The sequence below is a fragment of the Pinus tabuliformis genome, chromosome Q, assembly GCF_031772625.1.
Source record: "Pinus tabuliformis cultivar Carrire ecotype Pingquan chromosome Q, CPIR1, whole genome shotgun sequence".
NCBI lineage: Eukaryota > Viridiplantae > Streptophyta > Pinopsida > Pinales > Pinaceae > Pinus > Pinus tabuliformis.
In genome coordinates this window covers 1,131,062,444-1,131,134,532 of record NC_142296.1, presented here as the reverse complement: position 1 = coordinate 1,131,134,532, position 72,089 = coordinate 1,131,062,444, and the positions used below count along the sequence as shown (strand labels likewise).

At 38.7% G+C, this 72,089-nt stretch overlaps 1 protein-coding gene across 1 annotated transcript; it reads left to right on the top strand.

The window, feature by feature from the left end:
- Positions 1–15,801: 15,801 nt before the first annotated feature.
- Positions 15,802–47,004, top strand: HEB2 (condensin-2 complex subunit H2-like protein). Its single transcript, XM_089385850.1, has 11 exons — positions 15,802–16,393; positions 20,025–20,124; positions 27,372–27,472; positions 27,564–27,706; positions 27,847–28,351; positions 28,472–28,641; positions 28,750–28,929; positions 29,023–29,124; positions 45,697–45,798; positions 45,978–46,154; positions 46,337–47,004. Exons 1-11 carry the CDS (start codon positions 16,189–16,191, stop codon positions 46,808–46,810), a joined length of 2,259 nt encoding a protein of 752 aa, XP_089241976.1. The 5' UTR covers positions 15,802–16,188; the 3' UTR covers positions 46,811–47,004.
- The last annotated feature ends 25,085 nt before the right edge of the window (positions 47,005–72,089 follow it).

Sequence of the window (72,089 nt, the reverse complement as noted above, 5' to 3'; positions counted from 1 at the left end):
TCATTTTTTAATGAGCTTGACACAAGACAAGGAACTATGCTCTAAAATCCTTGATTCATTTTTTAATGAGCTTGACACAAGACAAGGAACTATGCTCATGACTACTCTCTACAATCTACCTACTTAACCTACCCTTGTTTCATTTTTGAACGAGCTTGACACAAGACAAGGAACTATGCTCACGACTCCTTGTTTCATTTTTTAATGAGCTTGACACAAGACAAAAAACTATGCTCCAAAAGTTCGCATGCCCCCAGTATAATGATGCAAAGTGAGGTACATGCCCCCCAGGCTTCATTGCATTCAACCAGATGGATGGAATGAAGGTTTACTTTCAATATTTAACTTGAAAAGGGAGTTGTTTCATTTTTAAGGAGGTTGACACAAGAAAATAACTATCCTCATACCTGATTCATTTTTTAACAAGGTTGACTCAGTAACAGGAACTATCCTCATGCTAGCCTGTTTCATTTTTTAACGAGGTTGATACGGGAAAAAACTATCCTTGTACACACTGATTCATTTTTTAACGAGGTTGACACAGTAAAAGGAACTTTCCTCGTGCAGCCTGTTTCATTTTTTAACGAGGTTGGTACAGGAAAAAACTATCCTCGTACACCTTGTTTCATTTTTTAACGAGGTTGACACAGGAACAAAACTATCCTCGCGCAGCCTGTTTCATTTTTTAACGAGGTTGGTACAGGAAAAAACTATCCTCGTACACCCTGTTTCATTTTTTAACGAGGTTGACACAGGAACAAAACTATCCTTGCAACATCCAGTTTCATTTTTTAACGAGGTTGAGACGGGAACAAACTATCCTCACACACTGATCATGGCTTCCAACTGGAAGAAAGACATGTCAATGGACACACCTTGATCATGGCTTCTAAGAGGTCTTCATCAGAAGGAAGAATAGTTCTCTGGAAGGAACACATGTTAGGGTCCCACCCTAACCCCCTTATTTATGTCATGGGATCACATCATAGTCAAGAGTCAATAAAGCCCATATTAATATTTGTAAGTGGTTAACCCGCAATTAATGACGGGACCACAGTTAGTTGCAAATGGGCGGTAGTATTAGATAGATGGTAAATGGGCGATAGTATTAGATAGATGGTATTAATAAAACCCACAGTATTGGCCCGTGGTATTGCATGTATGAGTCATATATAAAGGATAGAGACTCCCTGCGAGGGGTATCGTGTCTTGTTTTTGGTAATCGAGCTCTGCTCTATTGGAGGTTGCCCCCTCGAAGAGGCCTGTGAACATTTCTCTCTGAATAATAAAATCATTGCTATTCTGTGTTCTGGGTATCTTTTCTTCGCATATTCTGTGTTTGGGTATTACTTTGCAGGTTAAGAGCATAACAAGTGGTATCAGAGCACTTTCCAGGGCTCGGTGGGATCTCCAAATTTTAGCAAATTTTTTTTTGGCTAGAGACGTGTTCCGGCGTCTTTAAACCACGGGATCTGTCGTTAAGCGCATAAACCTGCGGATTTGGGGAGGCATGCACGCAGGAAATACAAGAGGTGGTCACGTCTGTTGGACTCCCTTGTAACCCCTGTGGGTACCCCTTCGAGTAGTAGCGCATTAGACAGAACCGCGCACGGACTGTCTTCCACGTACCCTCTGGGTATATAGGAAGCCCCCTAGCTCCCTTGAAACCTCGCCATAGATAAACCTTCAGTCGTCTTGTGGCTACAGTACACCGAGAACAACACTCGGAGAGATTACTCGCCCGTACGATAAGGTAGTCGGGTTGTACGGCTAAGGGTACGGTTGATCCTCCTTAGTTAGAGCCCTGAAACATTGGGCCGAGTACTACTGTCAGACCCTTATGTATATTGCGATCTGTAGCACCTGACACTCCTCAAGACCATAGTTCCCTTTCTATCGGGGGATCACACATCATCTATTCCAGATCAGCAAGTGCAGCAGCAGCAGACATCAGTCCCGCAGCTCCATCAGATCAGCAGCAGCAGTTGTTCCACCATTCAGATCTCTCAGATCCACCAGATCGGAGTAGTTGTGAAGGGTTCCTGTACCTGGATATAATTTTCGCAGGACTTTTGGCGGCATTGACATTTTGAGGATTTGGCGACTGCAGTATTGATCAAGGAGTAAAACTCCGTTAGGAGTTTTCCAAAAAAAAAAGAGTCTGAGATCTTCCGGGGCGCTTATTGGTGACCTAGCCCATCAGAATCAGGACGACGAGCTGAGCAAGGTGGTACCATTCAATTTCTCAGTAAAATTTTTTTGGCGGTCCCAATTTTTCATCAGGTTGGTGTATGGTAGAAACTCGCGCTCAAGCAATGGCCAATGAAAGGATGGACAAAATTGAAGACCAAGTGAGCTCCATCCAATTTTCGGTGAACGAAATACAACATGAGATTAAAGGAATAAGTATCCAGATACAGAACGCATTGAAGGGCAAGGAGCCAGCCCACGAGGAGGCGAATAATGGTCATGAATACCATGAGGGTGAGTCTAGCCACTCTCCCCACGTCTGGCACACCCACCCACCACCCAGTCAGCGACCTCCTAAGTTGGATATGCATAAATTTGACGGTTCTCACACGTCCGCATGGCTAGCACAAATGGAGCAGTATTTCCAATTGAATCATATCATAGATGAGGGGACTAAGCTTATGGTGGGCACCATGTACTTGGACAATGAACGATGGCAATGGAAGGAATGGCATCAGCGTTGCAATGGACATTTTCAGAATTGGGCCCAATTTGCCAAAGCTCTTCGAAATCGCTTTGAACAGGAAGACTCTTTTTTGGGGCGTCTCACTAAGCTCCGACAGACGGGTACAGTGGAGGAATATTATACTGCTTTTGAAGCCTTAGCCTTCCACACTAAGGGTCTCACAGATGAGTTCTACATGGAATGCTTTATTAGCGGTCTTAAAGAAGCCATCAAAGCTCAGGTTCTACTCCACCACCCTCCCACATGGACAGAGGCTTGCCAGGTAGCTCGTAAGGTGGAACGTGCATTAACAGCCCAATCCAGCCGCCCCAACTTCCCCGCTAAAGGTCGTCCCTCACAGGCTCCCAACACGACTCAGACACTTAAGATTCAAAAGGTGTCACCTGCGGAAATGGCCGAAAGAAGGAAGCAAGGACTATGTTACTACTGTGATGAAAAATATTCCCCGGGTCATAAATGCAAAGAGGCCAAGTTTTTTCAAATAGATGCCACTGACTACAGCTCCACCGAGGAAGATCCACCACTTGAGGAACCGGAGGCGATCGAAGAAGATAACCAAAAGGAGATTGTATCTGATGAACCAATTATTTCGCTAAATGCATTGGCAGGAATTTCTTCCCCTCAAACTCTCAAAATCAGGGGTTTTCTTAAACATCGCCCAGTAGTAGTCTTGATTGATAGTGGAAGTACCCATAATTTCATCCATCAAAAGATCGCTGAAGCAGCACATTGTTTTGTCCGGGCAGTTTCTAACTTCCAAGTCCAGATTGCAGATGGGGGCACAATGAAATGTGAAGGTCGCTGTGAAAATGTCAAACTTCAAATGGGGGATTATCAATTGAAAACCCACATGTTTGCAATACACATGGGGGGTTGCGACATTGTCCTAGGCGCGGAATGGCTCCGCACTCTTGGGCCAATCACAATGGATTTCCAGGAGTTATATATGAGTTTTAAGCAGAACAACTCCACACATACCCTCCGTGGACTACAGGCTGGAGCCCCCTCTATCATCAGCTCACATAGGATGGAAAAATTGTTAAAAAAGGGCCATCATGGAGTGGTAGCTCAATTTAATGCCATCCAGGTAGTCGACACCATGTCTCTGCCAATTCATCCTGAGATGCAACAGATTTTAAATAAACATCGGACGGTCTTTGACAAGCCTCATGAGCTTCCACCCTCGCGAGGGGAACATGATCATAGCATCACATTGGTTCCAGGGGCCCAACCCCCAAATGTGCGGCTATACAGATATCCGTTCACCCAAAAGAATGAAATAGAAAAAATCATCAAGGAATTGTTGGAAGCAGGTGTCATTCGTCCCAGCATTAGTCCTTATTCCTCCCCAGTGGTCATGGTCCTCAAGAAAGATGGGGAGTGGCGGATGTGTCCCGACTTCAGGGCCCTCAATAAGTTGACAATCAAAGATAAATTTCCCATCCCGGTGGTTGATGATTTGCTGGACGAACTCAATGGGGCTCAATTCTTCACTAAGTTGGATCTTCGCTCAGGCTACCACCAAATTCGCATGAAGGAAGTCGACATTCCCAAGACGAATTTCAGAACTCATGAAGGCCATTATGAGTTCCTGGTCATGCCATTTGGTCTCTGTAATGCCCCCTCTACTTTTCAGAGCCTTATGAATCACCTCCTCAAACCATATCTCAGAAAATTTGTCCTTGTCTTCTTCGATGACATCCTCATCTATAGTGGCACTTGGGCGGCACATCTTCAGCATGTAGATCTACTCTTGCAACTGCTCCGCACGCATAAATTATTTGTCAAGATGTCTAAGTGTTCATTTGGCATGGAAGAAGTTGAGTATTTGGGCCACATTGTGGGGCGTGAAGGTGTCAAGGTGGACCCCAAAAAGATCCAGGCAATGCAAGAATGGCCTCAACCTAAGACCTTGAAAAGCTTGAGAGGATTTTTGGGTCTCACAGGCTATTATCGTAAATTTGTCCGCAACTATGGCCGCATAGCGAAGCCCCTAACTCAACTCCTAAAGAAAAATTCCTTCTTCTGGAACGAGGAAGCACAACAGGCATGTACCGCTCTCAAAACCGCCATGTGTTCCACTCCCGTCTTAGCACTACCTGACTTCACCAAATCCTTTGTCATTGAATGTGATGCTTCGGGTACAGGTATTGGAACGGTCTTAATGCAGGAAGGGCGACCATTGGCCTTCACCAGCCAACAACTAAGTGGGAGGAATCTGGGCCAATCTACTTACGAGAAGGAAATGATGGCCATCTTACATGCAGTCGAGACCTGGCGACCTTACTTGTTGGGGCGACATTTCCAAATCCGCACAGATCATCATAGTCTTAAATATTTTTTGGAGCAACGCCTATCTTCCCCACAACAAAATAAATGGTTAGCCAAAATGCTGGGATATGATTATGAGATCATTTACAAGAAAGGGAAAGACAACAGTGTAGCAGATGCATTGTTGCGCCAATTTGAGGAGGAAAGTACTCTGCTCGCAATTTCCCTCCCCATTCCAGACTGGATTGAAGAGGCTCGCAGGGAATGGTTTTCACATCCCGGGCTCTCCCAACTCATTTCTCAATTGCAGGTAGATCCTAATTCCAGCAAGGGCTACTCGTGGCAGAATGATATTCTTCGCTACAAGGACAGAGTCGTAATATCACCAACATCCACCCTCAAAAGTCGCATTTTGGCAGAATTGCACTCATCTCCCATTGCAGGACATTCGGGCTTTCAGAAGACATATGCTCGCACCAGAAGATCATTTTTTTGGACCGGCATGAAACAGGACATCCTTACTTTCGTAGCAGAATGTGACGTCTGTCAACGGCACAAAGGGGAAACCGTCAACACACCAGGCACATTACAACCATTGCCCATTCCGGCGTCAATTTGGACGAAGGTCTCCATGGATTTCATTACAGGTCTTCCAAAGTCTGGGAACAAGTCAGTCATCATGGTGGTTGTGGACCGACTGTCGAAGTATGCTCATTTCTGCGCCCTACCCCAACCGTTTACACCAACTTTGGTTGCTCAAACTTTCATGGATCAGAGCTTCAAATTGCATGGCATGCCCACTTCTATTGTGTCCGGCCGCGACCCGATCTTCACCAGTAATTTTTGGCAGGAACTCTTCAGAATACAAGGCACTCAACTCAAACTCAGTACTTCATATCATCCGCAAACAGATGGCCAAACCGAAGCTGTAAACAAATGTCTAGAAACCTACCTTAGGTGTTTCACTTCAGAAAAGCAACACCTTTGGGTACAGTGGTTACCTCTGGCTGAATGGTGGTATAACACCAACTATCATGCCACCACCAAAATGACTCCCTATGAAGCAGTCTATGGTCAACTTCCGCCTTCCCCTACTTCTTATCTCACGGGGTGCTCCAAAGTACAAGCTGTGGATCAACTCTTACAACACCGCGCAACCATGCTCGCCCATCTGCGCGAGAATCTTCATCAAGCTCAGAACCGTATGAAGCAACAGGCCGACCAACATCACTCAGAGCGCCAATTTCAAGAAGGGGATCAGGTCTTTTTGAGGCTGCAACCATATAAGCAAACATCACTCAAAGACAAGGGTTGTCAAAAGCTCTCTCCAAAATTCTACGGACCATACCAAGTACTTCAGCGCATTGGAGAAGTGGCTTACAAGTTGGCTTTGCCACCTACAGCAAAAATCCACCCAGTTTTCCATGTATCGTGCCTCAAGAAAGTGATTGGGAACAATTGCCGAGTTCAAACCAGTCTACCTGAATTGGACGAAGAAGGGTCAATCTGGCTTCAACCTGAAAAGGTTCTAGACACACGAGACAAGCACCTGCACGGCCGCATGATTAAGGAGGTCCTCGTCAAATGGAAAGACACCTCTCCGGAAGATGCAACTTGGGAACCAGCCACTATTCTTCAGCAGTTTCCGCAGCTTCAGCCTTGAGGACAAGGCTAGTCTTAAGGGGGAGGGCATGTTAGGGTCCCACCCTAACCCCCTTATTTATGTCATGGGATCACGTCATAGTCAAGAGTCAATAAAGCCCATATTAATATTTGTAAGTGGTTAACTCGCAATTAATGACGGGACCACAGTTAGTTGCAAATGGGCGGTAGTATTAGATAGATGGTATTAATAAAACCCACGGTATTGGCCCGTGGTATTGCATGTATGAGTCATATATAAAGGATAGAGACTCCCTGCGAGGGGTATCGTGTCTTGTTTTGGTAATCGAGCTCTGCTCTATTGGAGGTTGCCCCCTCGAAGAGGCCTGTGAACATTTCTCTCTGAATAATAAAATCATTGCTATTCTGTGTTCTGGGTATCTTTTCTTCGCATATTCTGTGTTCTGGGTATCTTTTCTTCGCATATTCTGTGTTTGGGTATTACTTTGCAGGTTAAGATCATAATAACACATGTCAAGGGACTCAAAAGGGATAAGAACATCGTGTTCAAGTAAGCCCATAGAGTTTTCCATGTCAATTACCGGATCTAAATCAAAGGAAGATGAGCAAACAGTGAGAGGCTCACTTACATTGGTAACTGAAAACATGGGACCAGTTGCCACATAATTAACCCGTGATAGGGTAGATACCTCTTTAGAATCAGGAACATTTAGGGGTGTCCTATTATTGGTAGTTGAAACAAGACTAGGGAATGAAAGCTGATCTACAGTCACAATACTGCCATTGTGAGGGAAAGACATCACGCGAAAGAGCGTCGATACGACAGCTTTCATTGCATAAACATAGTCTCGCCCAAGGAGTAAATTGAAATCCAAGGGACCTCGAACTACCATAAGATCAATACAGACAGTTTTACCTTCCAAGGTAATAGAAAACTTAGGAAGGATCCCTAAAGGTTCACTAATGGTTCTGTTAAAAGCTTTCAGATTCTGCGTAACAGGCGCAAGCTGAGGGGAACCCAAAGCTTTCCAAACAGTTGAGGATAAAATACTAACAGAAGCACCTTCATCTACCTGAGTACGATGTATATCCCTACCACCAGCCTTGACAATGATTTGGAAAGGGATGGAGGAAGGAAGACGAGGTTCTGTAAGTCTATTCCAATCAAAGGAAAAGACCTCAGTGCTTGGAGGGGGTTCTGTAAAAACAGGTGAAATGCTCCCCGGCATAGAAGAATCTGATGTAACAAGAAGAACATCAGCGGTGTCTAAAGGGAAAGTGGGATCAACCGAATGTGAAACTGAATCGACCACTTGATCAACTAACGGCTCATCAACCTGAGTGACATGAGTTTCACTCTCCAATGGAAGAGTGTGATTGACTGTACTTGAAATTAGATCAATCACTCCGTCAGTTGACGGTATGTTGGGAGAAAGTTTACGGTAACCAGTTGGAAATTCTTGCTGTGGAACAGTAAGGTTTTCCAACAATTTTGAGGCTTCATCCATGTGAGGGAAAATGTGAGTTTGATGACTCCCTTTGCATAACTTACAAGGAAACCTAACTTTACCCTTTTTCCCAGGAACCTGACTATCACTGGTTGATGGATCAATAGAAAGTTGAAGAGATTTTTCTGACCAAACTTCCAAGACTTTTGGTATACCAGGACAATTGACAAGGAAGTGGTCACCCTTACAAAGCCTGCAAGGGTATTTGGGTTTATGATGCATGTCGGAGTTTTCCTCAACACAACTAACACTTACAGTCGTGGTTGGTTGGTTGACCTCTTTCTTATCTTGCTTCTTCTTCTTCTTCTTTTTCTTCTTCTTCCCTTTCTTCTTCTTCTTAGCCTCCTGGTTACTAGCATCAAGGCTTTTACCAGGCGAAGAGGAAGAAATGGAGGAAGAAAAATTAGGCGAAGAAGGTAAAGGGTCAACAGAAGGTTGGTGATGTTGAGATGGTGAACTCTGTTGAGGTGAAGCATCCGGTTGAGATGGAACAATTGGAGTATTTTGGGCCAACGAAGTTGAAAATAACCATATCGGTAAACCTATTGTAAATCCAGGTAATGACAAAGTAGCCATATAAGGAGGACCAACATTTCCAAAGTAAGGAAAAGTACTAGGATTCTCGTTAGGAGGGGTTCCTAGGTTGGTAAATTCCGGAACATTTGCCATTATATTCAACTTCAGTGAATTTTATTAACAATTTTTTAAAACTAAAATTAACAATTCACAATTCACACCTAACAATTAAAATTCACAATTCACACCTATGGTCTCTAAAAGTAAAAATAAACAAATTAACACACGCTATCAAATCTAGGAGTCAAACCACACACAAACAGTAGCCTTCCGGACTAAAAACACTAGTTGGTGATGAAATCCAACATCGCAGAATTCAGTATAGAAGTGGCGGGTGGAACAGTTACCCCGGCAACCTGCTTAATGAATAGACTGGACCAAGTTCCTCCACTTTAACCGTCTCAAGTGAAGTGAACCCCCCAGAAAATCAAAGTGAGTCTAGCCGACGTCTGTTCCAGGTACAGTGGGATCTTCCCTCCACCGTCACCTTGGGTAGAACCCTAAAGATAATGGTCACTAAGGTCACCAACAGCAACAAATATACCTGGGGGAACAGTCTATGATCTGATAGAACGCAAGGGCAGAGTAACAAGCTCAATCCCCTTGCCGGCTCCTTGACAATAATCCAAGGTTACCGACAAGTGACCCCAGGCTCCTCGACAATGGTCAATCCGAGGTTTACCGTTTATAGTACGTGCGTATCTGGCGTCGTTCCCAATGAAGGAGGATTGATCCCCTCACTGGTTCGGACACGATCTCGTGCTTCTCCTTTAAGAGGAGCTTTCCCAGAGCATAAATGTAACTATTGGATTTATCCTACCACAAGATGAGCTACTTGTTTGGTTTTGCTGTCTTGGAGAGTTAATTACTCTCCTACTCCAAGACACTAGCCTAAGCTATGTTGGTGTATCAGAGCCCTAGAAATGTAAAAATTACTAGATGAATTTTAATTAAGCGCTGTGTTATTAAGGCTGTTTTTACTCAAATGGGTAAATGGATACGAAACCAATGGTGTTATGACCCGATTCAACTGAATGCAATCGAATATGATAATGTAATCTTTTCAATTCGATGAATCCTATCTAAAGTAAGGAGAGAGTTTCCATTCACTTCCAATAATGCAAAAATTGATCACTAAGAGAAAATATAACAAATTCTCTAATGCACTAATTTTATCAAGAAAAACTAATGCAAATCAATTCCAAAATATTTTTTATTTTTATTTTTGTGTAAATTCAAATCAAAGAAAGCTGATCTAAATCTACGATTGATTTTTCAGAATGTAAACTATGCAATGGTAATCTAAGCACAATTCACTTGAAAAGTATGCAAATGTAATCTATGCACATTTTTCATTCATATTCTGAAAATGAGAATTCTAATTATGCAAATGTGATCTATGCAAGAGAATTCTCAAACACAAGACGATTCTAATGTAATCTAAGAATCAATCAAGTGCAAGTCGAGAAAATTGGGTGAGAGTTCCAAAGATCAAAAAATAAAAACACTCAAAGGCGATTAACACTCATACACAATTTAGCCCCCCCCCCCCGGCGAATGAGGGGGAAATTTTTTTGCAAAAACAAAAGCAAAAAGATGCAAAATTGTGAAAAGACTGAGACAAACCTCCAAGTAATGACCAAAGGAAATCAAATCAAGAATTTCTCAAAAAAGAGACTCAAAACACCCAATTGATGAAAGCTTAAAGTAGGAATGCCAATGAAATTAGCCAAGATGAAAGCTTCTGACAGGTGAACAGTGGATTTGGGCAGCAAAAACAAACTATAAACAAAATCTAATAGGAGAAAAAGGAAAAAATGGAAATTTTCTAAGCTTTTGACAGGGGTACGCAGGCAACCTGTTTGCACAGGTGCGTGTATGCTCTGTGCACAAAGCTGCAGTGCGTACAGGTACGCACTGTGCTTAACTCAGAGGGTGCGTACTTCTAGCAAAAACCAAGAAAAACTAAAATCTAATTTAACCCTAAGCTATCCCACCCAAATACACAGTCAAACAGCCAAAAACCAGAAAACAAACGACTTTTCTCAGATCAAAATTTCATACAAAGGAAAAAACATTCACATCAATGGATTCCCCAGTATGGTCGCCATTTTGTCATGCGGAAAGAGTCAATTTTGCGGACAAAACCGACCTCCCTAGAAGCAAAAGCTTTCTAGTGACAAACAAGACAAATAAACACTACCTTTCTCTAAACATGCATTTAGAATACAAGTAATCAGGTGATTTTAACATACCTTTAGTCCAACGCTTTGTAGTAGTCCAGCCTCGCCGATCCGGATGAGCTCCTCCTTCTCTTCGAAACCTGCATTCACTAACAAGCCAAAAGATTAAATAGCACCTGATAAACTCATAAAATAATACATATCCATCATACAGACCAAGGAGTATATGAAACAAATCATGAATAACAATCTGTTGAGAAAAATGAGTTCATTTGTATTAAGTGGAAACAAAAGAAACCATTACAACCTGAGCCTTGGTGTTGTGCAGGTCCCTCCTAGGGTCCAGCAAGAGTTTTCCTTTACTTTGATCAGCTCACCCACTCTCAAATAAGGCTAGGAAAGGATGGGAATCTCTCCTCTCAAGCTTTACAAGGGAGTCCTAATTCCAGCAGCATCTACCCTTAGGAATGTTCAGCGTTCAACCTCCCCTCCCTCTGGCCCAATGCCTGTATTTATAGTGCTTTTAGAGGAAGTTAATCAGGTCCACCATCAATGGGATAAGCCCCTCTTTGGATGGGATAGCTCCCCTCTTGATGGGATAAGTTCCTCTTTCATAGGGATACATGAACCATCTGGAGGCGCTCAATACACGTCAAACAAGCTTCTAGAATGCTCTAGAAATGACCACAAGTAACTTTTTTGGAGTGAAACTTGCGCCTTTTGACCTTTACAGGAGTACGCACCCAGCCCTTTACAGACAGAGCGTACAAGTATGCAGGTATTGTGAACTTGAGGTGCGTACACGCAGGTAAGGCTAAGAGAAACTGCATACCCAAAGATATATAGATTTTTAAAGACTTTCTCTCTTTCTTGGAGTTTGACATGAAGAGCAGAGGTATGAGACTTGCCAAGGAGGATAGTATGACAGTTGATAGAGCCATACTAACTGTAAATAGTCATGGTGACAAATTTTAGTGTAACAGGCTTATTAAGAGAAAGCATGTCACATGGAAACTTTGAACCTAGGTAGGGGATAAAAAAAAGTCTCTCTTAGGGACTTGAGCTACACCCAATTGACCTTTTTCCTTTTTCAAAATCCTCCAACAAAACCCTTTATTCATGGAAAAAAACTTCTCCCTGCTATTTCCACTCTTCTTAGATAGAGGCTCTAATTTTTCCAAAATATAAATTAGTTATCTACACTAAATCGTTAGCCACCCTTTCATATGAAACACTAAAGGATTGCAACCCTAATTTTTCATCTTAACATGATTAAAACACGATGCCCTTTTCCTCCCTTATTCCCCCAAATGAGTATCTATGAGGCTCATCCAACCTCCCTCTTCTCTAGCATATTATCCATTTGCCTTATCTTTGGCTAGAATAAAAACCATGCCATATAAACCTTTATCACTATTTTAAGGTTTTATTATTGACCACAACTTCATCAATTCTTGGTGGGACTCAAACACAAATGTGGGGCTAGGGGAATCATGGTTCCCATATTTCACTTCTTCAGAGTATTCATCCATGGGTTTAACATGTTTTGAGAAGTAAAGAATAAAATATGCAAGCTTGAAATGACCCTAAACTCACCATTATGGCCTTATACCATTGATAAACAATACCATTGAATTCAAGAGATGAGAAATTTTATTTTATTTATTTATTTATATTTATTTTTTAAAACAAAACATTTATAAGATTTAAAGTAAATCGACCCTCCACTAGTACCATGGGAGGCTAAATAATGATGGACATCGAATTTTTAGGATTTCTTGCTTCGATCTTTTATACTTTTGTCACTGAAGGAGAAAATAATTGATTCATTTTTAGAACGTTTGAATATGAAGGATAAGAAGATAAGAGATTGACCTTCTTCTCTTCTTTTGAGTTGGCCTCTTCTTCCTTCTTATTTGAAGGAGGGGTTTTATCAATATCCTTAGAAGTTGTCTCTTCCTCGAGTGAATTGGTGTTCTTTGAAGGCACTTAATATGGATATGGCTGATATTCTTCAACTTCTACCTTCGAGGACTTCAAAGCTTCATATCTATTACTAAAGGGAGGATGTTGATGAGATTGAGGCTTGCAGGAATGAGACTTCTTAGACAAATGATTTTTGTGCTTCCTTGATATTAGTTTGAAAGCTCCTTGCTTGTCATTACTTTTAGAAGGTGGCGAAGGGATAAGAGGAGACATAGATGATGGAATTTTTGGACAACTTTTGCAAAGTGCCTATACTCACGGAAAAAAAAATGCATTTAAAGGGAGCTTTCCCATAATATAGACCCTAAAGATGGGGCGTGCTTTTGCAAAATCTATTTTAGCACAAATTATGGCATAGGAGAAATGATCGTCCTTGTTCTCAGAATCAATAGTGTAGCAACACAGTCTGTTACCAATGGCTTTGAAAATACCATCGTCAAAGAAAAAAAGGGGAAGATACAACAATCTAATCCATATAGGCACAAAAGAAATTTTCATAGTAGGATTTAAATTCAAAGTCTCGTCGGTGAAAAACGTTCCCTTAGAGCCCATGAAACAGGGTTCAAATATGTAGATCAAATCCATGTCCTCTTTGCTTTCAAAAACAAAAGCAAAATAACCATTTCCACAATATAAGTATAAATGGGTTCATTATCTACCTAATTGTTCGAGATCCATTCAAGGATAAAGCTATATTTGGGGCAAAGTCCGATGAACTTACCAATCAACCCTCATTTCTTAAGGATATTAACATTTTTTTCATAGAGGCAACAAACCCCAAATTAAGAGAAGGAATTATATCCATCCTTTTTACAAATCTACCACATGGTAGAGAACCATGACCATCCATGTTAGGGTTGGAAAGACCACCCATTGTACAAGCAATGAAATCAACATAATTGACTAAGAGAATAGATCATCCAAGCCAATAACAAGCTGGGGTAGTAGAAAATAAAACCTCAAATCAACAACATAAACTCGTGATCTATCATGAAGATCTCTACACGCAATCACTACAAACCCAAATGTGCAGTCAGTCATTGTGTAGATATGCAACGGGTGGGAAGGAGTGACAATGGCTAGAAAACCCCAGTGACTCACACCCTTGATGAGTTCGACTTGTCCATACTCTACTTCTTCTAAAGAGATAAGATTTACATATGAAATTTAATTTTCATTTTTTCCAGTGAATTCATATATATATTTCAACCCTTATTATTGAAACATGAATGTGTTTATGCCTAGATATTTTTTTGTGCATCTTGTATACCCAATCGTTTAAGTATTGATATATTTACGTACGCGCACGCACACATATAATTTATTATAATTTTTTTATTTTAACCATCTCGATACTTCATCAATCTAAAATTAAGAAATATTTATAATAATATTCAACCAACTATATGTAAATTATAACAAAAATGTTTATTCACTGTGCATAATATCTATCTGACATTTTTAAAGTCACAAGTCTTCAATTTATAATTTTTGTAGGTCTAATGATTGAAAAAACATATGTTTTTTTTTTTTCTTTCTAAAACAATATTTTTAAAATAGTGGGAAAACCTTTCATAATTCTTTTATCAAATCACGAGTAGAGACAATCATCACTGGCTTGTTATTCACAAAAGTAGGTTGATTCATCACTGTTATTTAAGGAAAACCACCATTTGGAATTACCTAGTGGTGGTTCATAAATAATAAACTTTCACTTTTACAAAATCCCTTTACATCTTGGGTTGTTTACTACATCCTAAGAAAATGAACTCTTAACCAAACAAAAACAATTTTAACACATACTCCAAACCCACCCCCTAAAACAACATATTTTCAAATATAAATAATTTGATATGAAATGAAATGATATTTTAAGGTCCACGAGACTAAAAATAGTCTATGAGACCATTAGTTACTTCTTTTTCTCTTATTGCAATTCAATCCTTTTCCGATTCAAATTGACGATGAGTTGTCCCAACCTTCCAATAATCCCCTCGCTAAAAAACAATGCCAAGAAATTGATGCTAACATGTTCTCATAACTTTCTTTGATGTCTTTGAATGCATCACATTCCAAAATGAAATGTTTTTCCGATTCCACTGCCCCAGATGTGCAAAATGTATACACTCGTTCTTCCCAAGCTTCTTTAGGCCTTTTCCACCGTCCCATTTCACAATGAAGTTGATGTGAGTTGGTCTTTAATTGAGTAATAAGCACTGTTGCCCTCCACGAAATGCTAGCTCCAATGAACTCTTTTTGTTGTAGATCACAGGTAGGGTTGAATTCCTTAATATAGTACTTCTTCTTTCTACCCTACTCTTTTCCCCATACCTTTTTACGAAATTTCTCCATAACAAACTCCTTAAGCTCCTTGCTATTTGTGAGACATACATTGAGGTAGATATCCCATTTTTGCGTCCATGTGTACTTTTGTTTCATCCATATTTTTTTTTCTTTCACTCATACCTTCATTGAAGATAACATTAGGCTATCTACCCACTGTCATTTGCTCAATTCTTTTTAGATATCTTATTAGCCACACCATAGCAATTGCTTCCATAGAAGTTGCCCCTGTTTTTTTCAACATTATCTCATAAAGTTCGCAACATTATCTCATATCTCAAATTATTATTATTATAGAACCTAAATTTTGAAAGCATCACGGTTACACCTACCCTAGGTATCACGTGACGGTTGATTAGTGTGGACGGAGTCTCCTCGTGGAAGGTTAGGCTTTGGATATCTAGTCTCCGTTGTGGGTAAACGTTATATGCGAAGTCCCATAACGGTCACCCGTGGACATTAATATTTGAAATTCTCAACCGTGCGTGGCAAGAAACCAAAAGCACCCGTAAAATAAAATAATGAACACATTATCGATCCGTGACCAAAACCTTATCTACATTATCGAGGAGAATAAAAGAGATCAGCACACGCCACGCAGCACGCTCGCCATGTCATCAAGCCCCTCATGACATGGCGTGCCTGAATGGCATATACGGCGAGAGCGGGAAAAGGCCATCAAAATTTGAGCGCAGAGTTTCTCGGGTTTTCTTCCATTGTTCTTTTATTTTCTCCTTTGGGTTCTCGCTGGGGTTTTGCTGCCCGGACGATCTATCCTGACTGAAGCTCCACCCGCATTTACATATTATTTTTCTCTGGAGCCTCGGATGCTCCCACGCCAACGGCAGGTTTCGAAGTTTTCCTCTTCTCAAATTTGCAGACAGCGAAGGCCAACAGTTATTTTAAAACATTTTGAGGAAAAAAAAAGAGGAAAAATCCCAGAAAACACGGATGAGTGAGGATTAGCTATGGAAGGTTTAAGATGACAGGGAAGGGTAAAGATAGAGATCAAGACCAAGAGCGTCCTCCTTCTGAGTTGAGTTTTGCTCATCTCTTGCAGACGAACAACAGAGATTTGGCTGCAAACTGGGCCGTGGATGTAGGTCGAGAGCTCGACAACTACTTGGCCCAACTTTCAGTTGCTGCACTTTTCCAAGACGGGACCTCTTCTCTCAATTTTGCTCAAGGTATGCTCTATTTCTCTTTGGATTTTGCATTTTGCTCATCTGGAGACTGAGCTCGGGGTTGTCGTTACCCTTGTTTTAGATCCACACCTTTCTTCTGTCTGGAGAATAAGAACAGGATAAATTAGGTTTAAGTCAGATAAATACGAGTCTCAGCCCCGTTTTGTTGGGCTAACAACAGCAAATTCTTCGGAGGGCTACTTTGCATTTTCGTCGTTTGGAAAAAGCGAGTCTCCTTACGAACTTCTGACGCACGTTAGAAGACCGGGCGCCTTACTTTCCAAGATAAAAACCCCCTTTGCAGCTAGTTGTATTGCAAGTTTACCCATCAACCCATGAAACACAAGACTTCCAAATGAACACTTAGTTACGTTTAAAGCTTCCCCTTCTTTTGGAAGTGTGGCTTTGCCAGATCTCTTTGGAAGGGCAGCTCATCATATTGTCCTGTCCAGTTTTTCCGTCCTCATCTCTTGAGGGTAAATTGTTCTTGGAGACTCAGCTTTATGTGCAGAAATTTACCAGCCCTCCTGGTCCTATTATTGCTTCTGTCTCGGAGAAGCGATTTTATCCAACGACACCAGTCAAATTAAATCAGTTCGCTCCTTGCATAGATGATGTACTTTCTACGGACAAACCCCTGAGCAGCCACTTGTATTCTAAGCTCACTCACTAGCCTATGGAATACGGAACTTACGTATGAACACTTGCAATCTTCAAAACTTCTTTTCCACTGGTAGTGTGGCTTTGTCGGATCTATTTGGAAGGCCAGCTGATAACTCTGCTTTGTCTTTATTTTCTACTCTCTGCACGAGACTCTGGAGGGCTAGCCTTGGCTCTATGTGCAGAAAATTACCAGCCCCTTTGGTCGTGTTATTAATTCTGTCCTGGATCCGGCTCATTTATCCAACAACACCGATCAATTTAAATCAATATGCTCCTTTATTAGATGCAACAATGATTGTTTAACAACAAAACCCTTAGCAGCTACTTAAATTACAAACTAACTCATTAGCCTATGGAACACCGAACTTCCACATGAACTCTTGCTAACTTCAAAACTATCATATCTATTTAGAGTGTGGCTTTTTATCCAACCACACCAATGGAATGAAATCATAGTGACTCTTTCTTAGATGCAAATATAGTATTACGCCGCTTGCTCAGCAAACAGTTCAAGTCCTTAACCATTCCATTTTACCCAAACAGCTACTGATTTTTTCTTAGATGCAATATAGTATTACCTGGTTCACTAACTGAACAGTGAAAGTTCTTAACCACTACATTTATCATAACAAGCTACTTCCAAGAAGCTGCATACGTGCAGCGAGAAAAGAGTGCAAATAAATAATTTGAAAGGTTTGGTGTGCCGAAGAGGAAGCTTACTTATAAGACTTCCACATGAGCACACTTGCCACCTTCCAAACTTTTATATGAACATTTATCATAACAAGCTACTTCCAAGAAGCTGGATACTTGCAACGAGACAGGAAGGTTTGGTGAAACATGCCAAAGAGGAAGCTTACTTATAAGACTTCCATATGAACATACTTGCCACCTTCAAAACTTCTATATGAACACTTGCCACCTTCAAAACTTCCCTTTATTATGGCAGCGTCGCCTTCCCGGATATCTTTGGAAGGACAGCTCATTGCACTGCCGTGACTTGTCTTTGCATCCTCTGCGCTGGAGGGCAATCCTTCTTGTATACTTGGCTTCACGTGTAGAAATTTACCAGCACTGCTGGTTGTACTACTGATTCTGTCCTGGAGCTGGCATATTTATCCAACTACACCAATTAAATTAAATCATTTGTGATCCTTTCCTAGATGCGGCATAGTATTACCTGGTACACTTGTGACTTGGGGAACAGTGCAAGTCCTTAACTGAGACTTAACCATTCGAGTTATCATAAAAAGCTACTTATACAAATAAATAATTTTACAGCTTCTATATGAACACTTTCTACCTTCAAAACTTCCCTTGTAGTTTTTCTAGATCTTCTTGGAATGACAGGTCATCACACTCTTCTGCCTTGTTTTTCTGCTCTCTACACTTGGGCATGACCTTCTTGTACAGTCGGCTTTATGTGAAGAAATTTCCCAGCCCTTTTGGCTGTATCACTAAATCTGTCTGGGAGCAGTCTTTTTTATCCAGCTACACCAATTGAGTCAAAACATTGTGATCCTTTCTAGATGCAATATAATATTATGTGGTTTGCTCAGTGAATGGTGCAATTCTTTAATTGTTCCATTTATCATAAGAATGCACTTCCTAGTAGCTGGATATTTTCAACGAGATAAGAATACAAATAAATAATTTGAGAGTTTTGGTGAAAGATGCACAAGTGAAAGCTTACCCATTAACCCAAGCAACACAACTTTGGAAGACAAAACTTCCATTCGAACACTTGCTACTTTCAAAACTTCCTTTTCTGTTGGGATTGTGGCTTTGCCAGATCTCTTTGCAAGGATAGCTCATTACACTGCTATGTTTTGTTTTTGCACCCTCTGCACTGGAGCGTAATCCTTCTTTTAGAGTCAGCTTTATGTGTATGAATTTCCCAGCCCTTCTGGTCTTACTACTAATTCTGTCCTGGAGCAGGTTTTTTAATCCAGCTACAGAAATTGAATTAAATCAATGTGATCCTTTCTTAGATGCAATAAAGTATTACCTTGTTCACTCAGCAAATATGCAAATCGTTAACCACTTTATTTATTACAAAAAAAGTTGCTTCCAAGTTGTAGGATACTTTAAATCAGACAAGATTGCACCTAAATAATTTGACAGTTTGGTGAAACATGCAATAGATAAGATAAGTTTATTAATGTCTAATGAATGACTACAAAAGTAGGTCAATGGGACCGAAGAACACAACCAATATGAATACAATGTGGGAGTGCAAGCACAGCTCCTAGAGAATGCGGAAAATAACATAAAGAAAGAAATCTGTAGAAGTACAGCCTCAAGAGTCAAAACACATGTAGATAACTGTGACAAATCCATAGTGATACAAAATACTAATTGAGTCTTTCCAAGACAGTGGACAGACAATTCAAGAGCTTGTCCAGCGAGAGAGAGAGAGAGAGAGAGAGAGAGATCTGATGATGAAGCCAATGATGTCAAGGTCTCCTGGGTCTGATGGCTGAGGGTGAAAAACTTATTTTCATTTGCCAGACCCTTGTTGCTTTGACCTATGGAGTTCCTTGCCACATAAACCATTCTTTTGTCAAGGTGCCCATAGTCTTTGAATCTATAATTTCCATGAGATTGTCCTCAATCCACAACCCCTCAAAATGTTCATGTTGTGAGCACTCCACCTCGCCTCTTCCCTACTTTGTTTTCTTTTTTGACAAACTGTTTCTATGAGAAGTCATTTAACTATTATCCTTAGGATACTTGCAAACTGTGATGTTACCAACCCTCCACAGATCATAAAATGGTAAGATATAATGCAGAGATTCTTTGGCATGTGAGTTATTACTTTGTATCTACTCAAGGAAATTGCATCTACAGATTTCTAGCATTTCCAATGCCCTCATGGTTGGGTCGTTGTGGTTTTAGGATTTTTTTTTTCTTGTCTAACTTCCGTTGTTGTGAATTCTTTTTGTTCTTATCAAATGCTCATTTTGTACAGCTGCATTATTGATACAAGGATCAATACAGATATACAGCAGAAAGGTCGAATACCTGTATGCTCTTGTCCTACAGGCTTTGGAGTTCATAGCCCAAAAGAAGTGAGTGGTCCCTAAACTTTAAATTGTTACTTCTTATATGATGTGTAATGGTGATGCCCTGCAGGCTTGATATGCATGTCTTCATACCCCTAGAAATATTAAATGTTTTGTTTCTCCAAGCTACTGGTTAACGTAAAATGTATCTCAAGGAAAGGTTGCATACAAGGGTATATTTTGCAAGATCACATCCCAACTTATTAGCTTCTTGGTAATTTTGAGATGAAAGTTTATGGTTTTCAATGATACAGACAAAGTGATAAGTGAACAGTTCAATGCAAATACAAATATAATTTTTATATGAAATGCTATAGAATTGCTTAAAATATTGGACTTGGCTTTAAGAATAACACTCGAACAAGTTTTCTAGATCTGTGTGGAACAAAAAGAGTTGTGGAAAGGCTTTGTGAGTGCTTAAAAATGAACAATCACATGACAAATTATTTCTTTGATGAATAAATGGAGTCTAATTGAAGATTTTTTTGTTCAATTTGCTTCAAGAAACATGGGGGCTTCACTGCAAAGAATATACTTTGTCAACTTAAAAGGCCATGTTTCTATGGCATTTGTTCTGCCAAAGCAACCTGCGTGTTGCTCCTGGTTTCATCCCTTCTTGAACTTATCCCATTCAGGTGGGGCAAACACAGCACAAGTGAAACGTTGGTAGATGGCTTGCCATTCTGTCAACCTCACAAATGAAACCAACTCATCGTTGGCAATTCCAATCATTAAATTAAAAGCTAATGTATAACTCTTATGCAAGGTTTTGGTCGCCTATTGGTTATGAAGTGACCGGTAATTATGGGGTTGATTAACTTCGTTATGTTTATTAATAAACCAACCTCATTAAATTTATTAATAAACAACAGAAGTAGTATGTGTGAGGCATCCTTTGTGTTTGAGCATGATTAAATACACTTTTGAGTGTAGGTTTGGAAATAATAGGAAAGACAGAAGGTAGTTATTTGTAATGAGTTGTTAAAATAACAAAATGGTAATAATATAATTCTATGTGATCAAACCCTAATAATCTGTAGAATGATACAAATATTAAGTGATCACAATTAATTTGATATTTCTGTTACATATTATTTCTTGTCAAGATCAATGTACTCCTTGTTTTCTTGGGATCACGGAGTAGATGGGTAAATTTAGTGCACTTTCCCTTTCTCCCCCCTTCGTAGCAGCCACACCTTTCTGGTTTTCCTTCACTTTCTAGAGGTTACCTTCTTGCAATAACTTATTTGTATGCCTATGTTTATCTCATTTCATTCCGTACTGCTCATGTACTCATTTTTCATTTCATATTACTGAAGGGGTGTTTTTGCTTGTTTGCTGCGCCTCTCTTTTACTTTGCTCTTTATTGCTGGTAGTAATCACTAGTCGCCTTGATTTATTTTGGTCGTTAGTAGACATTAATACAAATTTCAATTTCATTCCATTTAATGTGTTTGAGTACATTTGTATTTGAAATATGTGAATGTAAGATTTTTACGGTAGGCTTCTTACTTCATCTGTTATTTTTTAGGAGCAATGATGTATGTTAAATGAATATTTATATAGAAATTACATTTGACTATAAACTAATACAGATTCTAGATGCAACATGTTTGTTATGTTTGCTTGTCTTCTTTAATATTTAAAAGTTACATTTTGTGGCTTTCTATTATCATTATTTTTTTGTTTGTTTGTTTGTTTTATATGTTATATTTACATATAACTAAATTGGTGCCTTATCTATACTTGTAGGAGGATTTCTCTATAAAATTTCAACAGTGCTTTCAAAACTTTGGCCATGTCTACAAAATTCCAGAGTCTCGAGTATATTCTTAGACAATATTTTTTTTTTTACATAACTGTCTTGGAAAAAAATGAAAGCATAATTGTTGCTTTTTGGTACAAGCAGATCTCAATTCCTAAAGAACTAACCAGGACTGTGCTTTTAGTGAGAGATTAGAAGTGAACCAATGTTGTCATCTTTGCCACTCTTCAGTTTCTTCTTTTCATTGTGGCTTTTCCAAAGTCTAATCTTGAACCACGGGCCTTCTTGATGTAGCCTTCTGGACTACCTTCCTATCCCTCTAGATACTTAAAGTGCACCTACACCCTGCCCCATTTTTTCAAGATAAGCTGTAGTGTCATTGAATGTGGCCTCGACACATGTTCAATTTAAGAGTTTTAATCTGTCTCTTCATGACTTGAGGCTATTGATTGAGAGCTCACAGCTTTAGTTCTTCAAATTTCTCATGACCTCGAAGCAATCCTCAGCAACAGAAAGTGAATCCATCTCTATGATGACAGGTTCTCAGATGACAGGCATATAACTGGAGTCAAATGAAGTAGAAGCAAGGATCAATTAAGGATCAAATTAAAAATTTCATTGTAGTGAAATTTGTATGGTTCAATGTAACTTTAGTTTACCAAAATCTAGTACAATTTACCGAAATCTAGTACAATTTACCAATATTTATCAACGGTTTGATGAAATGCCAATTCGCTGAAAATTAGGATAATCTCTGGAAATCTAGGCAGCAATGTTTAATGATTCAGTTTGCTGAAATTCAGGACAGTTATTTGAAATGCCACTTTGCTGAAATTTAGGACAATGTGCTGAAATTTCAGTACACTAAAATTGAGGACAGTTTGCTGAAATTTCAATAGCAAAGGCTTGTTTAGTTAAGTGATTAGGCAGTTTGGAATAAATTAAGGGTCATGATTTGTGGGCTATTAGTGCTCAGTCCAACTCAGTCCCCCAATGGCATAGGAAACATGTTCTTGATTCTTAATCTTTAGCCAGTTGGAAATTGTGTATCACTTCAATAATGATAAAATATAACCTGGAAGTGAGGAAAACACATGGTTTGATTGAGGTTTTCACTTATCAACAAAATATTGCTGCTATAAATTGTATGACAGGCATGTAAAACCCTTGGCAACACCTTGAAATCACTTTAGATCTGTTTACCTACACAACACAAGAGAGCCATACCTTCCTTGGGCCAAATGGATAAGCTTCTATCTAAAAGATAGATTTGAAATGTCCAGATCAGTACCCCAATGGCATAGGAAACATGTTCTTGATTCTTAATCTTTAGCCAGTTGGAAATTGTTTATCACTTCAATAATGACAAAATATAACCTGGAAGTGAGGAAAACACATGGTTTGATTGAGAGTTTCACTTACCACCAAAATATTGATGCTATAAATTGTATGACAGGTATGTAAAACCCTTGTCAACACCTTGAAATCACTTTAGATCTGTTTACCTACACAACACAAGAGAGCCATGCCTTCCTTTGAAGTGTGAGATAGCGAAATATTTTAAGTTTTTTGTTTTTTGTTTTTTGTTTTTGTTTTTGTTTTTTTTGTTTTTTGTTTTTTTTTTTTAATAAAACTAAAATGAAGAGGTTTCTGAATGAAGATTTGTGAGATTGGTTGTAATGGTGAGGCTTAGCTTGGCATTGCTTACCTTCCAAATGAAGGATTGTGATCACAACCCCCTCTAAGTCAGTGATGCACCTTGGACTAGAGAATAGGATTGGAGTCTAGCGACTATCACATCCAATTCTAGTCTAGGATAGTGTACTAGCTCCCTAATACTACTAGAAAGGTCATATCTTTCAACATATCTCTAATCACTGGGCCAATTGTGGCACCAAGCTACATCTTTGTCTTATTGAAGGGACCTTTGATAAGGGTTTGTCTAATACTTGGGTTTTGGTTAATTTTTGATGCCAACAAAGGGTGAGATGAGGTCTAACGCCCTGGTCTCCCCTTCCACATGATCACTGTACCTCAATGAGTCAACCCATTTACCTTGTGGTAATTTGGAGTACCTACATATATCCCATGAAGGACTATTGCAACATACAACTAAGAAGAGGAATAGAAAAATTGACCCACAAATTGTTTGCACTTGATAAATAATTTTATTGAATGGCATTTGATCTCATAGTTTAACAACAACAAATGGGAGGAGGATCTAGCCTTTTATAATTTTTCTTTAAGGGCTAGTTTCCTCCTTCCATGAATAATAAAACCTTCCATATGTTGGATACTAAGTAGATAATAGTTTTCTGCAATGAAAACTGTCCACTAGAGGGGGTTGAACTGCTTTCTTTGACAAATGATTTGCTGAGATCCCAAAGTTTGAATTTGAGTTGATCATAAATTTGTAGGTGATGATAAAAGTTAACTCGCAACATCCCTGTGAGTAGCTTTAGAGGACCCCACATGTGGTATGACTAGCCCAACAAGGTTACAATGGTGTTGCCAAAAAGAAAAAAGTGGCTATCGGTACCCTTGTTGAAATGAGATAACATGTGCTAACATGTGGCAAGGGTTTCAACTTTCAAGACTGCCAATACTTTTCAAAAGAATATTGTTAAACATAAACAATGCAATAGATAAATGACAATAGTAATAATCAACCATAAAAGCAAACAATAACTTATCCAAAATAAAGCTACCCTAAATGTACAAAGGGAATGGCTGTTAAAGTATCACAATTTTGGTCAGCATTTGTTTAAGGATGAGTGGAATATTTGGAGGATCTCTTAACTAGATGGGGATCATGACCAATATGGTTGTAGGTGAATTGGGATGCAAGTCGTTGATGGATGCCAACCAAGGTTAAAACCTGTGCAAGTGATCACAACTAACATTTTTTGGCCTTCTGGGGTTGCTTGGGAGTCTAGGAATCTTGTCTTCTAAGCAACTAAGAAGATGTGCACAAAGGTGTAGGTAATGTTTCCTACAGCAGGAAGTGCTGCATGAATATTGACTTATTAAAGTATGTTATCCTTACTCAGGCAAAGACTTCCATCCCACAACTTAAATGATTATCAAGATGCTTTTGCAAAACATTATAGAATTACAAGATTGCAGACCAGAATTCCCAAATGCCTATACATGACCAAATTGTGACTAAAGACTGCTTCCTCAGAAAATGTCAAGAGGGTCGCAGAATCAAATCAACCCAAGATCTGTATCCATTAGAAACCGCCCATAACTTGATGCCTTGTGTAGAAGTTCTGAACAAGTGGCAATTAATGCAAAGAGAAATTTCATGTCTAAACTAGAGGTTTCCAGGATAATTGATGCTATGTATTTTCAGCCTTAGGGCTGTTATGAAATATGAACAAAACAGCAGCAACAAATGGATAATATTTCAATACTTAACTACTCCAATCTACTAGGCAATTCAAAAGATAAGATACCAAAGTGTACCAATAAGTTTTAATCCTTCAGGGCAATCTTATCACGCATAAATGATATGACATATCTTCTAGGCCATTCTTATCATGCATATAACAGATCTGACAATCACTTGTGACATTGAAAACCCTAGCTTAACCAAGGAGATCCATCAAGGATGCATCACACAAGTATGTCTACCAAGCAATACACCTCTTCTTCTTCACCTCAACATGTACAACCTAGAGTTTCCTCTTAAATCCTAATCTTCAAGTCTCTAAGGGATGACACTAGTGTTGTTAGACTCATGAGTTTGGTAGAGTCTTATTGAGTTGGCACTAGGACGAGTGACTAGACAAGCTAATAACAGTCATGATTAAGCTCCCCACTTGCCAGACTTGACTAAGACTCACCAGACTTGGGAGTCTTGGTAGTCTAACCCATGTTTAGTTAACTTTGGTTCTATTTGCCAAGTTTGAAAAGAGTTGTCGAGTCTTCTTGACTTAAAGGCAAGTTAAGTCTTCAAAGACTTTGATTCTCACAACATTGGATGAAACCCTAACCCTAGTTTTCAAGAAGCTCCAAAATGCTCAAAGACCTGTATGACTCTAAAACAGAAATATCAAGTACAAAAGATCCAAGTGAGAGAGAAGTAGCACACTCCTCTTGATCACATCTCTACACAAGAATGAACTAGAATGAATGAGTGAGTAAAGGTCTTTGTGCTTCCTCTATAAATATTAAAGGTAAGGGGGGCCAACAATACATATATGGGTCTATGTCCTTACAAGCAACCTACATTAGCACATGTGGGCGCACACATGGAGCGCTACATTCCAAGGGTAGACATGTCAAGCTCCAAGGTGATGTTGTACATTATTGACCATACATGGGATGATCATATGTTGTGTACCACAACAATGAGCCAATGCCCAATTTGCTCCCCCTGTCCTCAGTCATCAAACTGATGAGACCTCGACATCATTCTCTTCATTGTTAGATCTCTCTCTCTCTCTCTCTCTTGACAGGTTCTTGAGTTGTTCACTTGTCCTGGACAAACGCACTCTGTATTTTGTATCACCATACCTTTGTCAGGGTAACATACATGTTTTGGGGTTGTAATACTGCATGTTTCTTTCTTTATGTTATTTTTGGCATTCTCTAAGATCTGAACTTGTACACCCATGTTGTATTCATACTGGCTGTATTCTTCAGTCCCATTGACTTACTTTTGCTGTCATTATTTGGACATTAATAAAATTATCTCATCTCCAACTAATATCATTCAAATGAATTTCTATTAGTATTAAATATCATATTGGTGTTGGTGATGCAATTTAAACATTAAGGGTTGGTTGTTTGAGCCCAGTAGAATGTAACCACATAGTTACTTATACTTAAAATAATGGTGTATGCATACCATTGTGTGCTTAAATCATTGTTTTAATTGCTAGCATATACATATGGTGGGATTTTATTCCCCTTTAAATCTTACTCTATTCTTACTCTCTTGCCATTTGTGAGTGCATCTTCTCATGAAATATAACAGTTTCTGACATGAAATGGTTATTACGTTCAGAACTAAGAAAACTTGTTAAAGCACTATAATAGGGACAGCATAAGTCATTTTATTATGTGAGAACTGGATTTGGTTGATTAAATGTTGTATTAGAAGCATATCTGAAAGTGTAGCTTTTTTCATGAGAAATTAAAATATTGTTATAAATTTGAATTTATTGCAACAAATTGAAAATATTGTGGTAAAATTGAATTTATTGCAACGAATTGAAAATATTGTGATAAATTTGAATTTATTGTGTTTATTTCTAAAATATTTCTGTTGTTGTCAAAGAAGCCTATAAAAGGCCAAAAAACGTTTTTTTGAGAAATATTTGAGAAATCCAGGCAGTGTATTGTGCATCTATGTGCAGCCTATAAATATTTGAGAAATCTGAGCAATTTTTGATGGTCTATTTTTTCTGAAGAATAGGTTTTGGGTGAATTGAGTTCTCTTGAATATATTATTAAAAGTTCATTATCTTGTTGTGGACAGACAAGCTCAGCAGGAGAAGAGCTCCATCCAAGCAGATGGAAAGGATGCTGATATTGTTGAAGAGGATGAAGAGGAATTCCTGAACTTGGACGATGTACAAGGTATGTGCTCACTTCTAAAGATGCAATGCTATTTTTTAATCTTTCAAATTTTAGTTTATTTTGATGGGTATGCTGTTCCATAAATTTGCAGAGGAAACAAATATTGATATTGATGATGAGGGACATGAAGCTAGTGCATTGACTCCTGCTGCCAAACCTCCTGCTAGTTTGCTTGTTTTAGAAGGAGAGGCTATAGACATTGGTGGAGATGGAGGAGAACTCGCTGCTTATCAGGTTGTATATCATTAGTGTAAATTGTCTTAATCAGCATTTCTGTTAGATACGGTTATCAACTACTTTGGCAAGACACTTCAGAAATAGCTGGTAAGACACTTAAGAAATATCTAATATGTGTCTTCCCTTCCCTGCTGCAGATTGCCACAAGCAGTCTTCACAGGGATTTCCTTCTATTGGATCCCTGTGATGCTGATGCTGTCGATAAATATCTCAATGTTAATAAGGGTGCCGATAATGGAACTCCAAATCACCTTTCCAGCTCAGCACACCGTAGGACTCCTAGGACACCGAAAAATGGACTTTCTACACCAGGCAAAAGAGCTGGGTCTGTACAGAAATCTGTGCTTTCGAAGGGGCCACAGAGTGCAATAAAGCATCCTGAGTTTAATGAGGTGGGCTGTAGTCAGGGTGCCAGTGACATCTGGGACAAGACTGCTGCCAGAGCATATGAAGCCCATTGTGGCCAGGATATGGGAAATGACAAGAACCATGACTTTTGTTCACCATACAAAGGCTTTGATGAAGATATTTTTCGAGGGCATGCTAGTATTGAAGATGATTTTGAGGACGATGAAGATGATCCTTGGCAGCCTTTGAATCCCCATGAACCTGGGGATTTGCCTGTGAAACCATATAGACGAGGTGAAGCTCCAGAGGTAGCATTGAGTTTGTTTAGAGAATTTTGTTAGTATTAAAATAGTAATACATGTTGCCATTCTATGCATTCTCCATTCATTCTGGGCAGCCATTTTCTATTTGTAGGGTTATTATCTAAGAAACAAAAGGTCCGAGATGCCGATCAGGTTGCCACTGTGCTTGAATTTCCTTTGGCAAAAAGGTTTAGCACAATTTGTCCAGAGTTTACAAAAGTGTCCGAGACTGGGGATTGCAATGGAAAGCAAACCTCGCACTCACCACCTATATATGAAAAGGTTTCTTACCATATGACCATAACATGATGATTTTAATTTGAGTTGTTTTTAACATGCTCCGTTGAATGTTAAAATTATGTAATTCTGGTTTCTGTTTATTGGATGCAGCTAAGGAGCTCTATGACTTTGAATCAAAGCAATTCTTTTGATGGTCCTGGGTCTCCTGATGATGATGATCCGGGTATTGAGGCTGAACATGATTTTGAGGATCTTGCCATATTTGATGACTATCTTGGGGAATCAAATAACAGCATTGCTGAAGCTGAAAATCCCATGCTGCCTCAGGAGGTGACCTTATATTGCGTTTACCAAGGAAGTTGTCAATATTTACTGAGTTTTTATATAGACTTATATTAACTCAATCTGTATATTTTGTAACAGCACTATGATGATGGCAATCTTAGTGGAAATGATGGTCTTTCCTTCCAAGAGAAAGATTTTGATACTGGGGCAAGCTTTGAAGATCTTTGTCGAGCACATCTGGTAACATTGAACACCCCTGTGTTGTGGTAATGGCATTTTCATGCTAGTAACAAAATACTATCGTTGAAAATCCTAGATATTAACTTCATAATTTGTTATATTGCTGATAGTGCCAGTTTGCTATGTCTTGTATAAATGGTCATTTTGTTTTATTGCTTCTGCCAGACAGACCTACCTTCTTCTCTTCTCTGTTCAGTCCTTTATCTATGGTACAACTCGAAGCATATGTAATGTGCACGTCTTGTGGTTCCCAGAACCTTCTTCTAAGCTACCCTTCGTCATGCTCATAGGCATCTTATATACTGTCCTTGTTCCATTGTTGCTGCTGCATACTAGGTCCTCTTCCACACAACTCTTCATGGTGCAAAAATACATCACATAGGCCCTTTGTTCACAATTCTTGCTGCACATTGGTCGCCCATTCACATTATTCCTGACTGTGCATACATGCACACCTCTTATAACCCTTGCTACATCTTCGCTACTAACTACTATAAATTTTTATATAATTTTATTTTGTTCTCTGCAGAAATAAATATAATTTCCATTCAGCAGAAATTTAAGTTGCACGATATGGGGAAACGGGTACGAGTTTTTGAAACGGGCACCGGTACGAAACGTGACACCACCAAATTTTGGAAACGGGGAAACACGATATATATATATATATATATATATATATATATAGGACATTTAAGAAATGTTATTTGCAATCATAAAGCATACATGATACATTATAATTTATTACATTTAAAGTTTAAACATTATGATTAAATTTACATCACATGAAAATAGCAATATTGGAATATCCAAAATCAACCTTTAGTATATATCCAAATCTCTAAATCAGCCTTTATTATATATATGAGGCTGCAAGTAGAATAAAGACTATGAGGCTGCAAGTAATATAAAGACAAAAGACTAATCCTCATAAAAAATAGAAGCAGAAGCACACTCAACAGTGGATGGTGGTGCTGAAGGAGATGATTGGCCAATTCCACTCTTAGGCTAGACCTCAATATTTAGGGCAACAAGAGAGAGCTTCAAATCAGGGCTTTCTGGATCCACATCCCATTTTTTAAAATGACCCTGCTATATTTTGGACCCCTACGAGATGCAAGACAAAGGTTGGAGTGCACATAAACAAGGTCCTCTGCCTTCTGCGAGCCCAACTTGTTGGGCTTCATAGAATGAATAAAACCATAGGTGCTCCAATTCCTTTTTGCTGATGAAGAGCTTGCCACTTGTGAAAGAACACGAATAGCAAGGTTTTGCAAATGTACACCATTTGCTCCATGACAAATCCACCACCTAATTGTATTCATGGTGTTTCTCTCCTCCAAAGCAGATATATCTGAATAATCATCTCATCCTACATCAAAACAGGCAAATTTTTCGCCCCCTTAGCCACCTCTCTATCCTTGTGGGGTGCCTTCCTCTTCCCATTGCTTTGAAAAATAAGATCCTCATCATAAAATTTGGGGTTCAAGGCATGTGCTAAAGTGTGCAATGGAGTGTTGAAATTGTTCCACCTATCAACAATGATTTTCTTGACTAAATCAACAAAATGATCATCAACAAACAAAAGCTGTGGATACTTTTGTGAAATGATTTCCATAGTTTTCTCAACCATGGAATCCATGCCATCATATACCTCTCGTAAGAAAAGTTGTTCATTGTCAACATTCCAAAGAAGCTCAAATGCAGGGGTTGTGAACTTTAGCAAGAAATCTATCTTGCTTCACCAGTCCTCATCAAGGCACAATCTATACACCATATATCCTTGCTTTGAATCTGCTTGTCTCCACTCAACCCAAAGTTGACTCACCTATAGAAAATAATGCTTGTTTAACCTCAACAAGGCAGTGTGACATTAGGAAGTTTAAGGCATATTTTGTCTCAACAACTTTTAACAACTCCAATTTGGAGTACTTTCGAAATATTGCTCGAGATTGGTGGTGGTTGGTGATGAATTTAACAATCTTCCTTGCTTCCCCTGTGATTTCCTTTATCCATGGAACTTTGTTGTTGATCTCCTCTAAGATCAGATTCAGATTATGGACAATGCAGGGTGTCCAAAAGATGTGGTCATACCTCCCCCCAATAATTAAGCCTACGACTTTTTAAACTGGTCTTTAATCTTGTGATAACTTGCACCACATTGTTAGTTCCTATTTGTTCAATAGATTTTATAATAACATCAACAATGAACTGTGCATCTTTTACCTCTTTTGAGCAGTCTTTCTGCCTTTAAAAACATTGCTCCTTTAGGGAAAGTGGCAATGGTATTTATCAATTGTTTGCACCTTGTATCTGTCCATCCATACGAGACTATGGTAAACCTAAAGCTACTCCAGCAAGAATGAATTGGTGATAAGATATCCTCCACAAGCTCCTTCTCATTTTTGAGAAGTTGAGTTTTGACTTTCTCATAGTTGTGCCCCTTGTACCCTCGAGGAGCTTTGTTAATTGCCCTTATCAAATCTTGCCAGTAAGGAGAGCCAACATTGAATGGGATACCACATGCATAGATGCACCTAGCCACTCTGGAATCAGTGTCTTCTCTCGCTTGCACAATCATCAATTTAGCAATTTTGCTATCTTGAACTGAAGCGGATGCCCGTTTGGTATTTTTGGATGGTGGTTGTTCATGTTGTTGAGTGAGTCTCCTCTTTCTTGCTTTAACTACAATCCTTGGCTCAATGTTTGGTGGATCTTGAGGAGTAGCTTGACTAAGCTCTTCATGCCTTCTTTTAATTCCATCTGCCTCATCTTGCTCTCTTTGATATGCCTTCCTCGCCAATGGGTCTGTTGTTTTTGTGCAACTTGCAATCCCCTGTCTGCCTCCATGCAAAAGATGTGCCTTCACTCTTGGGTAGGAGCCCTTGTACGAATTACTGCAAAGATTACATCGCCATTCCCATGACCCACCACCTCCACATTTTTAAGCTTCTGAACATGCCTCCAAAGAGGATAATATTCAGCCCTTTGGTTGGACTTGGGGCTTGAAGTTGCACCTTGGTTGGAAGCCATTGCTGCAAATTTTTTTTAAAAAAAACAAATCTGTAAAGAAAAAGTGGTTTTTATATATTTGGAAGCATAAACCCTCGAAAAAATAGAAGAAATAGTGGGGAAAAACTAAGAAAATGAATGCTTCTTACCCAAATTATTTTTTTGTAGCTGAAGCTACCCCAAAATGCCAGAAAAGACGAGAAATATGGCTATAACTAAGCCAAAAACCAAGAATGCAGTAGCTGGAAACTATGCGCTCCAAATCTGCTTGTGAAAATCTCTTTCTCTTGCAACTGAAATATCCTTTTCTCATTGTTGAAAACACCATAGCTGAAACCATTGCTCTCTTCCTCTTTTCTCCTTGCTAAAATCCTCCGTCTCCAAGTGAAACGACTTGCTCAATTCGTGTGATGAGGGAATGAGGCGCGAGCCTTTTTATAACTTGCGAGAGCCATCTAGAAGCATCTAAAAGAGATTTTATTCACCCCAAAAAAGCAGAAAAATCACAACTTAAAGGTGGAAATGCAACCATATGACCTGGAAACGCGTTTCAGGCTGTAATGGGCCACGTTTCCCCCATGTGAAATGTGCTAGTACAGCCTGAAACGCGTTTCCATGTTTCAATTTTGTTTCAGCCTAGAAATACCCTTGGGACTAGCGTTTCCTGCAACATAGGCAGAAATGGAAATTACATTTGATGCATTTTCTAATCTCGGTGGAATTGATTCTTGGGCTTACAAAATGGCACTTTTAAACTTAAAAAATGAGTCATAATAAAGTTTTCAGAACTTCCATAAACATTTAGACATTGTGGGCTTACTACCTACTACGAATTAATAACAAACCATTTGTAAAAATTATTTGATCAGCATGAGTTCAACTAACAACCCATCAATGGTCATGAAAAGCAAAGGGTAGAAAGTTAGTCATGACTTCCTCCTGATATCAAACAACACCAGTCTCTAATTCCAACCCCTTTTTCGAGAGAGAATCTGCTCTTTGTATTGTTAATTCCTTTGTAAACATGCTGACAAGAGATGACAAATTACCCAATCAGCTCCAAGACGTGAGAAAGGACTCACACCATCGTCAAAATTTGGCATTGTTTTTCCCTTTCATCCACTCCACAATTACAAGAGAATCCCTATATACTTGCACTGTATAAACATTCTTTTCGATGACATAGTTAAACATAATTAATAGAATTGATCTCTGCCCAGTTGGCATGAGGCCCAACTGCCGCATGGAACTCCAAGCGGTGATAAGAAGAGAAAAAGAGGTAGCCACATGGCAGGGCACATGGTTTTATCTGTAGACTCTTATTTAACCATACCTGGAGATTTGTGCTTTACAACATACTTATAAGTATAACCTTAGGATTTGATGAATTGCTTGAAAAGGAGGAACAATTTTTTCTTGAAATATCTATGACTTCTGTGCAAGCCAAAGTGCCCATATGGTTAGTAGTGGGAGAGCTTTGTGACCTTTAAAACATTTGTCATTCCACCAGGTTTGAAGCATAGTTTTAAAAACTGGCTGGATTGAATCGGAAACTAGTCAAGCTGGCTAATTAGATAGGCCTAGGTAACAAATTGGTAGAAAAACTTGGTTGGAGGGCTAGTTTGTACAGGTTAGGTATCAAATCGACAGAGTTAATAGTTTTTAGGTTTCCACGATTTGGGGGATTGCAATGTTTCCATTTGATTCTATCACGTGTGAGGATATGGGATTGGCTTGAAGCCTTGGTGGTATTGTTTGTTGAACTTCATTGGTGTGTTGGTGGTATTGATTGTTGAACTCTTCAACATTGTTTTAAGAAACGACCGTTTCGATACCGAAACGGTCGGGTTGATCCGAACCATTACCCTCTGCTGTGACCCGGCCCTTGGAACGGTTCGACTGGCCGAGTTAGCCATGACTCGGCTGAGTCATTGAATGACTCGGCCGAGTCAGCCAACTCGGCCGTTTCCGTTATGACTCGGCCGAGTCACAAAAAAATGCCCAGGCACACGTCAAACTGCGATTTAATAAAATTTTAATGGATTTTTAAAGTGTTTTTTGGTTGGTTTGGACTCCAAGCAGTTATATGAATTTGCTAAATGACTTTTGGGGTCCATTTCCCCCTCCCAAACCCTATTTAACACACCCAAGTTTTTTTTTTTTTTTTTTTTTTTTGGTTTCTTTCTCTTGTTGGTTTCTTTTCATTTTCAGATTGTTTGCTTTCATTTCCTAGTCAAAAAATGGCACCTAGAGCAAGAGATCCTGCTTGGGCATATGTTGAAATGGTTGATAGTCAAATGCAATGCAAATTTTGCCATTGGAAAATTAAGGAAGGTCCTGGGGGCATTAAAAGGCTGAAACAACACTTGGCAGGGATTAGAGGCCAAATTACCCCATGTACCTCACCAGAAATTGGGGAGATTAGGAAGAATTTGCTGGCCAGCTTTGAGAAATTTAAAGAAGATAAGGCTAGGCAAAGAGACATACAGGCTGAAATTGGGAGGAAGAGGGAGATACAAAAAATGATGGCTGCCAACCCCCATTATGATTTTGAGGGTTCTTCCTCTATCCCTCAAACTGATACATCCAACCCTTTCCGATATGTTCCTCCCTCTTTTGGTTCTGTTCAAGATAAGGGAAAGGGTAGAATGAAAAAGGGTGATGTGACTATCAAAAGTTATTTCACTCCCTCCTCTCCATCAGATGCACATGGTCCTGAAGTTAGTAAAACTCAAATGCAACCCACTTTAGATGACCATTGGAAGAAAGAATTGAGGGAGACTGCTTGTGAGTACATAGCTAGATGGTGGTATGATGCTGATATCCCCTTTAATGCTGCTCGTTCACCATATTATGAGCCTATGTTTGATGCCATATATGCTGCTGGAAAAGGCTTCAAAGGCCCTACTATGCATGAGCTAAGGGGGTTTCGTTTGCAAAAAGAAATTCAATCCATTAATGAGTATTTGCAAGAGTTCAAGGACTCATGGGCAAGAACAGGGTGTACCATCATGTCAGATGGATGGACTGATCAAAGAAACCTTACCATCATAAACTTTCTTGTCTTCTGCCCACAGGGAACCATGTTTTTAAAATCAGTTGATGCATCTGATAAGGTAAAAGATGGCCACTTGTTGTTTCAGCTATTGAATCATGTTGTTGAGGAGGTGGGGGTGGCTAATGTTGTTCAAATCATCACAGATAATGCCTCTAACTATGTTCTTGCTGGTAAACTGTTAGAGGAAAAACACAAGACCATTTTTTGGACCCCATGCGCTGCACATTGCATAGACCTCATGCTTGAGGATATTGGAAAATTAGATTGGGTCAAAAACACTGTAGATCATGCCAAAAGCATAACAAAATTTATCTACAATCATACATTGGTTTTGAACCTCATGAGGAAACACACTGGGGGCAAGGATATTATTAGACCTGCCATCACTAGATTTGCTACACATTTTTTGACATTGCAATCTATGCTTTCCCAACATAGAAACTTGCAAAAGATGTTTTCCAGTGATGAATGGAATCAAAGCAATTGGTCTAACAAACCGGAAGGCAAAGAATTGAAAAGGAAAGTCCATGAAGAAACTTTTTGGAGAAAGGCAGCAGAGATTGTGAAGCTTGCTGAGCCACTAGTTAAGGTGTTGCGGTTGGTGGATGGGGAAAGGTTGGCTATGGGCTTCATTTATGAGGCTATGGATCAAGCAAAGGAGCAATTAAAGACGGTATACAAGGATAGAGTGGCAAAGTATGGGCCCATTTGGGCAATCATTAATGAAAGATGGAACAATCAACTCCATCGCCCTATACATGCAGCTGGGTATTTTTTGAACCCACGGTATCATTATAAAGCTAAGGAGTCAAGAGCTTTGAGGGGGGAGGTCAGAGATGGACTGATTGATTGCATTGATCGCATGATCCCATTGGAGTCTGATCAACTGGAGATACACCGATAGGCCAATATCTTCAGCAATGCATCATGTACCTTTGGGAAGAACCTAGCAAAGATTGCAAGAGAAGCAGATGAGCCAGGTAAACAAAAATTTCAATTTTTAAATTCTTAATAGTTTTACTTTTTTTTTAAAGTTTGTTAAATCGTTTATAATTTGAAAGTTAGATATAATTTGTAATTTTGTTGAGCTAACTCATTACACTCCTATGTTTTTTGCAGCACAATGGTGGGAGGCCTTTGGTGGCCATTGTCCTGAATTGCAAAGGTTTGCAATTCGTATTTTGAGTCAAACTTGCAGTGCATCTGGGTGTGAGCGTAATTGGTCTGTCTTTGAGAGGATTCACACAAAGAAGAGAAACCGTTTGGATCAAAAACGGTTTAAATGATCTAGTTTATGTCCAATGCAACCTTCGGCTCAAACGAAACCATTTGCTGAACAAAAGACCTGATTCAGATCCCATTGTGTTGGAAGACATTGATCCAACATCAGATTGGGTAGTGGAGAGTCGTCTAGCAGAGTTTGATCCTGATGAGGATCTTGATTTAGATTTAGATATGGAGACATCAGTTGAACTTGAACATGTTGTTCAACTTCAGTCTGTTCAGTTGAATGCAGATCCCAATCCACCAGCCTCAGTCTCACAGCCAACAAGGACTCTAGTTGTAGGTGCTTCCTCTGCTCAGCCACGACAGAAGCACAGCCGCATATCTACTCTATCTCAGCTTGCATCTGCTGCAGTTGCACAGCCTCCTAGTGGTACCACTTCTACAGTTGCAGTTGGAGATGATGATGATGAGGAGGAGCCATGGGGCCCCCTGTCTGACTCTGATGATGATGATCCAGAGATTGATCGACATGATCTTGGCTCCTCTGGCAGTAGCTACTAGCCAGTAGTACTGTAGTACTAGTACTGGAGTCTGGTCACCGTCACAGTTTAATTTTGTTGTAGAGGCCATTTCTAGCCTCCTTGGTTATGTGTTTTTTGTTTTGAGTCTTTGATCATGTATGACAGTTGACTATGTATTGCCACTGGGTACCATTTTGATATAATGGATTGGTTCATGAGCCTACTTTGATCATATGTTGTCTTCCATCTATATTATAATGCTGTGTTTGGAAACATGAATGAAAATCTTTAAAATTATGTTTTTTTATAAAAAATAAATATTTAATGTATTTTTTACAACGACCGAGTCATTGAAATCGAGCTGGCCGAGTCATTACCGAGTCGGAGTCGGAGTCGGAGTCGATCCTCGGCCGAGTCGGAGTCGGAGTCGGAGTCGATCCTCGGCAGAGTCGGAGTCGGAGTCGGAGTCGATCCTCGGTCGAGTCGGAGTCGGAGTTGGAGTTTTAAAACTATGCTCTTCAACCATGGCCTTAACAAAAATGTGCCCTTCACTCACAACAAAATAATTGGTTGGGAATGCAAAGCTTTTTCTTCCATATTATAAGGTTGAGGAGATGAACCCTTCACTCAAACCAAAATCATTGGTTAGGCATATTAAACTTTTTCAATTTCTAGCATATTATAAGGTTGAGCAATCCAAGTCTGAAGGCTTTGAGCTAGATGATGTTTATGTAGTTCTTGTCGATGATCACATTTCTAGTGCTGGTGAATCAATTTATGAGTTCGATGAGTGATCATGTTGATTAATGATTTGTAATAGGCTAGTGGCCCAATAACTTGTAGCATTGTTTTTGGACACTAGAGGCCACTTAGCAGTGCAAGTCATTTTGATATATTCACCCCTACATGGTATATAGATGAGCAAACTTTGCATATTTTGTCTCTAATGGTTTGTAATCATGGTTTGAAAACTTAAAATATTTTTTTCATTAAAAACTAATTATTTTTAGTATTTTTTTCATATTTGATTCATTGAATTTGATTTGATCTGGTTCTAATTTGAATCTCGATTAGATAGGTGGCTGGTTCAAAACCCGGTTCTGGTTTTTAAAACTACGGTTTGAAGTATTCGTCTAAGGTGTTTCGTGCTAGGTACCACCCCCACCACTAAGAGACTGTAAATTCTTCTAGATCTCCTTTGGAAATGGAAAGTGGATTAAGAGATGATCCACATACTCTCTTGCAACTTTGCATATCTATTAGGCCCTTCCTTGTATGTACTCGGTAATGTGTGCCATGTTAGAGTTTTTCTCATTTATGAAACCAAAGGAAGAGTTTTTATTTTATAGATGTGACTTTAATTTCCATATATATACACCACTTCCTTCCAACCTCAACTGAGAAGAAGATAAAGAGGAAGTGGGAGCTATGGTGAAAGATGTCCTAACATCGAATAATGAAGAATTCCTTGTAGTTAATAAGATGAGATAAGTTAATTTTATTAATTTGCAACTAATGACCATAAATAGGTCAAGGGGATTGCTAGGTACAAAAGTGTGAGATACATAGTGGGATTGCAAAGGTTGCTTTGAGAAAGACACGATATAAGAAAATCTAGTGCATGTTGTAAAAGACTTAAAAGTCAACAGTGTTAGAGCATGGAGTGGAGAAGCAAATCAACAATTGTACAAAAGGGGGATGTCTTGCCTAAGGGGTGATCAACCTTCCCTAATGCTAATCTGTCCTACCATTCTAGGTCATAAGGAAGAAACTCATGATAGATGTTTTGGTTTTGGGTTTAGGGTTCAGGAACCCCAAGATGACCTTCACTAGGATCTAACGAGTTTGTGATGAACTTGGTGTTGTTTGGGTAGCCTCACTAGATGATGAGCTTGTAAGGACAACCTTGAGTGGGTTCGTAGAACCCTAGGGAAGGCCATGGAATGACTTCATTTGGAAGGATATTTGGGAGAAATCATTGTCTGGAGGACAATAAAAGAGTGGGGATGGTAAAATCCTTCCTCTTGCTAGTCGGACAACAAGGAGCAAAGGTTTGAGTAGCAGGGGCAATGAGTCTACCTCATGGCCCAAGAAGAAGAAGGACTTGACTAGGGTCAAGTGTTTTTCCTATCATAAGATGGGACACTATGCTTCACATTGTTCAGAGAGGAAGAAAGGGGGAAGGGCACACAACTAGTTGTAGCTTCATTGACAAATGCTCAAGAGGAGTTTGCTAGGAAGTTTCAAATGAAATTTGTACTTGTTTCTTACGCTGCCTCAAACATATTACTAGTAGGTGCATGGCTGCTAGAAAGTTGAGCCACAAGGAATGTGACAGTTGCACGGGAACAGTTTGACAGTCTGACTAAGTGGGATGGAAACTTGCATGTGGAGTTTAGTGTTGATACCAAACATATGTTTAAATGCGTTGGAGCAATGATATTCTAACTTAAGTTAGGAGGCATGATGGAAGTGAAAGAGGTAATGTGGGTGCCAAAACTCAGGTGGAGTGTGCTCTTAGTATCTATGATGGAGAAGAATGGGTTTTGTGTAGCGTTTTGGGATGGAAAGGTACTGATTAGGCCCAATGAATCTGGCTCTGATGCGGGATGTGTCATAAGAGTTAGGGAGAGCAACATGCATAGGTTAAAGGGCACCCTTATTCGAGGGATGGCACGAAGTAGAGTAGCGACAAAGAACAAGAAGTGGGTAGCTCCGAAGGTTGATTAACTCAGATTGAGTCAACCTTTAGGTTTAGGAGAGAAGGAGCAATTAACATATTCCTCCAATTCTATCAAGAAGGTCCCTTGGTACGAGATGGGCTTACAAGATGTTCAGGAGCAGGAGGCATCTATGAACCAGGCCAAGGACAACAAGTTTGCGAGGATGTTTCCAAACCAAATGGTAGGAAAGACTTTCGGTTCAAAAGGATCATCCATGGCAGTGGATGTAGTTCTAGGATCAAAGTTAGTTCTAAGTGGCAGAAGACCGCCCTCACTAAGAGGGAGTGTTGATGTTTGTTGCTTGGGCAGTTACTTTTGCATAGACATAAGTTTATAGGCGTGCAAAAGTCGCCCAAGATCTCCTTAGGCACTTGCTCTAGTGTGAGCAAGTTGTTTCTGAAACTTAGCCTAAGTTAGAGTTAGGGAAAACTCTAAATTTTATTATGTTGACTTATTGAGCTAAAGTAACCTCGGGGAAGGTAAAATAAATTACTTTAGTGAATATGTTTTAATCTCAACACTTGATCTCAAGTGAGGCGAGATCTAATTTTAGTTGACAATCACTTTGGAGATTAGGGTTAGGGATATAGCTCAATGTAAAGTTATAAAAGCAAGGCTAAGGAGAAGACACCATACATTAACACACGATTGAGAGACGAATCTCAATGATTGTGTTGGGTCTGAGGAAGGGGCAACAAGGAGATCTAGTTTAGCCAAGGAGGGCTTGATCAATTGGATTAGATCCAATTGTTGTATATATTTCCTTAGTTGGGCCATTTTCCCAAGAAGGGAGCCCAAGTAAGTTTCAAAGAATATAGTGAAGAATTCTGATTGGGTGGATTTTGTTTTGTCATTGTGATTGAGATTGACATATTTTGCTTCTCCTAAATTTATTATGTTGGGAATGCAACTCTTCAATTAATTAGTAGATCAATATTCTGTTAGGAATTAAGTGTTGGATGCTTGGTTTGCAGAAATTTGAATAGGTTGAGTACATAATGCGTCCCTTGGTCTCAGTGATGGTTGATATAGTGTCGTTGTTTGGTTGTCTCTTGGTACATATGTTCGTTGGAAGCATTGGAAAGAAAGTTGTTAATGATTAGACCACGAGTCAAATTGACAAGTTGATCTTGCAGTGGGGAAACTATAATTTCTCTCCTAGTCCCAAACTTGGCTTTATTTAGAGGGTAGGTTGAACAAATTTGACTTTGTTTGATGTACTTGAGATTGCTAGTCTTAGTAACAGTTGTCTGGAGTTTATTCCTCTTAGTGGTGGTGATTAAGTTGGAAGGAGGAGGTTGTTAAATTAGCTATTTGGGGGAGGCAAGGGATTGTAACAAGCTACCCTTAAAAAATTACCTCCTTGATGAATTGAGCCAAATGTCTTTGGTTTTTCTTTTGAAAGAAAACAAAATGTTTAACTTCAAAAACTTTGAAGAGGTAGTAGTGATAGCAACTTTGAATCACGTAACAAATAGAGTGATGAATGAAATAATTTTCCTTCTCCACCTCATTCAAGGAGCTTGTCTTGCAAAATCATTGTTCCTTGGAAATATGATGATTTGTTGATATTTCTGAGCAAACTATTGTCTTGGTCCTAGTCTCAAACTTGGCTTGACTTCAAATCCAGGGGGAATACATCAAGGGACTTTGCTTGATGGACTTTTGAATGTCGCTCTTAGTAGCTGTTAGCCATTTAGCCCTTGCAATGATAGTGATATGTTGTAATGAGGTAATTGAAATGACTATGGGGGGAGGGGGAGGTGTTGAAGAAGCATGTGACCCTTGAAGGCAATTTCCTCCTTGATGAATCAAGCCAAACAACTTTAGTTAATGTTTTTGAAGAGGACAAAATGTTTGTTGTTAAAATATTTGAAGACGTAAGGATATCTACTTTGTATCACATAGTGAAGCGGTAAATGACGATAGTGTTCTTCCATTTGCACCACAACAAGGAGCATAACCTGCAAATTTGTTCTTGCTTCAAAAGATGATGGTCTATCACAATTCTCATTAGGTGTGGAGATACTTTAAGTTACCCAAGAGGAATGCAAAGCTTGTGCATCAAAGGTTGATGGAGGGCTTCAGGGCTTCGTTGAACAATGAGGCCATTGGAGATCTAGAGGAAGTGTTCATAATAGAAAAGCCAATTTGTGACTAGGGGGTCTTATAAGTGCAATCTAAGAGATCTAAGTGTATCTTGTGAATATCACTATTGATAATTGTGTTAATCTTCTCATTTAGGCGAAGAAGTTGGGGGCATACAAAGAGGTCTTCTTCTGGTCTTGATTAGGACTCTATCTTTTTTTGGCACCTAAATCAATGGTGTTTAGTTTTCTTTATGAGAGGGGAACTTCATATCTAATCTTCCATGCTTATGTTATAGTATTGGTGGACCTTATTCATAGTAGGGGAATAATAACACCGCTCCAATAGGCTCCAAATTTAGGAGACTCTTGAGGGTTTCTTGGTCAACGTCAACTGTTAGATTTCCATTAAACCCAACACTTGGTAAATTATCAACCTAACAAATTGCAGGTCTACTAAATAACTTACATAGCTAGGTTCCTAACTTAGTTAATGAAAGCAAACAATAAAATATTTTTCGTTAATCATCCCAATCAAAGTTTTTCATTAATCATCCAAATTTACTTGGGCTACCTTTTTAGGATAATGGCCCAATTGAGGAATTACTTAGAACCTTGGATCTGATTCGGCTAATCAACCATCCTTGGCTAGTTTAGATCTCCTTCCCGCCCTTCCTTGGACCCAATACTCATTGAGAAGCCTCTCTCAATCTTGTGTTGTACATTTTTGGACTTAGGCCCTTTCAACTACATATTTTCTATTAACATTTTGTTCCTAGATGCTAGAGCTTGGATTTGCTTTTGGTCTCTATATAGGATTGCATGTTGTTGCCTCACATTGTATTGTTAGTATTGTATTTATTAGTCCTATGGACCTATTTGTGCTCCATTGCGGGACATTAATAACATTATTTTATCTTATCTTCTCTATGTATGGTGGCAAACCATTACTAGAAATTCCAACCCTTCAAGGAAATTGCCCACTTGATGAATAGAGCCGAACACGTTAATTGGGTTATTTGAAGGAGACAAAAAGTTTACCTCTATAGTATCCTAAGAAGCAATTTCCACTTTGGATCATATAATAAGCAAAATAATAAAAGAAGTGTTCTTCCTTCTTAGCTTCGTGAAGGAGCACAACCTACCAATTTGTTCTTCCTTGGGATGATGATTTTTCTTACCCCTCAATTAGTGCAAACCACTATTATAAGAATTGCTTGAACTAGATTGAAATTTATTGTTTTGAATCAATTTGGGGTGTTTGGGGTATGAACCAGTGATTGAAGTTGAATTGGCCATATCTTTTTTTGAATGAGACCTTAACTAGTGAGAAATAGGAAGAACTTGTTGGTTCAAAGAAAAAATGGGCAAAATTGTTTGGTTTGATCAATTTGTAATAGTGTATTCCAATTGTTAATTTTTCCTTGAGCCTAACACCCAACAATACACTGACTTAGCAAATTACAGATCTATTGAATAAATGCACAACTAGATTCTTAACACAATTAGCAGAAGCAAAATTACACATATCCAATCTCAATGACAATGACAGACATAAACAAAGTCTACCCAATCAATAGTGCTTTATTAAATTTGAACTTAATTCATCTCCTGTCCTGGGTTAATGGCCCAACTAAGAAAATTATAGATACAGTATGCATCGTATCTGATCCAACATATCATGCACTATCGATATCCTTGGCTGATTTGAATATCCAATGTTGCACTTCTGCACTTTCTCAAACCCAACACAGTAGAGTATCACAACACTCATTTAATTTTTTTTTCTCAAAGGATAGTGTTGTGTATGGTATGTCTTCTCCTCTCCTTAGCCTTGGTTTTATAACGTTACATTGAGCTAAATCCCTTACCTTAATCTCTGAAGTGCTTGACTATCGAGATTATTTCTTTCCTCATTCGAGATCAATGTTTGAGATTAAAACGTACTCACTAAAGTAACTAACTTTACTTCTCTTACGTTTCTTTAGCTCAATTAGCCGACATAATAATTATGTGCTTTTCCCAAGGTTTTTTTGTTTGCTTGTTAGGTAATGTGAGTCTTGAGATAACTGGCACGCCTAACCTGTGGCTTGAGTAGCCCCGACCTAGGGGCATCTAAGCTGTCAAAATACTTAGGGATCGCACCTGGCCTGGCCCACACTAGCCCTTAGCATGGCTGGATTTTGCCCATGACGTTTTGAGCCTGTAATCTTTTCACTATGGAGTGCCTTAACAGAACACCTTTTCACTGTCTATTCTACTTCCCGTGGGCGTGCTTTTGCCTAAGTCTAAAACTTAGGCTAGGTTACATTAGCAACTTGCTGACTCTTGATTAAGTGTCCTAAGCAGGTCTTGGGCAACTTGTTGCACGCCTAGACACTTAGGCTTGTGCATAATTACCTGCTTGATCTACAATTATCAACAGCCACCCCCTAAAAGAAAAAACAAAAATAAAAAGCCCTGTAACTATCATGAAACCTATTTTCATCTATTTAATGACACCCCTCTTTTATTGTGGATGGGCTTCTCTTGAATATGTTGTAGTTGCTTCCATGACCGTAATATAATCAATTTTTTGGTTCAGATATGTACTTCTCTTGCTGGCTTTTTATCATATTCACCCTTGAAATGCTATCTGCATGAGAAAAATTTGCATATTTGGTGTCTAATGGCTTGGATTTATAATGATATTTATAAATATACATTTCTCAATTAAAAATTTGAATACTTGTTATAATCTAAGTCATTGCACATGCCCCTAGGGGGTCCTTTTTCACCAGTTCCATTTGTCGGTCGAATTTGTGATTACATGTCTCAGACATGAGTTTGGCATGTGTCCTGTTCAGAGGACGTGTCATAAGTATGCCCTACATGTGTCATGTGTTTTAGGACACGTTTCCTCGTGAAAGGCAACTGATGGTTCTAAAAAAGGCAACCTGTCTTCCTTTTTTCACTCATTTCACTCAGCAGTTTGGAGCATTAAGTTGTTTTGGAGTGCAACTGGGGGTTTTAGTGCAAAGTTGAAGGGATTCCATGCGTTGGGCAAGAGGATTTTGTCCACCTGTCCTCCAGATTTTTCTTATAGCAGTCCATTTTCTTCCTAGTCATCATTTGTCAAAACATCATGAAATGTTCTTGAAGAGGGCCACACCATTCCATTGCAATTCTAACAAGTGATAGGGATGCCTCTCGAGCTACTGGAGGCATGTAGATGGTGTCATTTGGAAGGGTGTGCTCACCATGGGGTGGTGATAAACATCAAATCACTCTTCAAAGGTTTTCAAAATACAACCCACTTATTTTATTTCCTTGTTGCCACCACCTTTGCTTGACCATTCTTGAGCTTGAACATGTAGGTGTGTAAGGTTCTCATCATACTTGTTACTTGACTTGATCTACCAAACTACTTGAGGAAGCAAATTTGTCAAGATTGAAGAACCTGGCAAATCAAAAATATATTGTGAAGACCTGGTAAGTCTTTGTTCTGTCGATGACACTCATGGGTCACTAATAATCTTACAAGGAGTCCTATATAAACCCATTTTTTTCTTTTCAATACATACATCCTCTTGTTTAATAAAAAAATTCATTTGCTCCTGTTACATCAATAACATATGTTTTGATAATCCTCTGTTTTAGTATTACTTTCTGTTATTCTTGATCAAGACTCACTAGTCTTTGACTTGGTCAACGAGTCATGTTCTCTGAACTTTTTTTACTTGCGAATAAGTCAAAAATATTTGTTTAAGGGGCAAGTCAGGCTAAACTTGTGAGTTTCCAAGTTTACCTCTTGAGGCTTGTTACTATGGCCCTTGTCAAGGCAGGTTTTTTCTCTTGTTAAACGTCATAGGACTAGTAGCACTTTCTGTTGTTCTTGAGCTGTATCTTTGAATGCAGCCACCACATGGACTGTGGGAATGACTTTAACATATCTCATTTTGAAGGATGCTCTTTTGCGCAACATAGCTGAATCACAAAAGCAGACAGAACTGGCAAGCAGAGTTTCAACCTGGAAGCAGAAAATTGAAAAAAATCTTGAAGAACAGGTGAGAATAATTTTTGGTGTTTGAACTTTATTTTTTTTTATTATGCAAACACTCTAATTCTGAGATTGCTTTTATCAGTATTTTAAACAATCATCATATACCATATTGAAGTGTCATATCAGATCAGTTTTACAATCTTGGTAATTATTTCTGTTTTGAGATATTATGATATTTTGTAGGACTCTCGTCCCCCTTTCGATATTCATGTATATGGTGAAAGGGTGCTAGATGCATTCTCTTTATCTTCAAATGAGGAGCTCGAGAATGGAAGTGGAGTGCGGAAGTCTTTTGCAGAGATAGTAGGTGGTCAAGAGAGGCATGAAGTTGCTAGAACATTTGCTGCACTCTTACAGCTGGTAATCTCTTACATGTACTTGTGTATATATTACATGGATGTGAAATGTTCTTAATGAAGTTCATTGATACAGTATTTTCGTTAGCATGATAATTCATTTTTAATTTTATATTTCTGTAAGACTTGATGTTTCAAAATGCTATTTTTAGTACATCAAAGTTGCTAATTGATTTTATAATGCAGGTGAACAATGGCAATGTTGCACTTGAAAAGGGTATTTCAGGAGGTCAACCATTCTGTTTCACTGCAGAGAAACCATTCTTTGTAAGGCTTCTGAGTAGTAGCAGAAGACATGAGGAGATGCTTAAATACAGAGCACCCTCTGTAGCTACACCTCCAGCGAAGAAGGTATCGAAGAAGAGTAAAAATAAGTCCCCTTTGGACCGTCAAACAGGTATTAGAATTACAGAAAATAAGGATGCTAGCAGTAGATTTTCAGATGTGGATAGTTGTAGTAAATTATTCATCTCTAAGGGTAAAGATGTTGGGAAACAAAGGGTAGGAAGTGCTCTAAGGTCAGGGACAAATTATGAAAGAAATCATTCTCCTGATGTGGGCAGAAGAACACCTGGATCTGCATCCAGGTTTACTCCAGAAAACAAAAGGCGTCGAAGACTTCAGTCAGTTAGGCCAATTGAAATTCAAGTAGCAAGATAAAGTCAGTCCACTATGGGAGACTGTTATTTATGTTATTGTATTTTGGATATGATATTGTTGTCAATTATTGACACAAATTATTAAAATCTACTGTGGGCTATTTTCAATGTAAACAACTATCAAGGACTTCATTTCTATGAGATGTTCCTTAGCATTCTTCAGTGCAATTGCAAGAGAGCTTTCATTCATCTTTAGAGGTGGTTTGAGATTTTTCCATGTGATTGTCTTAATTAATTCTACTTTGTTGAGTTGTTCTAATCATGTAGGAATGCAATAAGCCTCAACATGTCTAGAGTTGGTTTGAAGATCTGATCCTGAGATGTCTATTTTAAGCGCTTGGATGAATGGTTGCAACTGTTCAACTAATCAATCGATCAGTTGATAATGATGGCTTATTAATGATCCCTACTGCTCCTTGATACGGCAAAAAAGGTACATTGCCACCCCTCTTCAAAATGCATCATCTTTGTAGCAATGCAGGCCCAATGTTATAGGCCTTGTCCTTATTAAAATATTTAAATGTTTGTTCTCATTTTATCAGTCTTCTTGCATTTTCTACTACCATGTATGTGTGTGGACGGCACATAGAGATTTCAGTGATTAGTTTAATCCAGTTATTTAAGGGCTTAATTTCCTGGGCTGAAGCAATGAAGAAATAAATTCTATCAACTACTTTAGGATGTCAAAAGAGACATGGAAAGTGTTGTACCATTATCCACCCATATGTATCCATGTGCGGGCAATTGTTTCTTAAGTCAATGAACACATTACTTGCTATAGAGGTGTCTCTGACTAGTGATCTCATTAACTAAGAGCATTAATTCCTGAACTGGTGATAGCTCATAATATTGAATATTCCCTAAAAGTATCTTGCATACCCACATGCGGCATATCGTTGAGTATTGCCATGTATGCTTCTTTAATAAAGGACAAACAACATGTTAAATCTTATATGGACACTTTTATCCTGCAATGCATGAATATCCTTGTCTGAGATATTGTTACTTTTATATTTCATTTACTCTGATCCTTGAAGGATCACAGAATATTTGTCCACCAAGAAGAGCATGGATGAATGCTAGTATTGATAGGTGTTGATCATTCTCCAACTCTATTGATGTTCTTCTCATTTTCATCATAAACTTTCATTTTGTAAGTGTATGGATGGGTAATGTTAAGGTCAGACTTTCATCGAATACAATTTGCAGTAGAATAGATTGCATTAACTATTTTGCTTCTCTTCAAAATTAGTAATTGTGCATGTTCCTACTGCTTGATGGTGTTTATTTTTTGGCTGTTCAGTATCCTTTTGCTTATGACTATTTTTTCTTGGTTAAAAAATTTCGTCCTGTTAAGTAGCTTGATATAATTATTTCTGTGATATTTAACTATGTCAAGAGTAATGTCCATTTCATCTTCCTTCAAGGCTGATCTTATTGCTTCCATCTTGATTGGCATCTTGTTTATAGGGGGATTTGAACCAAACACTCATCAGCAAAGAACTAGCCAAATGCCCAACAACACTGGTGATAACTGATTAAGCTAATCCATTGAAAAATGCATATGTAAGTATACATATATTTATGCATTTCCTTTTCTTTGAGGAAATCTTTGAGGAAACTAAAGTGATTCTTCACCATGTTCTCATGGACATCACCCTAGTAACGTGTCAACATAGAAAGATGCACATAAGCTAGGGGGATTTGAACGAAATAATCATCGAGATAGAACTAGCCAAATGCCCAACAACATCTAATCTATTGAGCTATATATTTGTGTACTTTAAGTGTACATGTTACAGACTTGTTTATGAAATTACCAATATATAAATTGTGATGTATATGGAACTACTATGGAGATGTTAAAAGTTCATAAATTTTTGGATCACATGGGTTGAAATATGGCATATATGAATATAATTTTATATGTATAAATCCTTTTGCAAGGAAAATTTCGTGAGATCGTCCCTTCTTCCTTACAATATCTGGATGGAATGTAGGTTAATTGCTAGTGATGACCCAATTGCCAGCGACAGTAGCCATTGATAACCCCAAATGACTTGATCAGATTTGACCTTGTGGCATATGGTCTTTCTATTGGCAACTTGCCTTGGGTGGATGGTTAGATCGATTTAACTAACCCTTTGGTTAATTTTGTGTGTGTCTATCATAGTTTTAAAAATCAACTCGACGGTCAAATTGGCCGATTAGATAGGTCTATGGGTTAAACTTGCCACCACACTGGATCGGTGGACCAAAATGTAACCAAACCGGTACAAATTGGTCCGAACTAGGATTGGTAGGATTGTAACATTTTTATTAAACTTTCATGCATGAAGGTATATGGGATTCACATTTAATCAAGAGCATGAATATCTTTACGTACCTTGATGTTGGTGTTATTGATTGTTAAACTCCTTTGCCATGGCCTTAACGAAAAATTACCCTGCACTCAAACAATAATAATTGGTTAGGCATCTTAAGCTTTTTATACCATATTATAAGGTTGAGGAGATGAACCCTTTGCTCAAACCAAAATCATTGGTTAGGCATGTTAAGCTTTTTCTGCCATAGTATAATTTTAGGGAATATGAGTTTGAAAACTTTGAGCCTGATGATGTTTATGTAGCTCTTGTTGATTATCCCATTTCTAGCAGTGGTGGTGAGTTTGATGAGTGATCATTTTGATCAGTGATTTGAAGTAGGCCAATACATGATTTTTGGACTCTATAGACCATTTGGAGCTTCATTGATTATTTATTTTGCTGTTGATAGGTATTGCACTCGATGCCTTTTTGATATTGTAGAAAATTCTTAGGTTCCTGTAGCCCCTCCGGTTTCAGTTTTTTTTACGCATGAAGTTTAATGCCCAACCCATATTCATTTGCTGAGTTAATACTTCAATATGAAATTGCAACCAAAACACTGCTAGGCTACCACTACATTCACTTTTATACTTTCAGCTGATAAAATAATTAGACAAGCATGCATACATAAATGAACAGTTTTTTTAGTCAATCTCTGAGTTTTTGACCCTGAAAGCAAACCACAAGGGGGAAACTAGTTTGAAGGAGATTTTAATTGCTTTTCACAGAGAATTTATTACAGCATTATAAACTCATGAAGGGTACTTGTCTCTCCCTTGAATATTATTTCAGTACTTGAAACTTGTGCCTGTCTTGATTTTCATGCCATTGTCAAACTAAGACTACCCAGACAGCAATCTCTGGCTCTCTAACATTGCTACTGTCAGCATTTTTCCAGAACTAGAAAACTATGCCACTGCCCAGAAATTACTAGAATTTTGGGCCACTGAACACTATTAAACATCCTTGCAATTTGTGCTAGCAATTAGCATTTCCTCACTGGAAAATCAAGCCGCAAACTGATCTGCCTTGAATTGTGCGTTGACAGACTGAGTTAATCTCTGTGATTTTTGTGCCACGAAGACTGATTTTTCCTCCCTGAAAATTATGCTGTCATTCGAGCATTAAATGCACTTTGGTTTCCCCTCAATTTCAGTGCTGCTAGCTTCGAACTTCATGCTGATTTTCTCATAGAAACCCGTGCTGGAAGGGAATGCTATGCTCTTGACATTCCTTGAATTACATGCCTGCTCTTCACTCCTTGATGTAACTTGTCCCTTCTTCAGCAAATGGTGGCTATCACAGCCTCCTCCTCCTCAGCTATCATAGCCTCCTGCCCCTCAACTATCATAACTCTCTTGAAGATATTTCAGTCTCCTCTTGAAGCTATCTTAGCCTCCTCTTCTCATTTATCTCTTTCTCCAACTCTACACTTGAAAAATGAATGCTCTCCTTTGCCTTTCCTCCCTCTTTAGTCTTCTCTAATGAAGTGAAACCCTAATTCTATGATCAAGGGTTGAGATTAGATCTCAACTCTTCTTGTTCAAGTGTGGAGATCTAATCTCCCATTGACTTCCTTTTCATATTTCCCCCTTCATTAAGACTCCCTGAGTAATTTTAATGTTGTTTTGTACCTTGTACCTTTTTCGACATGAAGTCACTTTATAAACATAAAGTAATTTTAATACTATAAAGCAACATTTATTTTTTCTCTTAAAGTCACTTTAAAAACATAAAGTGACCTTAATATTATAAACTACTAAGTACCTTTTGATCCTCATAAAGTGACTAAAAGTCACATGACTTTAATAACTCATAAAGTCACCCACTAAAAAGGTGTCTCATGTGTTGACGTCTCATGTATTTTCATAGGCCAAAGGCAAAAAGCACTAGAAAACACTTCCTCGGTACTCTTTTTCTCAATCGATATATTCACACTTAATTGGTTTGGAATTTTAAAGATATTTTTGTCATTAAAAATTAATTATTTTATGTAGTTTTTTAAAAACTATCTCTTTGAATCTAGTTTGATCCGGTTTTGGTTCAAAACCTAGTTTAATAGGTTGTCATTTCAAGGATCGATTATGGTTTTTAAAACTATGGTCAGTGTGCGTGCGCGCATGTGTGTGTGTGGGGTGTGTATAGTAAAAGTGAGTACATTTGATATGTTGTCATGCAATAAAACCTAACCCCTCACCCCTAAACCTACATAAAAAACCTAAATTAACTCTAGTAGTGCTAGCAATAAATTGTAATGTTAAATTCTTCAAGGGTAAAAACGAAAGATAAGGGAAATGTCATATCCCACTCAAAGTTCAACAGACTTAATAGTTTTCAAGATTTAGGATTGGTAGGATTGCAACATCTTGATTGAACTATCATGTATGAGGGTATAAGATTCACATGTAATCAAGAGCATGAATCCCTTTATGTACCTTGATGTTGGTGGTATTGATTGTTGAACTACTTTGCCATGGCCTTACAAAAAATGTACCTTGCACTCATACCATAAGAATTGATTAGGCATGTTAAGCTTTTTCTACCATATTATAAGAGTGAGGAGATGAGCCCTTCACCGAAACAAAAATCGTTTGTTAGGCATGTTAAGCTTTTTTGTCATAGTATAATTTTAAAGAATTTGAGGAGTTTGAAGACTTTGAGCCAAATGATGTTTGGACTCTTGCTAATTATTTCATTTCCAATATTAGTGATCATTTGGATCAGTGATTTGTACTAGGCCCCAATGGTTTTTGGACTTTAGAGGCCATTTATTTTGTTGTTGATACGTATTGCACTCGATGCCATTTTGATATATTCACCTTACATGCTGTATAGATGAACAAATTTGCATATTTGTCTTTAATGGTTTGGAATTTTAAAGATATTTGTCATTAAAAATAAATTATGTCTTTTAAAAAACTGGCTTCATTTAATCTAGTTTGACTTGGTTTTGGTTCAAAGCCTAGTTTGATAGGTGGTTGTTTTGAAAATTGGTTATGGTTTTTAAAACTATGCCCACTCTCTCTCTCTCTCTCTATATATATATATATTGGAAAAGTGAGTACATTTTTATTGTTTGAATCCCTAATCATTCATAGATATGTGTTGACTGTTTGTGTAGAGTGAGTCTAGGATAGTTCCAAACAATTAAAGAGAACATGGCAAAAAAATATTTGAGATAAATCTGGTTCAATCCATGGGATTCAACTCAAGAAAACAAAGTTTCTTGATTTAAATCAAAATAGAGTACTTGTGAGCGAGGTGTTGGCCTCCCCACTAGGGGTTGCCACATGCGGTGGGCCAAGACTCAATAGTACCACAACTTTTGTTGATGATATTGAATCTCGAGAATTTGTCTCTAGTTCTCATGCTTGCTTGATGGAGAATGCCGTTGGATTGCATTGTGCCATTGAGACAACCTATTATGACTTTTTAGTCACCATGCATATTGAGATCCATGACTCCTCTCTCCAACGCAATGTTGAGTTGTGTGGAGGAGCCTTTCGTCCAACTCCTTTAGCCTTTGGGTTATTTGTGGATACTTTGTCAAAAAAACCTTGTGATCTAGATATGGTTTTGAATATGGATGGGGGAAGCACAATACTTGAGGAAGCTTAAATTTTTGCGTTGGAAGGCTTGTAAGGTTGTTGGATTTGAACCTATAAAAACCTTATAAGCGCTAGCTTACCTTGGAAAATTGATTCATTTTTGGTAAGCCCATAATTATTGGATTACCTCTAAGGGCTTGTGCTTGATCTTTGTTCTTGGCAAAGTTAACTCGATTTTCTAGGGCTTGACTTGTATCTACTCCTTCCAATGTGATATTTCGCATGAGTAATCTTGAGGTAGTGACCTATACCTCCTTTGAAAAGTATTACCATTGAAAGAGTAGATGGCTATAGGTTCTAAGCATTGTTTACAAAAAATGGTTTTAGTAGCTCCTACCCAACCTCTTTGCTATAGATTGTCCTATGTCAATGTATAGTATTTTAGAACCAACAAAGTTGAAACTTTGGTTATTTAGGGGGTTGAGATTTTCTAGATTTTTGCCATCATCATGTTTTATTTGTTCTTTGTTTAGTGTGCATTGATGTGTACCCTAGTTTTATCGACTACATGACAAGGAATGGATTAGCCCCTGAATAAGTCATTCTTCCTTCTATCTATGTTTAATGCTTGCTCGAGTTAGCTATCTAGTGAAGTTGCTCCATTGGTTTGCATTTTCCTTTGTTACCTATATGCTATATAAGTGAGATTGCTATATTTGAAAGTGTAGTGTATTGTTTGTTTACAAGTGTCTTTTTTCTTTGTTGAGATTCTTTGTCTTGCTCTTATATGTCAATTATGACATTAGTGCCATCACCCATCTTCGAACATCGGTAAATCATTTAATAATGGTAAAATAAGAGATAAGTGCTTTACAAAACTTGTACCTCCACCATAGGTCTTGTTGGCATTGATGAATTATATTTTTCTAATAATACATTATGCAGATATCATTGTTGATAATTTGTTTCAATGCTCCCGTGGCTACAAATGCTTTAGCAAATTTAGCCAAAATTTTAATACCCCATACTCCCATGTCCTTGGACTTTGCAAGTTTTTCCTAGGATATGAGAGGGAGTTACCCTACTTGTTTCATTGCCTTCTAGATGCATGAGAAGTATATTTGCTTGATCTTGATTCATGTATACTTGGGGAGGTTGTCTAGATACAATTGGTAGATAGGGATACCTTGAAGTTCCCTCTTGATTAAGACCATCTTGCTTTCCAATGAGATTGATTCTTATGTCTAGTTATTTATCCTTCCAAGTAGATTAGTTTGTTTTCAAAGTTTTGTATAATAAAGTGAAGGAATTTTTTCAGTGGGGACTAGTTTGAAACGTAGAGATCATTTGATTTGTTTAATATTCAAGCTAGTTGTAAAGTAGATGTGTTTGGGATTCTTTCATATGATTTTACCTTTATAGTGGATCCATTGACGAGAATGTTGGAGGTAGAGTTTGAGATATAATCATTGTGGACAAAGGCCTATTGTTAAAATTGGTAACTAGGGCCAAATTCCCCTTTGGACAATTAATTTGATGGAGATAATTATTGCATTGAATTCCACCTTTCGAGAGGACCAGAATTGACCTAAATATCACTAAAAATTGGACAAGGAGAAATATGTTTTTGAGGTCAAGCCCACACATGTAAATTGTCCAGATCAACCACATCATCATGTAGGCTCATGAAGCCCAATAGGCATGTCTTTTGACCCTCAACGACTTCTATAAATAAGAGATTTCCACTTCATCAACTCACACATTCTTCTCTCTCCTCATCTGATTAGTTCACACACCTCATTGGGTAGTTGATTTTCTTACACATGTGGCAGGAAGTAGGACAAAATTACAGGGCTGAAATTTTGAAATGTTCTGTAGTTTGAACAAGGTTTTACCAACGTTGACTTTGAGTTTCTATGAACCTTTTGGTGTAGTGGATAAAAAGGGAGGAAATCCAAACTAAATTAATATCAGTTTGAGATATAGTTGTCGTGGACAAAGGCCTACTGTTAAAATTGGCAACTAGGGCCAATTTCCACTTTGGACAACTAATTTGATGGAGATAATTATTGCATTGAATTCTACTTTTTGAGAGGACCAAAATCGACATAAATATCACTAAAATTGGACAAGGAGAAATATGTTTTTGAGGTCAAGCCCACATGTGTAAATTGTCCAGATCGCCCACATCATCATGTAGGCTCAAGAAGCCCAACAAACATGTCTTTTGATCCCTCAACGACTTCTATAAATAAGAGATTGCCACCCTAATTTGGCACTTCATGAACTCACACATTCTTCTCTCTCCTCATCTAATTGGTTCGTACACCTCATTGGGCAGTTGATTTTCTCACACGTGGGGCAGGAAGGAGGACAAAATTACAAGATTGAAATTTGAAAATTTTTGTAGTTTGACCAATGTTGACTTTGACTTTCTACACACCTTTCACTTTGATTTTAGGGATAAATTGTCTCAGCAAGCTGCATCTATTGGCACACGAATTGAGGTGATTTGGGCACTTTGACTTGTGTTAAGTACATGGTTGTTTGATCGCATGCTTGAATTTTGTTTTACTCCTCCAAAGTTGACTATTTTGGGTTACCTTTAACCAACAAGAGAGGCCGAGTTCCTCTCTCCTTCAACCAAGCTCTTTTGGAAAATTTGACTAGACTTGATTGTTGTTGACTTTCTAGTTAAGGCTGATTTGACTGTTGTTGACTAAGGGCATAATTGCAGATTTGACAAGGTTATTTTGGGCAGTGGTTTCGATCATCTATTGGCGAGTCAATTTTGACTTTATTGTACTCTCATTCTCTGCTGAACATTTGATATAATAATAAGAATAATTGATCAAAGGGTTTTCCCTTGGCATTAGCCAAATCCTGGTGTTCTCTTATCTTAGCTTGTCTTCCCCTTTTATTATTCATGTTTTATCTATAGTTACTGTCAATGCAAAAGTTAATGTGATTGCTATTGGAAATTAAATTGGAAATTGTCATTGGGCTAAGTAAAGGACATTGAAGTAATTGTTACAAGCATAAAACATGCCATTGTTATAAAAAATTAACATGGTATCAGAGCACAGGTGAAGAGAAAGCCCAAGCAAGAGAGGAAATCAATCACTAAGAGATCTGTTGGACAAAGATTATTAGACAAGTCTCAATGGCTTCCACATCCTACTTCAAGGCTGAGGACAAGCTCACTGACAAATATGACTATCATGAATGGAAAATGACTTTGGACCTGAACTTGGAGGAACATTAAGTATTGGACTATGTCCAGGGAAAAGTGGTGGAGCATCCTTCAAATGCATTCGCTGTTGCTAAGACAAAGTATAGAAAAAGGAGCTCTCTCATTGCACTTGGAGGTCTTTCAAGACCGTGGGATGTATTTACTACCACCATTCCCAACAATGACAGGATACTTGGTTTTGATGAGTTAGGTGCACTCAAGAGGAGACAAGGATGATGAAGAGTGATAAGTCCTCCAATGGAAATGAACCCACTGCCTTTTCTGCTCATGCAAAAAGGAAGAATAATGTTGGTACAAGGAGACAAGGTCAAGGATACAAGAAGGGATTCAAAGGAGGAAGAAAAGGAAGGTGGTACAATTGCAACAAGTTCAACCATTATGCTAGAGAGTGCCCTCACAAGAGCAATCTTCTAAGGGACAATGAAAACAACAACAATAATTTCAAAGGCAATGGCAATCAAAGGAACAACAGGTTCAACAACAAAGGAAAGAGGAATGCTCCTGCTGCTCGAAATGGAAATGGTGGACCTCCCAAAGGGACACGAAATGCTAGGTATGATGAAATTAATGTTGTAGAAAAACAAGACGAATTCTATCTTATTTTTTCTCTATCTACCGCCTCTCCTTCAGATACTTTGGATCATTGATTGATTGATAGTGGAGCCTCAAGGCACTTCACTGGATACAAAGAGGCCCTCTCAAATTTGGTTGAGATGAAGACTTATTTTAGAGATCATACTTCGAGATAATGCCACTTGCCTCGTGAAAGGGATAGGTACTCTCACTCTTCACTTGAATCAAGGCCAAACCATTCATCTACAAGATGTGTTGTATGTGCGTGATTTGAAGAAGAACTTGGTATTGATTTTTGCAAAGGAAGACAAAGGCTTCAAGGTAGCATGCATTGACGGAAAGGTACATATTTGGCAAAGAAACCCTAAAGATGCATTTACTCTTGGATTTGCTGTTGATGGTCTCTATCAAGTTGGTGGAAGTTCTTTGGGAGCTTTGGCGAGTGATACTTCTCTTCAATATGAATTATGGCATCGAAGATTTGCTCACTTACATTACAAGGCCTTACTTGGTAAGGAAGATTGTCACAGGGATGCACGACTTTAATACGAACCATGAAAGCAAGGTTACTTGGGAATGGGAGAGAAAACATGAGCGGGAGTGATATTTTCAGAATCTCTCGGTTTGGGAGCGAATCCCAGAGCGTTTTTTATATAATATATATGTTTTTTATATTTTGATGCATATATGTCAACAAAAACATGTAGAATGATGAATTAGATATAAAAAATATAGATTGAACAATATAACAACAATCATCTAGAAGTTATTGAGTCTCATGAATCATGATTCATCAATCTTAAAGTTTCAAGCTTTCAAAATTCAATATATAACATCTATCATTATTGATCACCAAAGTTGTACTTGTAAGCTAAGTGTAACCATTACAACAAATAATATCTAACATGAAATGAAATGTTATAAAATGAAATGAAATGAAACAACTTTCAACTTTCACGAAGCTTCATATTCATAAATCATTACCAATGAGTTATAATTGCTAACTTCAAACTTCAAATTTAAATTGTCATATATTGTTTACAAAAAATATCATAATAAATATGAAAGAGTCAACAATTATACAAACTACTAGAAACGAGAAAAGACAAGTAAATCTATTAACTATTGCTAATTCTTGGGTCTGTTGTCGCCACGAGAAATGTCTAATTTTTGAGTCTTGTTCGAAAATCAAGATATTTGTCATTAATATCACCCTCATTAACATAAGATAGAAAAAGCATATAGCATGTCAAGTCAAGATTTTGTTCGAGATGGTTGTGTTTCTAGTAGGGTCATGATAGAGGAGTTCGACAACCATTGTCACTAACATCAAGGTACATAGAGGGATTGGTGCTCTTCATTAAATACGAGTTCCATACCCTAATACATGACAAAATCCAATGGAAACATTGCAATCCCCCCAATCTTGAAAAACTGATAACTCTGCTGGATTTTGAATGAGATTTAAAATTCTACTTTCTCCATATGAAAGGCATAGGCTTGATAATTAGGCTATCCCACTAAAAAATATTCATTTCTTTGAAAAAAATTGCATTTGGAATGTTACTACAAAAAACATTGCAAAAAAGGCTAGGGAGCGAAAATTTTGCTCCCAGATTTGCTCCCGAAATTCGCTCCCATGCGGGAGCGATTTCGGGAGCGGGTTCGAGTTGGGGGGGGAGCTGCTCCCCTACAACCCTGTATGAAAGAGTTTGTCAGGGTTGTGTGGCTGGGGAACATACAAAGGGACCATTCCCTTCTAGTGAAAGCAAGGCAACTGATATTCTTCAATTGGTCCATTCAGACCTATCTGGTGCCCAACCTGTAACCTCATTTGGAGGATACATATACTCACACAAAACATGGATCTATTTCTTCAAGAGGAAGGATGAAGTGTTCAAATGGTTTCTTTCTTTCAAGGCATTGGTGGAAGATCAAGCAAGGATGAAGATCAAGACTTTGAGGACTGACAATGGAACTAAATATGAATCAAATGAATTCAATGACTTTTGCAGAGAGACTGGCATTAAGAGGGAGACAACTGTTCCATACACTCTTGAGCCTAATGGCGTTGCTGAAGGGAAGAATTGAACGATTATAAAAGCCATCCATGCCATCATCTATGATCAAGGTCTACCAAAATTCTTATGGGGAAAAGCTACCAACACTGTTGTATATGTTCAAAATAGGAGCCCGCATCAAGCTTTGGATTTCAAGACACCCGAGGAAGTCTTCACTGGTAAGAAACTTGATGTTTCTCATTTTAGAATATTTGGTTGTCCGATATACTTTCATTTTCCTAAGGAGAAAAGCAATAATTTGAAAGCTTTTGGGAAGAAAGGTATATTCGTCGGCTACAGTGAAAATTCAAAAGCATACAAAATCTATGTACATGGTCAAAGAGATGTGGAAGTAAGCCATGATGTCACCTTTGATGAAGATGTTGCCCTTAGGAAAGCCAAAGATCTCTCCATCTCAGGTAAGGACGATGACGTTGCTATCGAAAAATAGGATGAACCTTTGATGGATGAGCCTATGCTCGATGTTGATGGCCTGATGGATCCTATTGATGCATCCACCTCTTGGCGATCCTTCTACCTCAAGGAAAAAACCATTATGGCTCAAAGACATTTTTGAAGATGTTGAAAGACATTGCTCCAAGAGGGATATTTCGCGAAAGTAAGAAGCTGGACAAGTATCAAGGGTACTTGGTTACCGTGAGTATTGTTGCCGCTCAAACTAGCAGGGGTCCTAAGAAGGGATCCTATATAGCAACTACTAGGTCAATGGCTACAATGGAGCGATAGTCCACTGTGACCTCAACTAAGGCTCCCTGCTATTTACGGATTTTCAACGATGGAAGGAGACTCGATGTAGGAGGAATCACTTGGAAGAATGGATCTATGAATGGATAGGGAGTGATTCCTAAGGCCTATTCACAAGAGACAATGAGACATTAGTCAAAGTCAATAGATTGACTTGCCATAGATGATCCCAATCCACTGTCGAAAAATCATAGTCACTTGTGCAGAAGTCAACAACAGTAAAAATTGCCTTAATTAGTCAGTAGTCAATGGTCAACATGCCAATCAAATTAGCCCAATTTATTTGGTCAAAGGAGAAAGCAATTCACGCTCTTTAGGCAGTGAAAATGTAGTCAATGTAGCCTTCAAAGTCTGGTCAAATCTCTGTGAACATGCTACGGTCAAAATTGCCGCAGACCTGTGGTCAACCTTGCCTCAAACCTGTGGTCAATGCAGGTCAAACACCTCAGTTTGCCTTCTTTCTTGTGCCCACAAGTGCGTCCTAGTTGGTAGAGTAACAATCCATCAAAATCACAGTGAAATAGTTGGTCAATGTTGCTTTGTGTATTGGAAAAGTCAATTGTAGAAAAATCATAGAAAATTGTAAGAAATTCGTCCTCCAAAAATTCACACGTGGGAGAGAGATAGCTACCTAAAGAAAGTCAAATCCATCACGAGAGGAAGGAGAAAATCATGTGTGTGATGATGCCAAAATGGAGTCAATTCATCTTATATCTATACAAGTCAATGTGGGTCAAAGGTCATGTTTCTTGGGCTTCATGAGCCTACATGACTTTAGGGCCGACCTTGATCAAAACCAACATTGTGGGCTGGACTTAAAAAATACATTTTTGGTTGTCAGAATCCATTGTGTCGTAGGTCAAAATTGGTCCGCTCGAGAGGAGGAATCCAATGCCATGACCATCTCATACAAAGGAGTTGCTTATAGTGGAATTTGACCTTAGTTGACCATTTTTAAAACTCCCTCTCAACTAAGAGGAATTCCACCTGCCAATACCCATCGTCATGCTGCCATCATAAGCCATCATGCTGCCATCATATTGTTGACATCATAATTATCATGTATTGTGATTGCATCTCATGTCATCTCTGCTGAAGATTTGATATCATAGATCAAGAAAAGATCGTAGAAGTTGAGTCACAAAAACTTGCCACCTTTGGAAATGGCAGAGGCAAATCGTCATCTCCAGGGGTAGAACCGCATCCAAGCCTGATCAATACCTTGCTGAACACCATGCATCCTAGTCATAGGGAGTACAACAGTACACGATGCGTCCATTGGTAGTGTTATGGTCCCTAACCACTTTTCCCAACTCGTTGGCCATATGAGATGTACATGCCATGTGTCCTGGACTACATGGGTAGGATGAAGTTGGGGCAAAAACAAGGAAAGAATAAATCACATCCTGCTCACAACCACACATAGGGAAAGGATAAACCACATCCTACAATCACATGTCACAACCATTGTAGGGAAAGGATAAACCACATCCTACGCGCATGCAAACCATTGATAGTAGGGAAAGGATGAACCACGTCCTACATGCATGCTAACCAACAATCGTAGGAAGGATCCAGACGTGGGGAAAGGATGAACCATGTCCCACCGACATGTCAACCACTGATCATAGGGAATGAGTATCCTACATGTGGGGAAAGGATAAACCACGTCCCATTGACATGTTTACGTGACAATTGACAGATACCTATATGCATCTCTTAATTGGGTAAATATGTACAAGGAAAGGATGAACTACATCCTGTACATGGCGAACCCATAGGGAAAGGAGTGAACCACATCATATGGTCGCTTATAGCTCCAAAAAGTACCTCAGGCCCCTAGGAGTTGCCAGAGCTCAATGTTTAGTCGAGACCATCATAGTAGGGTCTATCCACGACTGCCATCCTCTCTTTGAAGGAAGATAATCTTGACCTTACCGAGAGGTTATGCAAGGATGAGAGTAATTTGCACATCAAACCAGAAATGGTAAGCGTTTGATTGCTCTCCGCTGTACTGTTATATTTGGAAACTAGGGCCAAACATCACTTTATACAACTCTTATGATGCAACTTATATTTTTCTTGGATTCCTCTTTCCAAGAGGTGTAGAATTGATCTAAAGATTATCCTATTCTGACATGTACAAATGCAGTTATGAATTTATTTTGATTATGGACAAATTGTCAAAGTCGGCTAACCATCAAATTAACCTCCTCCAACCTTCAACGTTGCATATAAAATACAAGGTGCCTCCTCATTTTGGCATCTCATCTCATTCATCTCTCTCTTTCATCTTGATTGGGTATGAATTTCTGGGCCTTTCTCTCTCCACACGTGCAAAAGGAAGACTGTCTTTTCTAGCTGTTGCGTTGACCAGATTTGACCTCTTGAAATTCCACGAGATTGAAATTTCAGTAGGTCGAAATTTTAGGAGGCTGACTTTGATTAGCGTTGACCTTGTTTGACTATGATTTTGTGAGGGAGACTTTTGTTTGGGCAGGCTGTTGTTCTGGGCATAAAAGCTGAGGCAGTTTGACCCATGCATTCACTAGCGTTGACTGCCCTAATTCAAGTTGCTGCGTTGACTTTTGTTGACTAGATTTGATTGGTTATTTTCGGATTGTTTTGGGCTGCATTAACTTGCTCTTGGAGGCCGAGTTAACCAAGGTTGACCGAGCTGTTTTGGAGGTCAATTTCAACCCTGTTGACCAATGTTGACTTTCTGGTTAGGGCTTTTTGTTTTTGCTGTTTTGACTGATCAGTTTGGGCAAGTGAATATTGTAATTTGTACTCTCTCTCTTTTGAACTTTTTGAAGAATTATAAGAAGAATTGATCAAGGGTTCCCTACATTGGGGTTTGTCCCTGGTTGGTGCCATATCTTGCGTTGGCTTGTCTTCTACTATTATTGTTTATGTTCTATCTGCATTTTACTATCAGGTTGGTTGATCGCTGATATCGGGCTAATAAAGAAAAGTGAAGTAAAATTGCTCTAAGCATAGAACATACCATTATTATCCTAAAATTAACACACCGACATGTCAACCATTGATCATAGGGAATGATCAACCTACATGTGGGTAAAGGATAAACCATGTTCCATCGACATGTCCACATGCGACAACCGACAGATATGAATATATGCATCTCTTACTAGGGTAAATATGTACAAGGTAAGGATGAACAACATCTTGTACATGATGAACCCATGGGGAAATGAGTGAACCACATCCTATGGTTGCTTATAGCTCCAAAAAATACCCCAGGCCCCTAGGAGCTGCCAGAGCTCATTGTTTTGTCGAGCCCCTCATAGCAGGGTCTATTCAAGACTCCCAACCTCTCATTGGAGGAAGATAATCTTGACCTTACCAAGATGTTATGCAAGGATGAGAGTAATCTGCACATCAAACTAGAAATGATAGAGCTTTATTGCTCTACGTTGTACCATATTGAAATATAGAGGTACCCAATACTTGGAGTTGTCGTGGAACACAGATTCTCTGAAAAAATGAATCACACTCAAGAATATCGCAATATACAACGGTGGTTACTAGCACATGCTCAAATGGCTCATTGAAGAGCTTCCTCAACCAACTGGCTTTATAATAAGCCATACTTGCTGCTATATACATTCAACCTCAGTAGTGCTTACAGAGTAATTGAATCAAAAGATATAGCACTAGATGTGCTCTTTCCATCCATCACACTGCCAACAGAGCCAACATCAGAAAATCCATGGAATCTTAGATTCCAGCAGTGTATCTCAGATTATAGATAATAGAATCACAAAGATATCTTAATAAGAAACTAATACAATATATGAGTCTTCATAGCGAGGCATATGACTGATAGGCTGTTTATGAATAACAACACGGATCCCACAAGATATACATATGCAGACCAAACTCCATCTCACCAGACCTTCAAGTGCAGGGAATAGTGCATCAAGGCTAGGTCTTCCATCTTGACTTTAAAAGTCAACTCCCTCTTACATTGATAATCGAGAGGGTCATTATATAGACATCATCAATAACTGCATCTTTATAATCCAATCAACATTGCTCATCCATAACTCCCTCTGAATATAGGGAAAGTGACCTTGCCAAAACATAATCATCGAGCCACTTGTAACTTGTCCCTTTTCTTGCGATACACCTCTAAGTCCATGTGCCAAAGTCATCAATCATAATCATGCAACTTCCATGCAACCTCTCAAGTAACAGGGATATATCAAGGCATCATTAGAGTCATCATAATCATAATCAGTTGCCATGACTTGCCTTCATCAATATACATCGAGCAAGAGGAGTCATCGGGTCATACTGCCATGGATTCTATAGCTGCTTCATGTTATCATCTAACCTTTAATCACGAATTTCTCATGCAAGGGATGAAACTTTCCATGAGGAAACTACAACAACAAACTTCTAGGAAGCTTGCTTTAGATCAGGGAGTAAACTCTGAAGAATCATCATGGTCCTTCTTCAACAAGAGTGAATAAATCCTCCCACGAGATTATCCCAAAACAATTGCATTATCCTTCATTTCTAGATGATTGCAACCAACACATTAAATCACCCAATCCATGATGAGGAGGGATCCTTCGCATCGAGGCATCCATATTCATAAGTCCATCCTTTCATAAGATCTTGGCTCAACACTTCAAAGTGCTCAATGAGCCAATCAAGATGCCAAAATCAGGGTCCTCACCGTTCCCTCAACTCATCGTGCTTGCCAAGACATGATCTGCCATGCACACCATTCTTCCAATGCTTTCTTCATGAGGCACCTGCAATAGACATAGACAAGTACTACCAAGCACAATACATGATCATAAAAGCCTGAGATACGATCAAGGGTTTTCATACGCTAATGAAGGATGGAATACAAAACATCGTCCTCATCAATCATACCCTAGAATCCACAAACCCTAAAAATCAAAAGAAAGGGCCTCTTATGAGGGAAGATAATAGGGTTAGGGTTTCATATGTGAGTTAGGGTTTCCCATGAACCGTCTAGGGTTCGTATTCTAATCAAACTCTGCATCAAAAACCCTTAAAACAAATAAAAGTAAATGCATTGCATTTACCTTGAGAGATACCGTACCTTTGATTTTACGTTCATATAGGTTGTTATAGTGGTCTGCTCCAAAGTGACTTGCACTTCTTCTATCTACCAGACTTTCAGGGGTACTATCACCCTTGTCCAAAGGTGCCAACATAAATGAGTTGCATAATTTTCTGAGATGAACTTCTTTTGCTTCAATTGCTAGACAAAAATAGGATCACATGGAGGGTTGTCACTAAACCTTCTCAACAAAATCACATCAGCTGCTAGATAATGAGCAACTTAGTCAACAATATGACATTATGGAGGGATTCTTCAAAAATCATTTTCAAATTGATGTCTAAAGAGACCATCCCTTCTCAGCACAACATCCTCAACTTTCATTGACTTAAGGGCACCTTTCTTGAAGGCTTCAAATATATGAACATATATTCCTTATTGATTTGCAAGTCGGCTTCAATGGAACTAGCTTATAACACTTGTGTATATATACGTGCTTGTAAAAGTGATAAGGACTCGACCTCTTCTTCAATACACAAAATAGGGTCCCTTGATTTTACTGATATGGATGACATAGGATGCCCATTGATTGCCTTTTCAATTCTACAATTCACACCTTGCAAATATATGCATACAAGATCTCAGTTTCCTTAAATTATGGAGGGCCTTAGAACTGTCCTTTAAAAAATTCTCGACTTCCTTACAAACATGTGGATTGAGAAGTCCACCACCTTTCTTCTTTTATAGCCCCAAGGTCATGGAATCACAACACTGATGACATATAATAGTGCTTTATGTGAGAGTATATAACAATGCTTTATGTGACATAGGCTTCTCGGCCTTATTACAAGCATACGAAATAAGTAGGCGTCTTTTGAGGTAAAACAATCAACATAATCAAAATGTTTTCTCTTCAATAATTGAGAGAACAAAGAGGCGTGAATAGGTCAGATTCACTGTCTGAATTGAGGAGTGAGAGAGAGAATATAAGACAAGGTTCATTGAGCCATAACATTTTGGCATCCATACCACAATATCACATAACATATTAAGGTCAGATTCACTGTCTGAATTGAAGAGCGAGAGAGAGAGTATAAGACAAAGTTCATTGAGCCATAACAGTTTGATATCCATACCACAATATCGTAGAACAAAGTAATCCATGTTTGGCTTCATGAACCTTTGACATATTCTTATGTTCTTGCACTTTTCTTGGCCGCTTAGGAGAATAAAGTTCTTTTCAAAAGACTAAGGCTTTTCCAAAAGCGTACTTATGCCCAAAATGTAAAAAAGAGATGGCTCCATTGCATAAGAGACCTTTTAGTGCTTCTTGTGCTCAAAACAATAGGAACACTTGGTTCCCTCTTAATGGTTCAAAGAACTAGACCAACAACTCAATTCTTAATTGCTTCACAGGAGTCTCTTTAATTCATTGATTAAATCCATATAAATATATGTATCCTTAGAGTCATAATTAACACAACACACCTTGATTGTAGCCCTTCCATCACACTTTCATTGATTTGATCCTCAACAAATTTGCTTGTTGGATGTCCGCATTCACAAGACTTGAATTTATGTGAGTACAGGTGACTAGTTGGAAGGACTACTAGCTTCAGAATTCTGATGTAGAGGTGGCAAAGGGATCAAATCTTCAAACATATTGTTGGCTGCTTTAACAAAGGAGAAGATTGGACTCAGATAAAAAAATCTTAAAAAAATCTTCATAGGCTTATTATCATGATAGGTAGATTAGCTACTGAAGGAGAACTTTAGCATCTTCACTTTGATTAATGGCCTTCACGAGCTATTTAGCCCAACTCTTGTATATACCCAAACTTTCATTATTTTTGGAGACCTCTCATGTTTTCTAGGGCTTGCAACAAGATACTTCAAATGCATTAACAATCCACCGCTTCATATTGACTCTAGGGAAACTTGACAACATCTCTTGTGATTGCATTGTTCCTATTGCTTGGGCTTTGACCTCACCTAGCTTTGAAACCATGTTAATTTCAACTTAACATGTTCTTTGCTTAGGACAGTTACTTTATTAATCCATTCTTTATTAGCCTTAGCCCATTATTATTCCATTAAATTTCCATTAGCAATCACAATAAACAATATCATATGACAGTAACTGATGAAAGAACAACCATAAATGTAGAAGACAATCCAAGACAAGAGGACACCATGACTTAGGCTTAAAGCCAGGGGAAAACCCACTGATCTTTTCTTCTCAATAATATCAAATGTTTAGAGAGAGAGAAATCCACAAGTACAATTATACATTAGTCAAAGTCAATAGATTGACTTGCTATAGATGATCCCAATCCATTATCCAAAAATCAAAGTCACATCTGTAGAAGTCAGCAATAGTCAAAGCTGCCCTAACCAGTCAGTTATCAACGGTCAATAGGCTAATCAAATCAGCCCAATCTATTTAGGCAAAGGTGAAAGAAATTCGATCTCTGTAGGCAGTCAAAACAACCTTCAAATGTTTGGTCAAAACTCGGTCAATAGTTTTTGGTCAAACTTGCCTCAGACATGTGGTCAACGCAAGTCAAACACCCCAGTTTTCCTTGACTCCTATGCCCACCAGTGTGGCCTCGCTGGCAGAGTAATAATTCATCAAAATCACAGTCAAACAATTGGTCAAAGTGCTTGGTCAATGCTACATTGTGTACTAAAAAAGTCAATTGCAGAAACAATAGAAAAATCACATAAAATCATAACAAAATTTGTCCTCCAAAAATTCGCACGTGTGGGAGAGAGAGTTGCCCAAAGAAAGGTTAATCCATAATGAGAGGAAAGAGAAGATCATGTGTGTGATGATGCCAAATTGGAGTGAACTCATCTTATATTTACAGAAGTCAATGTGGGTCAAAGGTCATGTCTCTTGGGCTTCATGAGCCTACATGACAATGGGGCTGACCTTGACCAAAACCAACACTGTGGGCTTGACATTTATGCTTTTCAGAATCCAATGCCATCATCATCTCATATAAAGGCATTGTCTGTAGTGGAGTTTGACCTTAGTTAACCATTTTTAACAATTACTACCTAGGCTTGGAGGTCTCGCACATGCCATGCGAGATTTTCCTTTCTCAAGGAAAATGCACTATGAAGCTGCTAGAGAGATGTGGGATGGTGGAATGCAAGTTTGTGTCTACTCCGATGGAACCCAACTTCAAGAAGCTATGTGGAAGTGCTGTTGGGCTGAAATTGGCAAACCTTCTGAGTATAAACAACTTGTGGTGGCCTTGATGTTCTTGGTAAACAACTTGTGGTGGCCTTCTGAGTATAAATACTTTTAGTTAATTTATGGTTGAGCCCCTCGTCACATACATTGGATTGCTGTTAAGAATCTCTTCAGGTATCTCCTTGGCACAATCAACTATGGGTTGAGATACGTTGACGAGAATTTGAGGCTACATGGATATTTTGATGCTGACTACGTTGGCAATGTGGTGGATAGAAAGAGTACGTCATGATGTTGCTTTTCATTGGGATCTGCTTCAATTTCATGGTTGAGCAGGAAGCAAAAATCAATTGCTCTAAGCACCGTCGAGGCTGAATACATTACAACTAGTATGGCTTGTTGTGAAGCTGTGTGGTTGAGGAAGCTCTTCAGTGAGCTATTTGAGCACGTGCTAGATACCACCACTATCTATTGTGATAACTAGAGTGGAATTCACCTTTCAGAGAATCTCGTGTTCCATGATTGCTCCATGCATATTGATACCAGGTACCACTTTATTCGGGATGTGGTACAATGGGGAGCAAGAAGGCTCCAACACATCAAGATTGATGAACATATTGTTGACATCCTCACGAAGCCCTTGGGGAAGGTCAAATTTTTAGGCTTCCGAGAGAGATTTGGAGTCGTGGAAGAACCCTCCCATGAGTGTCTGATTTGAGTTGGACATTGAGCTCTGGGGCTTGGGGTACTTCTTGGAGCTTTGTGCGAGCATAGGTTGAGTGGTTCATCTTTCCATATTGGTACGTTGTGTACAGGTGAGTGGTTCACCTTCTCTTGTGATACCCCATGATGGTTTATGAGAGCATAGGGTGAGTGGTTCACCTTCCCCTATAGGTGATGATATATGCATAGGATGAGTGGTTCACCTTCTCCTATGGCATATGAGCAGGATGAGTGGTTCATCTTCTCTTATGTCATATGCACAGGATGAGTGGTTCACTTTCTCCTACGGCTGCCATAGCATACATCTTACCCATGTAGTCTGGGACTCATGGGAAGTACCTCATGGCCAATGAGTTGGGAGAAGTGGATAGGGAACATAGCATTACAAATGGACTGATTGTGTACTTCCGTACTCCCTATATCTAGGATGCATGGTGTTCAACAACTTGATGTGGAATCAAGTTCGATTGATTTTCCATCCCTGGTTATGTGGACTGACTTTTGTAGTGGAGAGTATCAAGGTGTTGTGACTCACACTTGATTGATTCTTCTTCATTATCTATGTGAACATTCAACAGAGTTGAGACGAGATGCAACAATGGTACGTGATGACTGGAAGGCATGATGATCGATGATCCGATATTGGCAGGTGGAATTATTCCTAGTTTAGAGTGAGTGTTAAAATTGGCAACTAGGGCCAAATTCCACTTTGGACAACTCATTTGATGGAGATAATTATTGCATTGAATTCCTCTTTTCGAGAGGACCAATATCGACCTAAAGATCAGTGAAATTGGGCAAGGGAAAATATGTTTTTGAGGTCAAGCCTGCACGTGTGTAAATTGTTCAGGTCGGCCACATCATCATATAGGCTCATGAAGCCCAACAGACATGTCTTTTGACCCTCAACGTCTTGTATAAATAAGAGAGACCTCCACCCTCATTTAGCACTTATCAACTCGCTCATTCTTCTCTCTCCTCATCTGATTGGTTCATACACGTGATTGGCAGCTGATTTTCTCACATGTGTGGTTGGGAGGAGGACAAAATTACTGGGCTAAAATTCTGAAATTTCTGCAGTTTGACCAGCGTTGACTTTGATTTTCTGGGCACTTTGACTTCGATTTTGAGGGAGAATTTGTCTCAGCAGACCACATCTATTGGCACAAGAACAGAGGTGATCTGGGCACTTCAATCTGCGTTGACTGCATGCCTGTTTGACTGTAGGGTTGACTTATTTTTGACTGGGTTTGACTGCTCCAAAGTTGACTGCTTTGGGTTGACTTTGACCAGCAAGAGAGGCTGAGTTCCTCTCTCCTTTGACAGAGCTCTTTTGGAAGGATTTGACGAGACTTTGACTGTTGTTGACTTTCTAGTTAGGGCTGATTTCACTGCTGTTGACTGAGCAGAATTGCAGATGTGACATGGCTGTTTTGGGCGGTGGTTTTGATCATCTATTGGCAAGTCAATTTTGACTTTATTGTACTCTTTCTCTGCTGAACATTTGATATAACAATAAGAAGAATTGATCGAAAGGTTTAACCCATCTTGGAGTTTTTCTGTGGCATTAGCCAAATCATGGTGATATCTTGTCTTGGCTTGTCTTCTGCTTTTATTATTCATGCTTTATCTACAGTTACTGTCAATATAATGGTTAATGTGATTGCTATTGGAAATGAAATTGGAAATTGTCATTGGACATTGAAGTAATTGTTACAAACATAGAACATTCCATTATTATAAAATATTAGCACCTACCTTATTTAGAGTGAAGGATCTCGAGTAGTGGCAATAATATTCCTGGATCTCTCTACCCTCCAGGAAAGGACTTGTGTAAGCAGGTGACAAATTTGCCCAGACGACGATTTTCTTGTAAAAATCGGAAACTTAGATTGTTAGAATGATTTTTCAATGGTAGGAAATGGATTCAGCACCCTAAAGAACCATTGGACGACATAAAATTCTGAAACTTGACAGCTGTAACCTGGATTTCCAAAATTTTCTGCTGGGTTTTGTGAAATCATGCCGGAAAACCATTCTTGCGAAATTGTCGCCTGTTTAGATAGATTATGTGTCCAGGAAACCCCCAACCATTCCTTTGATATTACTTCCAAGAGGATGGGCTTGAGCCTGGTCGAGATGGTTTGAGAAATGTGTGTCTATCCAGTTTTACAGGGAGATGGGTCTATAGGTATGTTACCAGATCCGGCACTCCATGGTCCAGATCCACGGATCTGATCCGGATCTGCCTAGATCTGTCCAAGAACCAGCAATGTGGTGGATCATTGTTGGCCAGAAAAGCATCCCAGAATTTGGAAATGGATCCCGCAAAATCGGAAACAGATCCCTTGATATTTTCGGATTACAATTTTTTTGCTATGTGGTTTTTAGTCTGTAGACTTCAGTTTTAGGTTTTTATTTGGCTTTCTGTGGATTATTGCCTTTTTCACTGTTTGTCGGCACACATTGGCATTTCGATAGCAACAGGGAAGGACAGCTAGACAAAGAGAGCACTTGGATAGTGAGCATGAGCCTGTCGGCCACACACTATTCACAAGGCAGCGACCACTCTTCATAGAGCATTGAGCAACAGTACTGGGCAACAGAGGACTGAGGACTATTCACCAGGCAGCATCTAATTGTTTTAATTTTTTGAGGACGATTCACCAGGCAACAATTCACAGGTTGATAATTTTTTAATTTTGTAATGCTCCTTGGATGAGTTAAATTAATTTTTTAATCGGTTCTGAACTCATAAGTGTCTGAAAGACTTCAACTCAGCGTCTGATTTTACCATTTTGATTTTTTGTCTATTCTTCAAAGTTCACATTTGACTCTGTTTTTTATTCTCAGTGAGGGTTTTGGGGTGTGGAATGTTTTGGTGCATTTAGCGACCAAAATTTGGGATCTTTTGAATATTTTTTTTCCTTTAGAATCCTGAAACACCGAAGACTAGATTTTAAAATTTAAAAAATATTATTATATTTTTTGTACTTGATCTAGTCACATAAATTAATATGTCTATTGAAAATTTAAAACATATCTAGACACAGCAATTTAAATATGTGGCTCTTTTATAAATATCTAGTCACATAAATTAATGTGGCTATTAAAATTTAAAAAATATTATTATATTTTTTGTATTTGACGTATCCTTGCCATATCCGGATCCTGGATTTAAAAAGAATTAGTGAATCCTGATCCAGATCCGAATCCTGGTAGCTTAGGTCTATGGTTGTCAAAGTGGGTCTGTAGTTGAAACACGTGATAACCTTAAGACAATCTTCTCCAATCAAATCCATTATGCCTCGAAAGAATTCCAGTAGTAATCCATTGGGACCCGGTGCTTTCTCATTTTGTAATTTCTGTGCTTGCATGAAATCCTCCATGGTGACAATATTAACAAGGTCATTGTAAGTGTCTACTCCCATGCAACTTGTGATGACCTTGGTTTGGATTTGGCATTAAACATTGATCCCAATAACCTTGCTTGCCTTGATATCTTCTTGGTTTAACCTGTCAAGGCCCCCTTGAAACAGTGCTCGAGAGGATTGGAAGGAGGGTGAGGCAGATCCATTGATGAGAATGTTGGAGGTAGAGACGAAGCATGTGGGTCTAGTGGATAAATAAGGAAGAAAATCCAACCTGAATTAATATCAGTTTGAAATGTAGTCGGTGTGGACAAACGCCTGCCTTATATAGAGTGAAGGATCTCTCGAGTAGTA

Bases quoted from the DNA above. Each gene is read 5' to 3' on its own strand.
- HEB2 (XM_089385850.1), top strand. From the start codon at position 16,189: ATGACAGGGAAGGGTAAAGATAGAGATCAAGACCAAGAGCGTCCTCCT. The intron at 27,707-27,846 runs GTTGTATATCAT...TCCCTGCTGCAG, and splicing joins GAGAACTCGCTGCTTATCAG to ATTGCCACAAGCAGTCTTCA. The intron at 29,125-45,696 runs GTAACATTGAAC...CTCATTTTGAAG, and splicing joins ATCTTTGTCGAGCACATCTG to GATGCTCTTTTGCGCAACAT.